This window comes from Delphinus delphis, chromosome 18 (assembly GCF_949987515.2).
Source record: "Delphinus delphis chromosome 18, mDelDel1.2, whole genome shotgun sequence".
NCBI classification, from domain to species: domain Eukaryota; kingdom Metazoa; phylum Chordata; class Mammalia; order Artiodactyla; family Delphinidae; genus Delphinus; species Delphinus delphis.
Genome location: NC_082700.1, coordinates 3,377,250 through 3,434,989, shown reverse-complemented (window position 1 = coordinate 3,434,989; position 57,740 = coordinate 3,377,250). Strand labels below are relative to the sequence as shown.

The 57,740-nt window shown below is 43.2% G+C and overlaps 1 protein-coding gene across 1 annotated transcript; it reads left to right on the top strand.

Moving 5' to 3' along the window:
• The first annotated feature begins 14,478 nt into the window (after positions 1-14,478).
• Positions 14,479-42,885, top strand: MTMR6 (myotubularin related protein 6). Its single transcript, XM_059995735.1, has 14 exons — positions 14,479-14,592; positions 25,584-25,700; positions 27,431-27,593; positions 28,857-29,014; positions 29,451-29,579; positions 30,839-30,973; positions 33,109-33,241; positions 34,211-34,320; positions 34,731-34,856; positions 37,384-37,433; positions 37,875-38,075; positions 38,457-38,588; positions 38,677-38,803; positions 40,637-42,885. Exons 1-14 carry the CDS (start codon positions 14,569-14,571, stop codon positions 40,895-40,897), a joined length of 1,866 nt encoding a protein of 621 aa, XP_059851718.1. The 5' UTR covers positions 14,479-14,568; the 3' UTR covers positions 40,898-42,885.
• Positions 42,886-57,740: the final 14,855 nt, after the last annotated feature.

Below are 57,740 nucleotides of genomic sequence, written 5' to 3'. Positions count from 1 at the left end.
GAGGAGGGGGAGGGGGGAGGGGAGGGGAGGAGGGGGAGGGGGGAGGGGAGGGGAGGAGGGGGAGGGGGAGGGGAGGGGAGGGGAGGGGAGGGGGAGGGGAGGGGAGGGGGCGGTGTCTGGAGATCCTGATGGGACCGTGTCTCTCTCGGTTCTTCCTGTTTTGGCATCTGTGCTGACGTAACCTTCGCATTATGGCTGCTTAATCTCAGTTATTGCTTATATCCTTGCCTCCTGCCAGGGAGGATGCACAGACTAGACGGGATAAGAAAAGTACAGAAGCAAGAACGATGTAAGGGTTCTGTGAGCAACCCTTAAACATAAGGAAAATGGGGCTTTAAAGAGGAGAGTCCCTCTGACGGGAGGATGAGGAAAGGCTTGCAGGCGGTGGTGAGTTCGAGGTGCTGCCTTCATAATGCAGATGCTTATTTTCCCATCAGGGGTTGTTACATTACTCTCGCAGAGGGTTTTCCTACCTGCGATTTCTTCCAATAAGATACGTCTTATAAGCAACCACCGTATTTGCTTTCCTAAAACAATTCCCACCAGGACACTGCCTTGATCAGAAACCGTGGGACTTCCCGTGTGGCGCTCAGAGTCTTACACATCACAGATCCTTCTAACCTGACGTCTCACAGCTCACCTTAATGCAGCACTTTCTCCTGCATTGATCTTGGGCATTGGCAACTGCTACGGACTGAACTGTGTCCCTCCAAAATCCACATGTTGAAACCCTAACCCCGCAATGTGATGGTATTTGGAGATGGAGCCTTTGGGAGGTAGTAAGGTTTAGATGAGGTCATGAGGGTGAGACCCTCATGATAGGATTAGTTCCCTAACAGTAAGAGACACCGGAGAACTCACTTTCTCTGCCTCTGAAGACACATCCAAAAGGCAGCCGTCTGTAAACCAGGAAGAGAGCCCATGAATACCTTGATCTTGAACTTAGCTTCCTGAACTGTGAGAAATGAATTTCTGTTGTTTAAGCACCCAGTCTGTGGTATTTTATTATTGCAGCTTGAGCAGACTAATACACCATCTCTGTGTATAATTTAAAAATTAAATGCATTTCAAATATTATGGCAGTCACTGTGGGAATGATAAAAAAGAAAAGGGACATATTTGAACTATTGTATAAAGAAAAAGTTCATAGTGATTAAACAGGAAGAGAAAAAATATTGTGGGGTTTTTGAGCTTCAGTGGTCTAGAGAATGCTATTATTAGTGATGAGTATACGATGGTCACTAAGAGAACTGGGGATATAAAATCAAAGGGTACTTTTGACTTGGAAACTAAAAAAGATAGATCCAGATGATTTTTGTAAAAAGGTAGAAAGTGGCAACCTTTGTGTTAATTACATTGCATATTCTTTCCAAAACTTTTGAAGAATACCAACATAAAATTAGTAAGAGCAAAATTCCTGGCACTTAAATGCATATGTGTTAATTACCAACACATGTAAGATTAGCTGGATGGAAAGAGCATGTAAATATGTAGTAGGGATGAATATAAGACGTTCATAATAGGTGAAACTCGGTGTGGGGTATATAGGACCTCTCTTTGTAATAACTCTGTAAATCTAAAACAGTTCTAAAAATAAGTTTATAAAAGAAAATAGTGGGAAAATCGCTCAGAGATGAGACTTTGGAGGGGAGCCACTCAAATTGACAAACTATTTTCTAAACTTTATTTTTAAAAAATTTTAGTACAGCATTTCTGTCTTGTATCTGTCAGAGTAGTTTAAGTTATTGCTGCAGAAACCCCAAAATCCCACACAGAGGCGCACTGCAGAAATGGAAACTGGAATATTTGATAAACAGTATTACAATCTACCACATGCCTCTAGAGGCACCAAATGTAAGACTGGACCTCAAAGAGGCTTTGTAATCTTATATGCCTTCTTCTGTTTGTCCTATTAGCAAAAAGAAAAGAAATTCTCACCCATATGCTCTACAGGAATAAAATTCCAAAGAAAGCAGTTTCTGTAAGCCCAATTGTTTGTTTATTCAATTGAAAACTTCACAGTAAGGTGGCAATAACGTAAACTTCATGCCTGTGGAAGATAAAACCCCTTCCAGCCAGGCAAAACCATGGAGCACTGGAATTTGGCTTTACCTTCCTTTCCTGACAAGAGTAACATCCTATTCCAAAGCATGTTTCCAAATACTCTTACTGGGCATTATGGGACCTGAACCCATGTATCAGTTCTATGTGAATTGCTTCTTTCTGAGGATGAAGCAAGTGATTTGAATTCTAAATTCGATAGCAAGCCATTTTGCTTCCCCTTATTATTGTTATTTTTTTGCAGTAAGTGGGCCTCTCACTGCTGTGGCCTCTCCCGTTGCAGAGCACAGGCTCCGGACGCGCAGGGTCAGCGGCCATGGCTCACGGGCCCAGCTGCTCCGCAGCATGTGGGATCTTCCTGGACCGGGGCACGAACCCGTGTCCCCTGCATCGGCAGGCGGACTCTCAACCACTGCGCCACCAGGGAAGCCCCCTTATATTTTATATTGTGAAAATTCTGTTAAGAAACCCCATCTTTTGCTGATTTACTGGCTGTGTGATGACATTGTTAATGTTATAATCAAGCTGAATTATCTGAAAGGCAATAGTACTGTAAAAAAATTCTAGGGGGCTTCCCTGGTGGTGCAGTGGTTGAGACTCCGCCTGCCGATGCAGGGGACGCGGGTTCGTGCCCTGGTCTGGGAAGATCCCACATGCCATGAAGCAACTAGGCCCGTGCACCACAACTACTGAGCCTGCGCTCTAGAGCCCGCGAGCCACAATTACTGAAGCCTGTGAGCCTAGAGCCCGTGCTCCGCAACAAGAGAAGCCACCGTAATGAAGAGTAGCCCCCGCTTGCCGTAACTAGAGAAAGCCTGAGTGCAGCAACGAAGACCCAACACAGCCAAAAGTAAATAAATAAATAAATTTATTTAAAAAATAATAATAATCCCAGTTTTGTTCAAAGTGGCACACTAACCAGAATCCCAGCTTCCTTTACAGGTAAATGTGGCTGATTAGATGTAAGTGGGAGACATGAGATGAGCGTTGGCTCATGTAGAGGAGGAGAGAGCTGGCATACATCCCTCTTGCCTTTCTCCTCCTTCTTTCTTCCCGCTGCCTGGAACTCAAGACACATGGCTGGCTCTCCAGCAGCCATCTTGGGCTGTGAGGAACTTAAGAATGGAAGTCATATGCTAAGGAGGATGTAGCAGAAAAACAGTATGAACACTGGTTATAGAACCACCGAACCAACCCTGGTCTGCCTACCATCCAATTTCTTTTCGGAGAAAAATCAACTTCTGTGTTAAGCCATTATAGTTGAGTCCCTATTATTCTAAATTTAGGATACCATCTTTAGTAGGAATCCACACTAAAAGATGAAATTTACACGTGTTACCGGGGAAACATAGGAAATATCCAAGATGAACCAAGGTCCAGAACATCTATAGGACTGGAATATAACAATAAATGCTGTTTAATATTGATAATATTAATTGATATTAATAATATTAATTTAATATTCTGGCACATATTCGTAGACCAATATCCACTTCTGTGAAGCAGGAATGCATTCTTAAGACTTTCCCGTAGCATGGATAAAATTTCCCCCAGGCCTGTCCAATTCCCTTTGATCTGTTTTCCCATACCTTAATTAGGCCTCTTTTGGTTGCAAGCAATCGAAATCCTCTCAACGGAGTTCAAGCATAAGTGTATGTACGTGTTGGGGAGACATAAGAAGACAGATATATTGTACAGATACTGAGAAGTTTCAAACGAATCTACAAGAGGAATAGCCGGCCCTTGAGTATGTCGGAAACCAAGAGCTAGCTCATTAAGAAACAAACTGGAGGGCTTCCCTGGTGGCGCAGTGGTTGAGAGTCCGCCTGCCGATGCAGGGGACACGGGTTCGTGCCCCGGTCCGGGAGGATCCCACATGCCGCGGAGCGGCTGGGCCCGTGAGCCATGGCCGCTGAGCCTGCGCGTCCGGAGCCTGTGCTCCGCAACAGGAGAGGCCACAGCGGTGAGAGGCCCGCGTACCACAAAAAAAAAAAAAAAAAAAGAAACAAACTGGAGAGGGTGGTACCTTCTTCAGGCAATGAGGCGGTCTGGAGGTCCCAGAGGATGGGTGAAGGGTTAACTAATTGACTGAGTGCCCGAGGGAGAAAGAGGCGGCCTCATACATCAGGGATGCCAGATTATAATGGAGCTAGCCAAGTAAGACCCGATTCGCAGGGAGCAGAGGCAGGAGCTAGCAAGCACATGGGGGGAAAGTGCGATGAGCCTGTAACTCCTAAAAATCAGATTGTTCTAAAACCCAAGAATGACCGGTCCTTCTCTACGAGCTCAAGCTCCTACTGAGGAGAGGGTAAAGGATAGCTGACAAAGCAGGCTTGGAGGGCAGCCGTGGAGAAAAAGAAAGTTGCTGCCCACTTCACCCCTGAAGAGCCCAGGGTTCAGTAAAGTGGTTACACAGAGTAGGGCACGACCGGCCACTGTATAGACCAAAGTTGAGAGCAGGTGCAAATGGACAGAAAGAGCAGACACATATGCCCCTGGGGTAAATCACCAAGATTCACTTTCTAAAGGATTCAGAGAGAAGGTCACACAGTTAGGAAAAGCAGAAAAATTACAAATAACTTTCAAGACAGAATAAGGGGCAAGCTTCCAAACCCTCATATCCTGAGAGAGTGAGGTTCACATTGACCTGGAAACATTATACTAGGTCTCAACTTCAGCATGAGACTGAAGCAGCCCTGTACGTGGCCTAACCTGGAGGTATGCACGTGGCTGGGCCTCCTCAATCACAGGTTATAGAATACCAACTATGATCACTGGGATACAGTATGCAGTGCACTCAGTTAAGAACGCCTGATACACACGTACGCACAACTGTTATTTATAGAATGTATTAAGGCCAGCTGCTATGCTTAACGGATCTGGGTTCATTATTTCACTTAACCAAAACAAATAACTCGATGGAGGGGATAAAGGTAAGCATTGCTATTTACAGAAAAGAAAACCAGGAGTTGGAGAAATTAAATAATTTTACTAGATTCACAGTTAATAAGGGGCAGATAGGAGATCTGGATTCAAACAGCTTTGATTCCAGAAAGAATTCTGAGCATAGGCTTCAGCTTCTGCAGTAATCCACCTAAAAATAAAAGCTGAGAAATGCAGCCAATTCTTGCTCTTTTAATGATTTATTTCTATTTAAGAAACACCCAGATTAGGAAGTGTGATTGCTTTCATAATATCCCATTAGACGGTAAGCAGTAAATATAATTATAAAAGCATTAACATTTAATTTTAAAATATGAAATGTTTTCTCACATGACAATCATAGCATCAGACATCTCTTGTGTATTTTATAGGGGAACTCAGTGGGTTTTTTTTTTAAAAAAAAGTGTAAAAAGAAACACTAAGCATTAGGGAGAAATGAATGTGGAAGACTGATTCCTCATTATTTCAAACCACCATGATTGTTTACTTACTGCTTTTTGTGTATTTGTTAATTTTTGATGCAAAAAACCCTCCATTTTTAAATGCAAGGTCAATTAAGAAAATTATATTTTATTAAAGTCATCAATAACTAGTATGTTATTTTAAGTAGTCTTTGTAGGCACATATAAGGCAAAATCTAGGTGTCTCCTAGAAGTTGGATAATAAAGGAAATTATAAATATATACATCAAGACAAAATTAAGCAAAGCACAGATGTTTTAAGACTCCCTCCAAAAGATAGCATGGCTTCCAGGCTACATCTTGATAGGAACTTAGCAGACCAGGTGGCATTTCTAAAGAAATGGGGTCTCAGCACAGAGATGTTCAGAAACTAGACTGGGGATATGTAACATACCCCTATAATAATGAGACATCAGGGCTGCCCCCAGAGGCTTTCCTGGCCCAGAAACACTGCTCTCTTGTCTTGTAGTTGGTACATCACAACTACAGATGGGTTTACAGCTGCATCGGGATCTTGGCTGGATGACAACAGCCTGTCATATCATTTAGGTCATTTCCCTTGCCCGAATTCATGCTAAGTAAGCTTCTCAATGCAAAGTGTCCACTTAGCTTTATAGGAAGAGAATACGCTGACCCTCACCGCTGTCCGCTTTAACGTGTGTTTCTCATGGCCAATGATCAAGCTGGTATTTAGATATTCACCAGTCTGACTAACCCTAAGAGACAGAACTCTTCTTGGCTGGCTGGCCTTCCCTCAGGTTAGCTTATAAGTCTCGGGGACTCCTCCGTTGGTACTGTAACTGGATTAAGTGACCTGTTTGCGTAAGTAACGTGATAACGACAGCAGAAAATATTTAATCTGGTAATTTTTACTGATCCAACTTTTTTAGGGAAGGTTAGAATTTAGGGACACTGGTGCACATACAGGTCCTCTTAAATTGGACCCTATGCTTTATGAACATTCGTAAGAATAAAAATGAGTCTCAGTGAACAAAACTCTTCTCCTTTATAGTGTCTACTCATCTCCCTTGAGTGAACCCACCCCTTCGTAGTGACAGAGGAATTGGGGCTCTTTGTTATGTTGTAGTTCTCACCAGGGGGAGAGCTAGCAACAGAGAAGCAGATGGTCTGAATCATTTGCATCCTGTGTGTGGTGTCCAACTGGGGCTTCTACTCAGGCTCTGCTACTGCTGCTAACAGGACATCTATTCCCAGGGCTCCTTGTGTCCATTCCCATGCACAAGACCTTCAAGTTGTGATGTGCAAGATCCCCAATAAAAGTGCCACATCGCCACCCCATGATTCTGTAGCAATCCTGGCCAATTATCAAGCTCTCCAACAAAGATTGTTCTCAATTAACATTTTACTACTTGAAAGGATGATCAAAGATGATCAGATATTAGAGGAGAGTTCTGACATGAAAGTCAGAAGCCAAAACAACAAACCTAGAAAGAAACCTTGAGGGAATGGAGATAATTTGGGAAGCAAAAACAAACAGTCAAACAAACAAATACCTTATGTACCTAGAGAGATGAGATCCACAAAATCAGAACAAGGTGATAGGAAAAGAAAACAAACAAACAGAAAATGTATATAAACAAAAAGAACTCTTGGGGCTCCCCTGGTGGTGCAGTGGTTAAGAATCCGCCTGCCAGCGTAGGGGACACGGATTCAAGCCCTGGTCCAGGAAGATCCCACATGCCGCGAAGCAGCTAAGCCCGTGTGTCACAGCTACTGAGCCCGCGAGCCACAACTACTGAAGCCAGTGCGCCTAGAGACCGTGCTCTGCAACAAGAGAAGCCACCACAATGAAAAGCCCACACACCACAATGAAGAGTAGCCCCCGCTCGCTGCAACTAGAGAAAGCCCGTGTGCAGCAATGAAGACGCAACGCAGCCAAAAATAAACAAATTTAAAAAAAAAAGAACTCTTGTTAATATTCCAGTAGGAAAAGGCTTACCTAAGGCCCAGATCTTGGATTCTAATATCATTCTTCAATAAAAGAACCAGAGCTCTTTGGAGAAATAGTTAATTCTAAGGGCTGGGGTGGGAAAGATGCAAAATGAGGTGGGAGCTTCTTGTAGCTCCAGAAAGTAAGGAAGTGCTAAAAACAAACAAAGAAAACCCCCAGTACTGATGGGGGTATGTCAAAGGGACAGAGGAGCCAAGTGAAAGAGCTGCTAATGGCCAAAACGAGAACAATTTGAGCACGAAAATAAATGAAGAACTATCAGAATATAGCCTGAAGTATAAAATGAATATTCTTGAGCCCATACTGATACAAACAAATGATGGAGTAAATAAGAAAATGGGAGAGAACAGAAAATTTTCTTGTGCAGAAGAATTTCAAACAACTTATGTAGAAACTCAGCCCTCAAAGATGGGGTGTATAACTCCTTCCTCCTTAAGTATGGACTTTGAAGAGTGAGCTCCTTTGAGAGAGGAGAGGATAGAAATGGGGGGAAATAGTAACTTTACAGTGGAGAAACTTGACAAACACTACCTCAGCCAGGCGATCAAGGTGTACAACAACAATGATAAATCGTATTGACAATATGACTTGATATTGTTATGATGTGATAAGAACGGCATTTTATCTGTCTGGTCTTCTCCCACAAAGCCCTTAACCCTGGTCTAACTATGAGGAAAACTTTAGACAAATTCCAGTAGAGGGGCATTCAACAAAATATCTGACCAGTATTCCAAAAAACTGTCAAAATTGAGTTTTCTATTCTGTAAACAAAGTACATCTCTCCATTTATTTAGGTCTTCTGTGTGTGTGTGTGTGTGTGTAATATCTATCTACCTATCTATGTATCTATCTTTTTAACTCTCTATCTCTCCATCCATCCATCCATCCGTCCATCCATCCAGGTAATTTTATAACACGCTCTGTAGAGATCTTATACACATTTTGCTAAATTTATTTATTGATATTCTTTTTAAGCTGTGACAAATACATCTTTTTAAAATTCCATTTTCTCCTCATACTAACTTGGAACTTCTGTGCTGTTTCTATATTTTAGCAGTTACCCTGGAAATTAAAACGTATGTAAATATAACTTTTTAAGGCTAAAATTAACAAACACTCCTACTATCTTCCAAGAGAATACAAGTATTTTACAGTATTTTATCTCATGCCTAACTCATATATTTGAATTCTTTTCTTTTTAAACTTCTTAAAACTTTATTAAAATTTTGTGCCATCAATATTTGTTTATATTTACTAATTTCTTTACATTAAAAAAACTTCAGGGCTTCCCTGGTGGTGCAGTGGTTGAGAATCTGCCTGCTAATGCAGAGGACATGGGTTCGAGCCCTGGTCTGGGAGGATCCCACATGCCGCAGAGCAACTAGGCCCGTGAGCCACAACTACTGAGCCTGTGCGTCTGGAGCCTGTGCTCTGCAACAAGAGGCTGCGACAGTGAGAGGCCCACGCACCGCGATGAAGAGTGGCCCCCGCTTGCCACAACTAGAGAAAGCCCTCGCACAGAAATGAAGATGCAACATGGCAAAAATAAATAAATAAATAAATAAACTCCTACCCCCAACATCTTCTAAAAACAAAAACAAAAAACTTCATTTCTTTTTTATCTTAGATCTTCCATCTGTGATCATTTTCCTTATCCTTAAGTATACTTTTGAATAATTTGCTTTAATATGGGTCATGGCAAACTCTTTCAGTCTGTATTTTTTGTTTGAAAATGTCTGGGTTTTTTTTTTCCATTTTCATTTTTTGAAAGATAGTTTGGGAAAAGAATTCTAGATTGTCATCGTTTTCCTTCTGCATATTGAAGATACTATTCCAATGTTATATGGCTTCCTCAGTTGCTGAGAAGTCAGCTGTCAGTTTAATTGTTAATCAACTGGGGGTAATTTGTTCCTCTTCTAGTCTGGATGATTTTAAGCTCTCCAGTTTTGTCTTTGGTGTTACCATAGTAAATTCACCATAGTGATTCTAGTTCACTTCGGTGTGTCTAGACATGGATTTCTTTTTATTTATTCCTCTTGGAATTCGTTGAGCTTCCATATTCTGTGGATTGGTGTCTTCCATGCATTCTGAAAAATGTCAGGTATTATATTATCTTTGCCCCAGTCTCTCTCTCCCCCTTCTCTTCTTGTGAAACTGTGGCAAGACTTATGTTAGATCTTTTCATGCTATCCTCCATTTCTCTTAACTTTTGTTTCCTATTTACAATCTTTTTGTCTCTCAGTGATCCTTTCTGGGTAATTTCCAAAAGTAACTTCCAGTTTTCTAATTCTTTCTTCTACTGTGTCTAATCTGTTAAACCCATTCAGTGGGTTTTCCATTTCAATTTTTGCGCTTCATTTATAAAAGTTCTATTGGGTTCTTCTTCATGTCTGCTCATTAAGACACTGTTCTTCCCATACACTGCAGATATTTTCATCATGACTCATTTCTTTAAACATAATGAGCATTGAGCATAATTGTTTTATAAACTAAGCCTGATAGTTATAAAAGCTCTTATTGCCACTCATGCTGTTCTTGCAAATTATCTCTTGAGAATTGTTTCCTTGTGTGCTAGTTATCTTTTATTGTGACTAACAATTTTCCTTGGAAAGCTAATTGTAAGAATTATTTAAAACCTATTGTAGAGTGGCATTCCACCCAAAAAGGATTTGAGTTTGCTTTAATAACATTCCTAGGCACTACTAATCCCAAACTTTTAAAACTATATTCACAACTTGAAGTTTTTCTGAAAGTTCTTTAGGTGGTATGAATCTAGGTTGCAAATTAATCTAATAACATTTTTGTGGTTATAATATTTGCAAGACAGGAGATTATTGCCCCCCTGCTGTTTCTTAACGTCAAGGTGGCATTGGATTTGTTGAGTTTCCTTCTGGCCCAGGCTTTATGTAGGGAGAGTCCCCCATTGTACTTCCTCCATGGGGTGGGCTCTAGACTTTGACTTCTGGACTTTAAGTCCTGTGAGAACATCAAAACAGGTACTAAATTTACCTGGTTTGGAAATGGCCCTCTTGCAGGAATTTCTGTATCCTGCTTACCTTTCTGGGTACACACTTTCCCTTATATTTTGCACTTGTGAGTCCTCACTCTCTTCTCAGTTACATTATAGGTGCTTTACAGGATTTGATTTTCTATTTTATTTTAATATATTTTATTTATTTATTTATTTTATTTATGGCTGCGTTGGGTCTTCATTGCTGCATGCGGGCTTTCTCTAGTTGTGGTGAGCAGGGGCTGCTCTTCATTGTGGTGCTTGGGCTTCTCATTGCAGTGGCTTCTCTCATTGTGGAGCATGGGCTCTAGGTGCATGGGCTTCAGTAGTTGTGGCACGCGGGCTCAGTAGTTGTGGCTCATGGGCATAGTTGCTCCATGGCATGTGGGATCTTCCTGGACCAGGGCTCAAATCTGTGTCCTCTGCATTGGGAGGCGGATTCTTAACCACTGCGCCACTAGGGAAGCCCTGATTTTCTATTTTAGATACTATTTTAGTTTTTAAAAAAAGCAGAGTCATTTCCTAGCCTATCATATTACCATAACTGAAACTTTTATATGGATTTTGAAAAACAAATCGATATAGAATAGTATTAAGAATACAGAATCTAGAGTCAGGCTGTCTGGCTTTATCTCATGAATCTAGGCTTTATCTGCTGTGTGATATTGGGCAAGTTACTTAACTTCATTGTGTTTCACTTTCCTCATCTTTAAAATGAGGAAGGTGATAGTATTTTCCCCATAGTACAGGTAAAGCACTTAGTACTCTTTCTGCCACCTGGTAATCATTTAAGCGTTAGTTATGATTATTATTACCCTTCTATGAGAATTGGTAAAAGAGACAAAGTGAGAAATGATAAGGGACGAGGGAGATAATGTTGTGAGGATAACGTGTTTGGGGATGTGGAATGGAGAAAATGACAAAAATCTGAGGGAAAATAATACAAAAAGAGGTTTTACCAAGGAAGTCTTGATGTATGTTATGCAATATAATTCACCCTTTTCTGCTTTTTCAGAAGATCTTCTGGAAAAGACTTGCTTTAGTTTTCAATTTTTTTTTTAGCCGGATTTGTGTCTTTTGGATGTGATACTGTACGAGGCTGTTTTCTAGGTCGTGCAATCTTATCCTCATTATGTATTCCCCGTGAGTATCTCCATTGCTTTGAAAATCTGTCTGAAACATAGCCTGCACTCAAAACAAAGCAACACCAAGACGACTTGAATAAAATAAATGAATGAAACACTGGCAAAATAAAACATAAATTTTAATTAGAAAAGAAAACCTAGAGGGTAGAGAGGTCTTTGTAGCACCAAACATAGTAAGAAAGATGATGTAAAAATGGTGATGATGTTTTAAAAATAGCATTTTGTAGTTACAACAGAGTGAAGTGGCTTAGGACAGAACACTTGGAGAACATAGAGCAGGGCTCCTCCGCCTCGGCACTACTGAGGTCTTGGGCTGGATAATTCTTTGGTGGGTGGTTGGGTGCGGGGTGTGTCTGGTGTATTTTAAAGTGCTCAGCAGCAGACCCAGCCTCTACCCACTGGATGCCAGTAGTACCGCCCGACACACACTCCTAGTTGTGACAACCAAAAATGTCTCTAGATGTCCCAAATGTCCCCTGGGGGCAAGATCACTCCAGGCTGAAAGCACTTCAGCATGGCTGAAACAGAGGAATTATAAAAATCACCTGTTATCCTAACCATCTAAAAATGTTAAGTATTTCGTTGTTGTTGTTGTTGTTTTTTTTTGTGGTACGCGGGCCTCTCACTGTTGTGGTCTCTCCCGTTGCGGAGCACAGGCTCCGGACGCGCAGGCTCAGCGGCCATGGCTCACGGACCCAGCCGCTCCGCGGCATGTGGGATCCTCCCGGACCGGGGCACGAACCCGCGTCCCCTGCATCGGCAGGCGGACTCTCAACCACTGTGCTCCCAGGGAAGCCCCAGTATTTCGTTTTAAATAAATAAAAATGACCCAACACACTCACATTGAACCTACCATTCTATAGCCGCTTTATTTTTCACTCAGTAATTCAGCATCAACACTTTTGTTATGTAATGTTCCTCTACAGCATAACTTGTTTTTGAAGTGTGAGTACTTTCTAATAAACTAATCTTAGCTTCTCCCTCCCGCCCCTTGTTTCACTGTTGTCATTAATTTCACTTATATGTAAGCATTTCACAGGGTACAGAATTCTAGGTTGGTGGACTCCTCTGTTAACCCTTTATTTCACTCCCCTCTCTTCTTGCTTGCTTTCGGATGAGAAGTCAGATCTGATTCTTTTCCTCGCTCCTCTATAGATAAGGGTTTCTCCCGTCCCTGCCTTCTTCAGGATTTCTGTTTGTAATCTTTGATTTTCTATGGTTCGAGAATGATTGTAGTTTTTCTGGCATTTATCCCGCTTGGTGTTCTCTGAGGGTTTGGTGTATGACATTAATTGGGGGGAAATTTCCAGTCATTATTGTTTCAAATATTTGTTTCTGGTCCTTTCTCTCTTTCCTCCCCTTTAGATATTCCCATTACATGTATGTTACACCTTTTGTAGTTGTCCCACAATCCTTGCGCATTCTGTTCTGTTTTTTTCAGTCTTTTTCCTTTCTTTTCTTCAGATTTGGAGGCTTCTATAGAGGTATCCTCAAGCTCAGAGATTCTTTCCTGCGTCACATGTGTTCTACTCATAAGCCTATCGAAGGCATTCTTCATTTCTGTTGTAGTTCTTTTTACCTGTAGCATTTCTTCTTGGTTCTTTCTTAGAATCTCCATCTCTCTGCCCACATTGCCTGTGTGTTCTTGCATTCTGTCTACTTTACCCAGCAGAGCCCTTAGCCTATTAATCCTAATTGTTTTAAATTCCCAGTCTGATAATTTTAACATCTAGGCCATAGCTGAGTCTGGCTTTGAGGCTTGCTCTTCCCCTCAAACTGTGTTTTTGCCTTTTAGTATGTCTTGTCTCCTGGATAGTCGGACACTATGTGCTGGGTGAAACGACCTGCCCGGCACTGGTTCCCAGGGAGGTTGCTGCTGGTGGGTTTCTGCTCCCATAAGGTGTTGTTCTCTGTACTTGCCTGTCTGTCTGTCTGTCTGTCTCTCTTTCTAATTTGGGGGTCAGTGGTTTGCCCTGTGACCTCAGTTCTCTCCTAGATCTAAATAAAGTTGCTGATTTTTCAGTTTGTTCAGCTTTTACTTTTAGTCACATAATTTTAAAATAAATAATTAATTAATTTTTGGCTGTGTTGGGTCTCTGTTGCTGTGCGCGGGCTTTCTCTAGTTGCAGCGAGCGGGGGTTGCTCTTCGTTGTGGTGCTTCTCACTGTGGGTGGCTTCTCTTGTTGTGGAGCACAGGCTCTAGGCACGTGGCTACAGTAGTTGTGGCACGCAGGCTCAGTAGTTGTGGCTCGCGGGCTCAGTAGTTGTGGCGCACAGGCTTAGTTGCTCCACGGCATGTGGGATCTTCCTGCACCAGGGCTCAAACCCGTGTCCCCTACACCGGCAGGCGGATTCTTAACCAGTGCGCCACCAGGGAAGTCCCTACTCACATAATTTTTAAGGTATGCTGATATCAACAGTGTATGGACATACCACACTTTACATAACAATCCCATAATATTGGAGATTGTGATGGATTCAAATAAGGCTACAATAAATGTATCTGATTATTTCCTTAGAGTAGATTCTTGTGAGAAGAACTGCAGCTCAGACAAAAGACGAAGTACTGAAATTTGGTGTCACCCTGTCTCGCCCTCACCCACCGAATTCTCTTCTCACAGCACGTCCACACGACCCTGTCCACGGGGGAGAATTGCCGGCCAGTTTCCCAGGAGAGGACCGCGCTCTCTCGGGGATTGGAAGGCCTCCACCGACAGGAGGCGCTGTGGTTCTCACGGCGGCCCCAGGCGGTACCGTAGCCGCTCTCTCAGCGCCGCCGCCGCTCTGCCCACCGCGCAGCGCCCTCTCAGCGGCCCCGGTTTGCGGAAGTGTTTCCAGGAGACGACGGGCGAGTTGCGCGTGCGCGGTGGGCGCGGCCGGCTGGAGGTGGTGCCTGCCGGGTCAGGGGCGCCGCGGCCCGGGATATCCGCTCTATGGTGCGCAGGTGCTGCGGCCGCCGGCGGACGCGTCTTCGGGATGGAGCACATCCGTACGACCAAGGTGGGCGCGCGGAGGGCCGCTCGCCGCTGGGCGGTTTGACTGGCGTGGGCGGCGGGACGCGGTTGGCCGGCGGACGGGCCGGGGACGCGGAGCGGCCTGGGCGGGCGTGAGGCGGGGTTCTGGTCCGGAGTTGGGTGCGGAGGGTCTGGGGTCCGTTCCGTGGGGCCGGCGGCCGACCCCCAGCGCTGCGGCTTCCTGGGCGGAGTCGGGGCTGCTGCGGCCTGGTAGCCCGGAACACACCTGGGCGCCGGTGCACCTCCCCTGCTCGGGTCCTGCGGTCCCGGGTCACGGATGCTCGGTGCAGGCGTCGGGGGAGCTGGGACCGGCGCTGGGCTCCACCTCACTTCCCTGGGGTTTTGGGGTTTCCGGCTCCGTTTCACACTTGGGTGTTTTTAGTGGCAAGTCAGCTGGGCAGACGAGTTACGGAGGACGGCTGATGGAAATGCTCTCCAGCTGAGCTGATTAAATCCCGTGCTTCAGTTTTGTGTGTGATTTTCAGTTTTGTGTGCATTTACTCTGAGAACAAACATATTCTTATGGTTCTGGTACAACTGTGAACACGGACGGAAGTGACCTCAAAATATTGCCAAGTTACTTTACCGACAACGTTGAAGTTCAGCTTCCACTTTGAGAGGGCAGGAAACAAGTCGAGGTCAGAACTGAATAGCATGTTTTTAAGCTCCGCGCAGAGCCTAACAGAATCGGGACGAGGACCACTGTGAACCTTGACTCTCCGGGTTTTGCGGAAACCATCGGTCAGTTGCTGCCCATCCTCAAGTTATAGCTCATTTAGGGAAAGAGCAGACATCCGTCTTCTTCATTTGTTCCAGGGAAGACGTGAGATCTATGTCATTCAGATGTTTCACAAACTTTTTTAAGATGGACATGGATTTATATTAAAATTTTTTTAACATGGCACGTACTATATCTAATAAAATTAAAGATGCTAAAAAGTAACGCCATTTAAAAAGTTTCTCATTGTGTCTTTAAGAGCAGAAAAGTAAAGTAACTCTAGAATTCAAGTTGCTGCCGCTTAAAGTTTGAAGATAGAAGGGTGATTAAGTAAATAACCGAACTAGTAGAAGGTGCAGCGGACTAGAGTAGGCATCAGATCAGGGTCTGGTCCTGGTTCCCAGGTTCCAGATGTCTTTGTACTATCTGTGCACACAGATAGGAGCTGTATGCGCGTGACTTCCTTCTGTGCCAAATTAAACCCCATCTTTGCACCTTTCATCGTGCTTGCTACAGTGCAGAACATGTAATAGGAAAACAGTAAAAGTGAGCTGAATTTAATCAGAACAAATCTCATTCCTCGGGATTGGTAAGAGGGAACAGAATGTTAGAAAATCTTTAGGCTCCCTTGGCTTATTTTAAGTCTTTCCACCTGAAATTTATGATGAGTATATATCTTTGTTTTTATTTCTATAGTCATAGCAGCCCTCCCTTACTCCCTTACGATTCTTTCTGGTGACTTTCATTTGGCCTGATGTTCCTCTGTAACGACCAGCTGATGGACTTCTCTTTAGTTTTCTGATTTAGTCTTACCCTTTCACAGTGGGCCCATGCTGGTGGTTTAGTAAGGTCTTTTTATAATGTTTTTTAAGGACTAAAAGATTTCTGACTAATTTCGTATTAAGATTAATTTTCTACTGTGCTCCTTTATTACTCTGGGTTATTTTTCTAGCATTAGACCACTCCTGCTCTCTTAAGTGGCTGTATGTAGACTGCAATTAAACAAATATTTACTAGGTACCTGTTACGTGTCAGGCACTTTACAGACACCGTACAGGCACACAGCAGTGAGCAGGGCGGGCATGGCCCTCACAATGCATTCTGAGAATTGTTGTGTAGACTATAATATTTTCCTAAATTATAACTTATTCTTAAAAGATCGATTTGAACATAGCCAACTTTTTGTTTCTATTATGCATAGCCTTCACCTGGACAGCTAATTTGCTGCAAAAGTAATTGCATTTGAAAACTAGAAACGAATTTCTTTCAGTTTATTTAGCTGTTTTGAACTCTGTGTAGTTTAGTCACGATCAAGAATTGACTGTAAGTAGTGCTGTGTAACTAGTGACTTGTTCTGTGTTGTTCAGACCACTGTATTTTTAAAGTAATGATTGCCATTTATTGAGCAACTGTATATCAGTATAGCCAACTCGACAGTATGATTTCACAGTGTTTACAGTTCACAAATATGTTAATTTGTACAGAATTATCACTAATTTCTTGACGCTGCCAGTTGGGACATTATCTCCATTTACAGATGAGGAAATCGGCTTGAGTGCCCACTTAGCTCATGAGGGGGTAGAGGTTTGTCTAACTCCATAGTCTACATAATGACCTTTCCATCATCTCTCTGCTTTCAGTCTGTTTTGTTCAAATGTGTTAATATTAATTCAGGAATCTTAATAATAATTCTAAGAGCTTTTCCTTCCCCAAACCTCTTCTTGACATAAGTAAATCATATTTATATGCTGTTGTTTTTTTGTGCTGATTTTAGTCACTTTTAAAAAGTATTGCTTACTAACCAGAGATATATCAGATAAAGTATTTTAGTTGACTACTAATTAAGTGGCTTTATAGTTCTAAGATTCAGGAACAGATGTATCATCGTGTTTTGGTCACATTTGGTTTACAACTGTACAGCGTCAATAAAGATGTCAAGTCTGACTTGGCAATTTTGAAAGTGCATTTCCAGGCTATATGCATCAGCAGTGTAGCTGCTGCCTCTCACTTTGAGCTCCAACTTTGCCATAGGAGCGAGTCTTGCCCAGAAACAATGGGAGCTGTGTGTCTTCCTCCTTTCCCCGCCAGGCTCCGGTGCTTCGGCTGACATCGTGTGTTGATGCCGATGGTATTGTTCTAATGTGAGTGGAACTTTACGGAATGGAATGGAAGGATGTTTTCCTCAGCTATCCGTGTATGAAAGACTGCTTCCTAGAGCTGGTTAAAGCATGGACTGTCCCATGGAAATCTGACCCCTTTGGGACTCAAATTGAGTTATTTCAACAGTAATGCTCAGTTTGTTCTTGGCTTGCTCCCCCTTTTTGTCGTTGGAGTGTGAGATCAGTCGTACGTGTGTGTGTACAAATATATGTTACGTGTCATGGAGAGCGAGGGTGTGCAAAACTAAGAATGGATCAAGAACAAGGAGACCGATGATATTTTGTCTTTGAAATAAGAGCCAGCACGTTTTCAGGAGCACCTGAGTGCTCCCCACGCAGAGTGCTACGTTGACTGCCACTGGTATTATCCCCTTACGCAGCTGGGGAAGTGACTCTTGCAGAGATCAAATGAAATAGCCTGTCCTGGCTCAAACAGCTGGTTCCACCAAGGAAGAGGTGGAGCTGGGAACTTGAAGCCAGGTCTGTGCTGTTCTCTTAGCTGCCACACTCCCCTGCGTCAGGTCAGGCGATTAGAGGAGGGAGGTGGGTCGGTGTGAGCAGGCAGGGAAGGGAGGGATGGACGAGCCCTGTGTCTAGCAGGTGGCTGACCACGAGGGTCTGGAGTCAGGGAGAAGGTGTGCCCCGGAGATGTAGGCTCGCGAGTGGTGGGCGTTCAGGGGGTCACTGAGATCTTCCGTTGAGGGTGCGTTTATGCCGGGAGGGCATGCAGAGACTGGAGAAGAGTGTGAAGGCCGAGCCCTGGGGCTACTCATCAAGGGGCCAGGGAAGGAGTGTTAGGGACAGAGGGGAGAGGAGAGTCCCAGGCGGGCGGGCACAGCCCTGCCGGTTCTCGTTTCCTTCTTTGCTTCCCCCTGCCCCCCTGCTCCCGCCTCTGCTCCTTCCTTTTCCCAGGGCCAGGCACTGTTCTGGGTACTGAGGAAATGGCGCTGAATCAACCACAAAAATCCCTGCCCTTTGAAAACTCATTTTCTAGCTGGGGAAGACGAAACAATCAACAAAGTAGTGAGTCAGATGTGTACCATGGTGGATGGTGGTGAAATCCTGTGGAGGGTGCTGGGCCGGGCCTGGGAGAGGACAGCTGGAAAGAGGTGGTTAGGGACGCCCGTCCAGAGCTGGTGACCCCCGAGTGCAGCCCGTCCAGTGCTGCAGGAGCGCAGAGTAGGCCGGGGCTGGAAAGTGCCCCTGGGTTTCTGGTCTGTTCCATTTGGTGATTTATGCAGCCAGACTGTGTCGTCGGTGCTGGGGAATACGTGGCCAGAAAAAAGGTCAAAGGCCTCTGCCCTTTTGATGCTTGCCTTCCACTTCACAAAGGCAACGTGATGCCCTTTCTTTTTTAAAATTTTATTATTTTCATTTATTTATTTAAATTGGAGTGTGGTTGATTTACAGCGTTGTTTAGTTTCAGGTGTACAGCACAGTGATTCAGTTATACATATGTGTATATAATATATATATATATGTATTCTTTTTCAGATCCTTTCCCCTTACAGATTATTATACAATGTTGAGTACAGTGTCGTGTGCTGTACGGTAGGTCCTTGTTGCCTCTCTGTTTTATATATAGTAGTGTGTACATGTTCCTCCCGAGCTCCTAGTCTATCCCTCCTGGTGCTCTTGCTTTCTGATAGCTAATTCCTGGCACGGTGTCAGTGCTCTGAGTGTGGAATAATGATTACAGGAGTCCCAGGTGGAGGCCTGGCTGTCAGGAGGGACCACGCGGAGCCAGAGAGGCCTTGACAGGGCGTTTCCTGCTTCACTGGCCTCGGCCTGTAGCTGCAGAGTGGGTACGTACAGCTGGTGGTCACAGAACCTTGGGGGAGGCCATTGGTCCCTTCTGTCCCAGAGGCCCGCTTATCCCTCTTAGGGGCAGATGGGTGTCTTGCATTTTCAGAATGTGATTCCGTGTATGTGTGACTCCCTGTGCTTTTCATTTCCAGCTTTGTAGTCAGCTGAAATGTGAACTTGCCGTAGACACCATTAGGCCACCTTTTATTGCAGGCCCAGAGTTCGCCACAGTTCCCCTAAATGGCCCATAAAGTGATGTGCTGGCATTTCCTCAGGGCTAGTGATGACAGAGAGAGGGTGGGGAGGGGAGGGGGGAGAGAGACACGTGCTGCCTAAATATCTGACAGAGAACACTTCCAGGAAAACACTGGGAAAAATCTGTAGCGACATCTGTAAAGTACTTTCAGTTCCTCGGTGAAGGGGGGAAATAAGCAGCAGCAGTTGGTGTTGAGAAACTGGCTAAGTCTGTGGTTGGAAATTTGTATGCTGATGGTTTTAGCAAAGAAAAAGATCCGATTTCTGTGTTTTTAATATTTATCTTAGGATTTTCAGCCAAGAACAGAATAATCTGTGTTTTCTCAGAAGATCTTCTATATTCTCCAGACCTTTAAGTAGTAAATAAATGTTTTTGAATAATTTCAGATTTATTATCTGTCACATCCACATAGAGGTTGCCATATGGAAGGAGAAATGTCATGATTTTCTGTTATGTGGCCTCGATTTGAGTAGAATCCTCCATTTACTAAGGTCATGAATAATCCTCAGATTGTTACAGTTGAGATAGACTCTCTTTCCCTCACACTTACATTCCCTTTGATCCTCTGTCCTAGCGAATGGCCACCAGTGACAAGCTAGCATCTCAAGAAGCCCGTTTCTCCTCCTTTACTTCTCACATCAGTTATTGCCCCCAGGTGGGCTTCCTCCTTATCCTCCAGGCCCGTGTCATGTCTCTCCCAGGCACCCCTAGGTTATTTCAGCAGCCTCTCGCCTGCCCGCTGCACTAGCAGACTCTTCCCAACGCAGCGTTCTCTCCATGTTGCCATTGGAAAGATCTTCTTAAAACCCCCATCTGAGCACAGACTGCCGTGCCTACAGTCCTCCACTCGTGTCCCTTTACCTGCCGCAGTTTCTCTACCTTTACAGGTGTTTCTTTTTCATCAGGTAAAATATTATGTCTCCCCTTTTTCATTTTTCCTCCTGTATTGAGAATTCTGTGTTTTCTCTGGATTAGTCAAGAAAATTTTGTTGATCTTTGCTTTTGACACTTACATTAGGAAAGCATAGATTTTTCTGCCCATAGAGCACATTAGAATAGTGCGTTTGCTTTTGGAGTCCATGTACCTCTTCCTTCCTTTCTCTGTTTGAACTTCACTGGGCAGTAGTTTAATACAGAGGACCCTCAGGGCTCGACTTAGCTTATCAGCTTACTAACAATAGTAATTTGTTAAACATCTATTTGAGCACTTTATTGCTTACTATCTGTCAAGCAGACTTGGGGTAAAGTACCTGACATTTGTTATCCAGCCTTTCTGCAGCCCTTGAGGTTGAGATTATTGTCCTTATTCTACAGATAAAGAAAATGAAACCCAGACAGATTGACCTCCAGCTGATAGCCAGTGTATTTTTGGGCGAATTAGCAAACTCTCTTTCTGTATATTTATGTGCATCTTCTTCCCAGGTTCTTCAAAGACGTGTGTGGGGTGTGTGCATGCACACGGAACGCAGGGGTGTATTTTAAATGGCTAAAGTTGTAAGAAGCTCTTTTAACAAGTGGGAGGATGAGGCAAGCCGGAGCCTTAACTGTTTGGGGAGAGAGTGCAAAGATAGAGAAGGAACAGAGCCTAATGTGAGTTAAGAGCAAGAGGGATTCATTTGGAGTTAACATTAGAAGGAGTATCAGGTGCACAAGAACAATCTGGTGAGTTTCTTAAAAATACAGCTTCTTGGTCTCCGTGTACTGAGACGATTCTGTGGTGGGAGGTGGGAGGTGGGATTTGTACTTTTGTAAAGTTTCGGAGATGATTCAGATGAACAGCTAGGCTTTGAAACTTGTATGTTTAACCCAAATTAAAGCTCTAACCAAGGGAATTTCAGAAAATTTTGGATGTAGAAATTAGGAGAAATCAAGAAATAGGCTTAAAGCGTTAGGAAGAGTATTATCAACCTGAATTTCCAATCTCGATAGACACCCAGCCAGAAAGAAGCATGGAATATTGTACAGCCCTAGAGGAAGAAATGAGGAGTGGGGTAGGGGGCTGAGAGTCCACACTTTTATTTAAGAAAAAGGAACTGAACTGTAACTGTACACTCTGTTAGTCATTTGTATACTTTAGATTTGTTCATAAGTTACCGAATGGGTGTCTACCGTTCACCTACTTTGTAGGGAAAAGGTGGCAGAGAGAAGTGAGGAACAGTATAATGTTATAAAGAACTCTACTTAATAAATGCCTTGATGACTTCAGCAAGAGAGACCACTGGTGAATTTCGGGCACCTTCTGTTTCTCCCCGTGGGGAATTTCTCTGTGGCAGTTCGCCCTGGTTCCACAAACATTTACTGTGTCCGGTGCTGTGCTAGCCCTTAGGTATTCAGACACAAGAGACAGTCCTTGCCCTGGACATGCTACAGCCTTGGCGGGAGAGATGGACCCTTGAACAGACACTTCCATTATGCTGTGGGAACGCTTGAAAAATGGTGGATGGAGCAGAATTTAAACATATTTAGACCATGGGACGTCCCTGGTGGTCCAGTGGTTAGGACTCCTCGCTTCCACTCGGAGTGCAGGCTCGATCCCTGGTTGGGGAACTAAGAACTAAGATTCCTCATGCCGCACGGCACAGCCAAAAAAAAAATATATATATATGTGTGTGTGTGTGTATACATATATATATATATATATATATATGTACATTCAGGCCATAAAATTGGTAGACGTTGTGATTCACTGAATGTTAGGGGTCAGGAAGTCATAGGATGGATCTGAGGTTTCTAGCGTGGATGAGGATGGAGTACCATTAACTCAGTCCAGAAATACAGCATTAGGAACGTATTTGTGAGAGGTCAGGGGAAATCCGTTTCGTTCTCAGTATGCTTAACATGCCCCTTAAGATGTCCCAGTAGAGCAGAATAGAGCGGCGGGAATCAGACCTCTGATGTAGGGTTAAGACTGGGCTGTTCCACTCCCCAGCTGACGCTAGCACATTTCCCTAACCTACCTCTCAGTTTCCATGGGGATAGTAATAGTACTTACCGCACGGGGGTTGTGAACATTAAAAAAAGTCACGTATGTTCATTTAAACACTTATTGTGGTACTGAGCATATGATACGACCTCAGCACTGCGTCAGGAACTCTTATTGTTGTGTGTGCAGCAGACAGTGTGAACTCAGGAGAGAGCAGAGCTGGACATTCGGTTTTGGGAGTCGCTAACATACAGACTACAACAGTGACAGTGGTTGAGTTTGCCTATAGAGAATGGAGCCCTGAAGAGTAGTAGTAGCAAGTAGGGGGTGGGCAAGAGAGGGTCAAGATCCAGATGAAGAGGGTGTGATTGTCTTGCATGTAGAGAATCGTGTGTACACGGTTTTGTGCCTTGTAGAGAAATTATTATTTAAGCCTTGTGATTGGAGGACAACAAGAAATATTTATGATCTTTTCAAAATCCACAGATTCAAACCCTTCATGTGGACTTTTTTGTAAAAAACAAACTTACTGTTGAATTCAATGGTAATAAAATCAGCCCGCCGCCCCATGCCGGCCCGCCTTTGTAAACTACATGTCAGTGCACTTTTTTCTCTTCTCTGGGGGTATCTGAAGTGCAGCAGAGTGACGTTGGCACAGGTTGTTTGCTTGAGTAGAGTTGATACCTTATGATAACCTTTATCTCCATATATATTCATCAGTTCTCTTTTCTCTAGAGCCGTTAACACTTTGTTTTAATTGCTGCAGGAAATAAGACAGGTGAGATAAATATTCCTGGGGTCGCTGTTGGTTGGCCAGACTTTCCTTGCAGCCAAACCTCATACAGTTAACGAGGCAACAGTAGTTGATCCCATTGTTTTAAAGTGTTTAAGTTTTGATGAGAAGTATGTGGTATAATAAAGTTACATTTTTATTTAAGGAAGAAATGGTCCTGAGCAATGAAATAGATGCTGATTTCCAGTCTTCATTCAGGTTTATAAGAAGGACGTTTTCCTGTTGTCTTAAAGGACAGTGTGTGACGATCTGACAGTTTTTGTCTCTCAAATCAGCTCTCGGACTGGAGCTAGAATACATTGTTAGATCATGTCTCTGAGTTTCCAGAGGAAGGTGTTAAAACTCAATTCATTGCCGTACCCATGCAGATAAAGTTTTGTATCAAAACCAGATATTTTTTTACATTTAAATTTTAACTTATTTGAATGGATACTGTTATAAGTTAAAAAAAAACTATGGCATTGAATATCTTGGAGGAGGAGCTGATTAGCCTTTTATTTTTTTATATTTCTTTCTTTTAAATTTATTTATTATTTATTTTTAGCTTCATTGGGCCTTCATTGCTGTGTGCGGGTTTTCTCTAGTTGTGGTGAGCAGGGGCTACTCTGCATTGCGGTGCGCGGGCTTCTCATTGCGGTGGCTTCTCTTGTTGCGGAGCACGGGCTCTAGGCACGCAGGCTTCAGTAGTTGTGGCACGTGGGCTCAGTAGTTGTGGCTCGTGGGCTCTAGAGTGCAAGCTCAGTAGTTGTGGTGCGCGGGCTCAGTTGCTCCGCGGCATGTGGGATCTTCCCGGACCAGGGATCGAACCCGTTTCCCCTGCCTTGGCAAGTGGATTCTTAACCACTGCGCCACCAGGGCAGTCCCTGATTAGTCTTTTAAATGGTAATTATTGATTATTTTGGAAATCATAGTGGGGGCATTTTTTCCTTCAGGTTTAGTAAGAGAAAAGAAAATATATATGAGGTAAAGGCATAGAATTAATGAGATAATGGTTAGCTATGTGGTTTTGAAAACACACGATTTAAAGAACTGTCTACAACCTGCTGCTATAGCTGTGGATTAATGTTTTTAAGTTGGTAATGGTTATTTTACTCCCCCCCCATACGAATGAATAGTAATAAATACTGTCTGTTCAAAACAGTGGTCTCCTGCAAATTCTTGGCCAACTCTAACCCGCTCTCCAGTGGCACCCGTGTGTGTGTGTGTGTGTGTGTGTGTGTGTGTGTGTGTTCGTGTGTGTCTGTGTATGTACTATCAATAAAGATGTACTATGTACTTCACTGCGTCAGCTGTAGAGGGCGAGGGAGCAACATGTAACATAATCTATGCCAGGGAGTGCAGAGCCAGGAAGAAATACAAAGCTGACATTAGTAATTAATTAATTAACTGAGAAGCCTTCCTGTTAAAAGACAGGACATCAGTGAGCCCTGAAGAATGCCTCTCACTTAGCTGAGCAGGAGAGCCTGTTGGCAGGGCGGACGGGGTGAGTAAAAGCACAGGGCTGGACACAGAGCAGTATCCTGGGTGCAGACGTGAGCAGAGTAAGTTGTAGGCTGCAACCTATTAACTACTTCCTGATTGATTTTTTTCTGGTATTTTAGTTTCCTAACTCTAGATAATAACCTTATTTATTTCTTGACTTGCCAGCTTTTAATAAAAGATATTGATTCTTGGATACAAAAAACGTTTATGCTTGTTTATACCATATCCTTGCTGTTCCCTTCCATATTTCTTTTTTAAATAAATTCATTTACTTATTTATTTTATTTTTGGCTGCATTGGGTCTTCATTGCTGCATGCAGGCTTTCTCTAGTTGCGGCGAGCGGGGTCTACTCTTCGTTGTGGTGCGCGGGCTTCTCATTGCGGTGGCTTCTCTTGTTGCAGGGCACGGGCTCTAGGCGTGCGGGCTCAGTAGTTGTGGCTTGAGGGCTCTAGAGCACAGGCTCAGTAGTTGTAGCGCACAAGCTTAGTTGCTCCGCGGCATGTGGGATCTTCCCAGACCAGAGCTCAAACCCATGTCCCCTGCATTGGCAGGCGGATTCTTAAGCACTGCGGCACCAGGGAAGCCCATTCCCTTCCATATTTATGTTACCTTTTTTACAGAGTTCTTCTCTATTGGTTATATTTGTAACTGTAAATATTAATAATACTTATATTGTTGGTGGTTTATATGTTCCCCAAGATATGTGCAATTTAACTTTCAATATTAAATAAACTTATGTTTTTGAACAGAAGGAGAAAATGTACATTTAAATCCTGGGATAACAGAAAAAGAATTTATACGACTTTTGAAATGAGAAATAACACCTTTCTCTTTTTCAGGTTGAGCAAGTGAAATTGCTCGACCGATTCAGTACGAGCAACAAGTCGTTAACAGGAACCCTGTATCTCACGGCCACGCATCTGCTGTTTATAGACTCTCATCAGAAAGAAACCTGGGTAAGGAAGACCTCTGCTGTGCTGTTTACTGTAATTATATTATTGGACATGGTCTAGCTCATGTTTTATTTTGAATATGCACAAAAAATTGTAATCGTTGGGTATTTGTCTCAACCAAAAAATTTTCAAAGTCACGTGTTCACACCTGCCCTCCTATTTTAATAAGACAGTGATGTCATTGTGGAGTGGCATTCTTTCTCGGTGATGAATTTTAAGCAAAGGCCAGAAATAACACTAGAAGTTCCTGGGTGAAGAGGTAGGAGCACCGCAGTGCTGTGTAAAGGAGCTTGGTGCATTGGAAGAGCCAAAAGAAGGCTGTTGTCACCAGAACTTAGGGATGTGGCAAGGGACCTGAAATGAGGCTAGGGAAGCGGGAAATAACATGACTAGGTGGCTTTTTTATTGTTTATTTATTTACTTTTCTTTTTTTGAACATCTTTATTGGAGTATAATCGCTTTACAGTGGTGTGTTAGTTTCTGCTGTATAACAAAGTGAATCAGCTATACGTATACATATATCCCCATATCTCCCCCCTCTTGCATCTCCCTCCCACCCTCCCTATCCTGCCCCTAGGTGGCTTTTTTTATTGCTTTTTATTTTATTTTTATAAATAAAATTTTAGAAAAGCAATTTAAAAAGCCATCTAGTCATGTTATTTCCCACTTCCCTAGCCTCAAGTATTATTGATGTACAGTGTTGTGCTAATCTCTGCTGTACAGCACAGTGACTCAGTTACACACATATACACTCTTTTTCACATTCTTTTCCATCATGGTTTCTCACAGGATACTGAATACAGTTCCCTGTGCCGTGCAGTAGGACCTTGTTGTTTATCCATCCTGTATGTAATAGTCTGCATCTGCTAACCCCAAGCTCCCACTCCTTCCCTCCCCTTCCCCCTCCCCCTTGGCAACCACAGGTCTGTTCTCTGTCTGTGAGTCTGTTTCTGTTTTGTAGATATGTTGATTTGTATCCTATTTTAGATTCTACATATAAGTGATATGTGATATATTTGTCTTTCTCTTTGTGACTTACTTTGCTTAGTATGATAATTTCTAGGTCCGTCCATGTTGCTGCAAATGACATTACTTCATTCTTTTTATGGCTGGGTAATATTCCATTGTATATATGTACCACATCTTCTTTGTCCACTCGTCTGTCAATGGGCATTTAGGTTGCTTCCATGACCTGGCTATTGTAAATAGTGCTGCGGTGAACATTAGGGTGCGTGTTACCTTTTTGAATTAGTGGTTTCATCTTTTCTGGGTATATGCCTAAGAGTGGGATTGCTGGATCATATGATAACTATTTAATTGTTTTTTAATGGTCACTCCTCTGCCTTGTAGAAAATGGCTTAGAGAGGGTCAAGGGTAGGTGTGGAGAGAGCATTCGGGAGGCTCTTTACAGTAATTCAGGTGGGAAACAGTGGGGGCATTGCAACTAGGGCCGTGACAGTGGAGATGGAGAGAAGGAGATGGTGCAGAGGTATTTAGGAGATGCCGTTCTCGGGGTCTGATGGTGTGTGGAACATGTGCAGCGATGGGGAAGTATCAGGGTGTGTTTCCGGCTTGGGCATTTGGTCATTTAAAAGTTTAAGTTTGGGTGTGTAGCGTATAACCTCTGAGACTTTATTTGAAGAGGGCGTTTCTAACATTTACGCACTCTGGGAAGCGAGTAAGGTACTTAGTGCTTGTTTATAATGATGGTCAAACGTTTTCTCATGCTGTAGATACTGCACCACCATATTGCCTTGGTGGAGAAACTGGCTCTCACGACTTCTGGATGCCCTCTTGTGATCCAGTGCAAGAACTTCCGGACTGTGCATTTCATTGTTCCCAGAGAAAGAGACTGCCACGATATTTACAACTCTTTGCTACAGCTGTCAAAACAAGGTACTGTTCTTCAGGACCAAAGCTTACTTGCTCAAATGAGATGGATTATCTAAGATACTTTTAAAATATCTCATTATTGTTATTTTGTACTTTAAGTACTCTTAAGTCAAGGTCTTGTGCACTCTGTTCCAAAAAGTTTGGCCTAGAAATAATGAGAAACTTCTGCTCTGAATTGTAAGAAGAAGGGGTAATAAGAAGGAAAGAAGGGATAATAAGAAGGAAAGAGTGAAACGTTTATAGTAGTACAGACTTGAAAAACCATAGATTTACGTGGGTGTCTTTAAAGTTGATAAAACCAGTAGCACAGCTTTTTTTTTTTTTTTAAATGGTATCCCACAACTGAGAGCAATGACTTGGAAATTGATTCCTGAACGAGAAGTTAAGGACGGTCAGGCTCCTCTGGTAGCAGTGGGACTAGTACATTTAATCTGAGGGAGTGGAGCCTGAGGGGGTGAGCAGAGGGAAGAGAGGGTGACCCCTGCTTTAGCAGAGGTGGCAGTGAGGGTGACATGGCCCTAGAGAGGAGTTGCATCACTGCTTACGCCCCTGAGATCTTACGCCCCTACGCCGACGTGCTGGACTCCACAGCTCTCTCTGGAGGCAAAGCGCACCGGTTCCTGAACGTTCCTTTGTGCTGAACACCTGGGTCGCAGTGATCTGGGAGCAGGTCCACACTCACTCTGCTCTCCTAACCCTGGAAGCCTGTGCTGTTGGTCCCACTGTCCCCAGGGCAGCCCTTACCGCGGGGATGGTTCTGTGACTTTGGAGCTTGGCCTTGTTCAGAAGCGGGTGCTCTCTGGAGCTCTGAGCAGCCTTTGACGATTTTGGTCCACGCCGTCCTGTTGGGGTGTATGCAGTCTCAGCTTCTGTGTGCCGCCTCTAGCTTTCCATTAGAGCGCTGGGCTTCCATTTTACATCTCATTTGGGAAAACTGGTGGGTGGGAAGGGTCTACTTGTATCTTTAAATTTTTACTTTTAAGAAAAGGAAATATTGCAGTAGAGTATTTAATGTATGAGTCTGTACTGTTTACTAGCTTTTGCCGATGGTGTAAACTGAATCTCAGATCAGTATGTGTGCCTTTAGGTATAATCATCTGCATCAAAGAACTGAGAAAATACTAAGTTCAAGTATGTGCAGGTATTAGCTATCTCTCTGAAGATTTTTTTTAAAATGGAGGGATAAAACTGAAAAATTTCTTTCATTTGTAGTGTATTAGGTCCTATAAATTGCATTTTGACATTCATGTGTTTTGTATGCCATAGCAAAATATGAAGATCTCTATGCATTCTCTTATAATCCCAAACAAAATGATTCAGAAAGGCTGCGAGGTTGGCAGCTCGTCGACCTCGCAGAAGAGTATAAGAGAATGGGCGTGCCGAATTCCAACTGGCAGTTGTCCGACGCCAACCGCGACTACAAGGTAAGGGGCTCAGAAAACATTGTCACCTGTTGGAGGAGCTCAGAAAACATACTGGAGGGGAGGGTCAGAGACCGTCATAGCAGTGACTTGTCTATGTACTGCCAAGTACTGTTCTTGCATTTAATAAGTTTTAGTGGTTTTTTTTTTTTTTTTTTTTTTTGCGGTACGTGGGCCTCTCACTGTTGTGGCCTCTCCCGTTGCGGAGCACAGGCTCCGGACGCGCAGGCTCAGCGGCCATGGCTCACGGGCCCAGCTGCTCCGCGGCATGTGGGATCTTCCCGGACCGGGGCACGAACCCGTGTCCCCTGCATCGGCAGGCGGACTCCCAACCACTGCGCCACCAGGGAAGCCCTTTAGTGGTTTTTAAAGGTGATTTTTAACCTCTTGGTTTTTGAACTATGAGTAGAATAGTTATATTTTATTTGATTTTTTACAGATTTGTGAAACTTATCCCAGAGAACTTTATGTTCCCCGAATAGCAAGCAAACCAATCATTGTTGGTAGTTCCAAGTTCCGGAGCAAGGGAAGGTTCCCAGTTCTTTCCTACTATCATCAAAATAAGGAGGTAGGAAGCTGTCTTTTGATTTTACAAATGGAGTGTAACCCCTCTTCAGATTGTGTCCAAAAGAACACTCATTTTTACATTTAGAGGTCATTGTTACAGTGTTGCCGATAGAGAAATGCTGGCTTTTCGCTTGATTACATTTTTGAAATTTTAAAACAAAATTATCTGAAACACAGAAACTTTCATACTTGTCATCTTCCTCCCCTCCCTCTCATCCTTTCCTTCCTTCCTCTAGTAGTGACTTGAAAATAACAGGATTTGTGAACAGATAGATTCTCCTTCCTTTCCTGTGCTTCTCTTTTGATCCTGCTTGTTTTGGGGGAAACCAGATAGTTCTGAAAAGCCAACTATTGAGAAAAGGGAGAGAGCCAAGGGTGTTTCAGGCTCCCATTTTAATAGTCAGCTCTTCAGATCAGAAGGATTTTTGCTGTATGAATGGGTGGAGGAGTCTTTTCACTGAGATTCTGTAATCGGACTTGCCCGTCCCAGTACAATTTGCCTTTGTGGTCTCCACAGAAGGCCAGGAGGTACTGCATACTTAATGTCTTATACGCATGGGATCCTCATATAACTTTATAAGGTAGTCTCTGGGTATTATTCCCTGTACCTTTCAAATGGGGAAGCTGTGGTTCAGAGAGGGCGAATCATTTTCCTGTCCTCACAGCTGGTAACTTGAGGGATGGATGCCAGTTCTGACTCCCAGTCTTTTGTGGCCTGATTTTTTTCCTTGAGAAGGTTTTAGAATTTTCTTTTCCCCCAGTGTCCTGAAATTTCACAATGATTTCAGGCCTTGGCATGTTGTTTTAAATTCTACGTGGAAACTCAGGACTCAGTTGGGAAATTGCCCCTCTATTTCTTTGGTAGCTTCCTCTCTTATGTTAATTTTCTTTGTACTTTTGTGTGTGTATGTGGACAGGTGGGCTTCCTAGCATAAACTTTCTATGCTAGGAAGTTAATACCCTCTAAATTCTCTCCTCTTTATCTCATTCTAGAAGATTCCCTCAACCTTATCTCCAGTCCATCTCCCGGCTCCTTTATTTTTGCTATAGGATTTTTGGTTGTTTTTTGATTTTGTTTTGCTTTCTGTTTTTGTTTTGTTTTTGTTTTTTTGGCTGTGCTGTGAGGCATGCGGGATCGTAGTTCCCTGACTTTTAAATAGATTGCACATTTGATTTTAACTGTGGGTTTTTTCCTTTAAGCATGTCTTTGAGGTGTGTTCTAGACATCTTTGGATAATCTATTTCCTCTCTTTAAACTAGGCTGCCATCTGTCGATGTAGTCAGCCACTGGCAGGATTCAGTGCCCGGTGCCTGGAGGATGAACACTTGCTTCAGGCCATCAGCAAGGCCAACCCAGCCAACCGCTACATGTACGTCATGGACACCAGGCCCAGAGTATGTGTCTTAAGTCCAGTACGGTCTCGCTTGTCTCTGCTAATTCAGTTAGTGGGAACTGATCACTTCGTCCATATTTAACATATCTGAATCCTAGTTGTAAATTAACCGAGGCTAATGATACTAAGGAGATCAATCTTTTAAAGGATACCAACTTAGGATACCAATTTCCCAATAACCCAGGTGGTGATTTCTTATGTCTTCTGATACATATACAAATTTAGGAAACCTGAATTTTGTATTGGGACCTCTAGATGATATGTAAGCCTTATGTTATTGTGAAGAAATACTGAAAAGTATGTGTTGTGAAAATTAGAAATTCTTATTACTTTTTTTGGTGGAATTTTTAATTGGCAAAACGCTGTTAAAATAATGGACTGTAATTTGGAATATTCAGGAAAATAAGGAAAATAGATAGTGAGCTAACTTAGGAAATATTGAACTAGGGAATTATAAATAGTGAACAGTAAATAGTTGTTCTGTTAGGTATCTATAATGTCAGGATAAATTTTTATCATTGGAACAAATGTTAGAATCCCTTTTTCTTTTTGTAAACACAGTTGAACAACCAATTCATGTAAGATACTGAAACTAAAGTAATTAAAATCCTCAATGGTAATAGCTAACATTACTTTTAATTTTTATTATAGCATCGCATGCAGAGCTGGTGGGCTACACAAAAGGACATTGGCAGAATTATAGTGAGAATTTCTTCAAAAATCTGGAATGATGAGAAAATAAGAGAAAGCGATGGGAAAAAGCGAGTGAGCGATATAGAACACAATTTTAGGCAGCTTTGTTGAAAGGAATGGTAGTTGTTTTAGAAGTAATTCTCATCATTATGCAATTTCACAAAAGATAATGGAGAAAACAAGATAAGATTAATTTGCATAAATTAACAAGTATTAAAAATTAGAAATGGATAATTTGATATTCTTTTGTTTTAAAAAAAGACTTTCTTAGAATTCAAGGGTGTTGGTGATACCTCTTGTAAGAAAAATTTTAGTTTACTTCCTTGTATAATCTGGGTGGGTTAATTGCTTAGAACTATTTTTAGGTAATGCTAGATATAAAAAGATGATTGTAACGTAAGACTTTCTGAACATGAGGTCTGAGGGTGATTTGTTTCTCAGGCCCTCATATCTCTTACTTATATAATTGACTCCTACACAGAGAATAGATCTTTCTTTGATTGGTTCGTTTTACTAGTTAAACTCAAGTGGTAATAATGTGGAAGCATTTAAACACCTAACTCTTGCCTTAGCCGTCACAGGTGCTGAATGACCAGTGGGTCAGTAGACACAGTTTAACTATACTTCTTACGAACCTGGGCCCCAGTCCACTGCATGAAAAGCAACATTTTCTTCCAACTTAGGTTCTGTTTCATCCAAGTTCATAAGACTATTTAGCAAATTATCATGACGTACCATATGAAATCCTAGTCTGAAAGAATTAAACATGCCAAATCTTAACCTCTGATAGCATTCGATCTAATAACCGAAGACTGTGGGCCTATAGGCAGTCTTCTCTCCCTAGCAACTGGGCTGTTTTTGCCCCAGTTCTTGGAGCTGTATCAGTCTAGCTCATCATACACTGTGTCGTATAGGGTGTGGTCTTCCAGTAACCCTGAATATGGAGGACCTGGAACAATCTAGTGCATGTTTCAGATGTGATTTTTCAGGGTCCCTGTGGCTTTCTGAATGATTAAGTGCTCCAGGCTTGTTCTGAAGTCAATCTTCTAAGTTCATTCTGTAAAAACTCCCCAGCTCTGCTCAACACTGAATCATATAGGGTTTGGACAGGAGACATTTCTTTCTTTTTTTTAAATTTTAAAATATTACAAACATGTGGAAAACTGACTAAATACATATGTGAATTAGTTTCATGAATTATATGTGGGGAACTTATCTGATTCTTATATAGCAATCATTTTGTTACTTTATAGGATCCTTCTGTACTATGAATAACATATATGACACTTTTCACTTATTAAAAAATGGTAGTATATTCAGTTTTGATGAGTTCCTTTAAACTCTGCTAGCTAAATTGTGGTTTATTTAGTGTTTTCATGATGTTTTGGTAAACTAAAAGATAAAAGCAATTTGTCTCTAAATTTCTAAAATTTAAAATTTTAGCTGAATGCAATGGCCAACAGAGCAGCTGGAAAAGGTTATGAAAATGAAGACAACTATTCTAATATTAGATTTCAGTTTGTTGGAATTGAAAATATTCATGTCATGCGGTCCAGCCTTCAGAAATTATTGGAAGGTACGATTATTGCTTACCTTCTAGGCAGCTTTGTCCCATAGAAATGTAATGCTAGTCACATTATAAAATTTAAAATTATATAATTAAAAATTTTCTAGTAGTCACGTTCAGAAGTGTAAAAACCAGTTGAAATTAATTTTAATAACATACTTAACCTAATATATTAAAACATGCTAACATGTAATCAGTGTAAAAAATTAGTAATGATATATTTTGCTTCTTTTCCTTTAAGTCCTAGAAATTGGCTAGTGTGTCTCTTATACTTACCTCTTACTATGGACTGCCCACATTTCAAGTGTGTAATAGCTGTATTTCAGTAGCGGCCACTATATTTATTAGACAGTATAATTCTACTGGTTTTACAAAAAATTGCTATTGTTAGATATTCTTGATTAGTGCAGTGAAGATTAATTTATGACAGTGTTCCATTTAAATATTAAGCTATCTTTCCAGTCTTGGTGTGGAACTTAAAAAACTGGAATCTCAGACTTTTTTTTTTTTTTTTTTTTTTTTGCGGTATGCGGGCCCCTCACTGCTGTGGCCTCTCCCGCTGCGGAGCACAGGCTCTGGACGCGCAGGCTCAGCAGCCATGGCTCTCAGGCCCAGCCACTCCGTGGCATGTGGGATCCTCCCGGACCGGGGCACGAACCCGTGTCCCCTGCATTGGCAGGCGGACTCTCAACCACTGGACCACCAGGGAAGCCCCTCAGACTATTTTTAGTTACACATTTGTGTTGAAAATTTTTTTAAAAAGGGTATTGGAGCAATTTTTTTTTTTTTTAAGCATGAGGAATGACAGAAAAATGTACCTAAAACTCCATTATTGAGCTTTTAATAGCATGTGTTCATGTATAAAGAGTCTTGCCTGTTTATTTTGTCCTCTTCTTCCCCACCTCGCTCCCCAGGGGTCTCTTGAATAGAAGTGGGCACTCAAGCTCCTTTCTAACTGAAATGTCTTTCCCCTTGCAGTCAATGGTACCAAAGGGCTTTCCGTCAGTGATTTCTACTCGGGCCTGGAGAACGCAGGATGGCTGCGCCACATCAAAGCCGTTATGGACGCTGCAATCTTCTTAGCCAAAGTAACCCTTCTTCACTCATGTTTGATCTGGACTTTCACTGGTTGGGAAGGAATGGATTTATTCTGTTGGGTGCTGGTATCCTTTCCTGCCAGATAACTTCTATTATGTTTTACCTCTTTAATGAGGTTCACTTTAATTTGAACCTTGAAAATAGCATGTAGCACTTAATGTAGGAACTTCAAGAGAAATTCCGCAACACATTGCAACGGCATTTTTGTCTGTGCTTTTTGTTTGTTCGCTTTGTGTTTTGTCCGGTTCCTTGGAGATTATGCTGTGACAACATAATCATTGCGATCCTAGCTCTTCTTTGTAATGCAATACCTGCTACTTTGGTTTTTGAGTAAATAGCACTTACTGATTTACCTAAAATGGATTTTGCTAGAATCGAAGTGTGTGGTCTTTCTTTTCAGGCAATAATGGTTGAAAATGCGAGTGTGTTGGTACATTGCTCTGATGGCTGGGACAGGACTTCCCAGGTCTGTTCCCTGGGCTCTCTCTTATTGGATCCCTACTACAGGACAATCAGAGGATTCATGGTAAGGACTTGTTTGGCCAGACCACTGGTCTCAAATAGGAGTGATTTTGTCCCCCTCCAGGTGTCATCTTGATTGTTACAACTAAAGGAAAAGGTGTACCTGGGATCCAGCTGGTGGAGGCCAGCTGCTAATAACCTATAATTCACAGGACGGTCCCTACAACAGAGGATTACCTGGCCCAAAATGTCAGTACTGCTGAGGTTGAGAAACTCTGAGTTAGATTAATTTCCACTTGTGCCATCTCTTTGACAAAAAGTTTTAGATTAAAAGGTTTTTTTTCCCCCCGTGAAATGTTGCAATAGAAATATTCAGTATTTCTCCCTCATTTTTATCTAACAAATGTAAATATTGTAGTAAGACAAGACATAGATAAGAGTACTTATAAACTGTATTCTAGAGGAAACTTTCTATTTAGTGCACCTTCACTTGCTAGTTGTAACTACACTCTAGGGAGCATGTTTTAAACCTGAAGGTGCGATTTCTAGTTGAGCAGATTCCCTGCTTTGTGGCGCCGAAGCCCCGGCTCTTGGGTTTTGTGTTTAATGCACGAGCATGGTCAGATTAACTCCTGTTTTCACAATTTATTTTAACTCAGGGCAGGTAAAATAAATGAAGAGCTGGTAGGCAGTTTTTATTAGTTTAGAATTATGAAGCACAGTGCTGTCTTAAAGCAGGGGAAGGTTTAATGCAGCCAGACTCCTTTCAGAACCGTTGTTTTCGTGGTGCCGGCATGTTGCATCTGGGACAGGTCAAATGCAAGGGCTTCTAATAAAGTAAGGTTCTGCTGGCCTTGGGCGTGTGAGATAGGGGTGTTTCCTTGGCCATGTTTGGCTTTCACTGTCTGCCGGGCGTCCAGATGAAAGCGTGCAGTAAGTGACCGGCGACCGTGCGGGAGCCTCGCAGGCTAGAGGAACGGTGAGGACTAAGGCGTGGCCCCTGCAGGTGACTGCAGCCGGCGGGTGATGAGTAGGGTGCAGGCTGTGTGAGGGTGAGGCTGGCACAGAAGAACGGGGTGGGCTAGGGCCCGAGGAGGAGAAGTCTGGCAGGCAACTGGACGTCCCCCTGCTGGGGGGTGAGAGCCAGCAACAGGCCTTTTTTTTTTTTTTTTGCGGTACGCGGGCCTCTCACTGCTGTGGCCTCTCCCGTTGCGGAGCACAGGCTCCGGACGCGCAGGCTCAGCGGCCATGGCTCACGGGCCCAGCTGCTCCACGGCATGTGGGATCTTCCCGGACCGGGGCACGAACCCGTGTCCCCTGCATCGGCAGGCGGACCCTCAACCACTGCGCCACCAGGGAAGCCCAGCAACAGGCTTTAAACGCGGGAAACGGGAACATGCTCAGAGCTCATCTTTTTAAAAAGATGGTGTCTGGAATGCAGAGCGGTGGGAATGGAGGCTAGGAGACCCGCATAGAAGCCGATAGGATGACTTAGGAGAGAAAAGAGAGCCAGAACTAAGGCAGTGCCCCGCGGATGGAGGAGTGGGCGACGGGCCCCTCCAGGGAGGGCGAGACAGCGGAGTAAGCGTTTTTCGCGGACTGGGTGTGGGTGGGGGAGAAGACGCCTCTTCTCGGATTGCTTCCAGGCTCTGCGCTCAGTTGCCAGGATGGACTGTGCTGAGAGAAGCGACTGAGTGAGAACGGTGTTGAGTTAAGTTTCAGACGTGGGTGTGTGGCAGAATGGCAAAGGTCCCACGGTAGAAGCCGAGGCTACAGCCCAGACCACGTGCCCGAGGTTGCCGGGTGCGGAAGTGGGGAAGCTGGGATTTGAGCCCGTGCACTGTGACTTCAGAATCTGCATCTTTACCCACACGTGCCATGGCCTTCTGGAGAGATTTAAGACAAAGTCAGAGGAGCTAAAAGTGGCAATTTTGACATTGAAAAGAATGTACTTGGTGATTATATAACGAAATTAGAAAGTATAGTAAATACTAAGAAGATAATGTTGTTTAGATTAGACCGAAAATAATTAGAAACCTATTATTTCAGTAGAGTTGTAACAGAAAAGAGTGCACTCAGGAGGTCGCATATCAACATTTGAATTTGAATATAAACTTTTCATTGCTTTCTTTACCATCCTTTTTTTTTTTAAAGTATTACAGAAGTAACGTACAAGTAAGCCAAAAGGTTTAAACGTCCACCCCAGTTTGCCACCCAGTAACCACTGGTAACCTTCTGATTTTCATTTTCCTAACCTTTTTTCTGTGCATATATCCTCATACATACAAAAAATGTAAATGCAATAGTGTTTTGTAACATGCACTTTTCCCTTAAAATGTAATAAATGCAACTGAAGTAAACTTAAGTCACAAGACCTACTGTATTTCTTTTTATGTATCATTTTCACTCCTTGTTAAGCCAGCCTCTCACCCAGGTTCTTGCTGTCTTTTGCCTGTAATTTAAAAAATTTCATTTTGTTTGCCACCATAAGTTAAAAGTGTAAATGCTGTTTTTAAGATAATAGGATTTAATCCATTTTAAACAAAAAAAGAATTGTGGTTACAAAATGGATTTTATTTTTTCTCGTTAAGGTTTTAATAGAAAAAGATTGGATCTCCTTTGGACATAAATATTCGGAGAGGTGAGTCACAGTTATACATTTAGGCACTTGGTAAAGTTAGTAGAACTAATTTAGAGTACCTGAATGTTCCTGTTCTTCATGAACTCCCATGTCTGATGGGAGGTGAGAGTGGTGTTTTTTTGTATGAAGCCCGATTTAATTCTTTTTCTGTCATTTTTTTCAAGTCTGATACTTCTGTTAACTTTCATAGCAGTTTATTACCTTCCGTTTTGTCTGCATTGTAGTAGTTAGAATGTAACAGACCTGTTAAAATTGTGGTTGAAAAACTCATAGATGTAAATTGTTTCAATAAAAACATGACAGTTTTTTTAATGCCAACGTAACAATGTTTTACGATTTTTTTTGGCGGTGGGGTGGATATGTATTTAAATTTAACAATACCCGAACAGTTGACCTCTTTCAGTGGCATTTTCAAAAGCTTGTGCTTTCTGCGGGGGTTAGGTGTGGCCATTTGGATGGTGACCCAAAGGAAGTTTCACCGGTGTTTACTCAGTTCTTGGAATGTGTGTGGCATTTGACTGAACAGTTTCCACAAGCCTTCGAATTCAATGAAGCGTTTCTTCTTCAGATCCATGAACATATTCATTCATGCCAATTTGGAAACTTTATTGGAAATTGTCAGAAGGAAAGAGAAGAACTCAAGTAAGACAGTTGATTGAAATGGGCTTTCTTCTTTCCTATTTAGCTGAGGTCTAACATAAATCATAGTTGAACTTAAACTATCTTGACAGTATGATACAGAACTGGGTCTTATTGTAAAGATTTTATTGTCTGTTTTTCTGAAGCTGAGTATGCTCTGAGTACCCCTCATGCTCTCGGGTTAATAGTTAAAGTTTGTTTTGAAGTGTAGCATACATACAGAAAAGCATGTACAGTGGAAGTGTGAAGAATTCAGAGGTGAGGCTAGACTGTGAATAGAAGCAAAAACTAAAACTTAACTCTACGTGGGAAATGACTGCCTGCTTTATAAAAGTGAGCGTTAGCGTCTCTGGGAAGATCTTCGTGTTTTTCTCATCCCGTTAGGTTAAAGGAGAAGACGTACTCCCTGTGGCCGTTTCTGTTGGACGACCAGGAGAAGTACGTCAATCCTCTCTACAGTTCCACGTCTCAGAAACCGGCAGTGTTGGAGCCAAATACCGTAGCTTTCCATTTCAAGTAAGCTGGCATTATCGAAGTATTTGTACTCAATTTTTCTCCAACACAATTTATTGAAGTATTTTTTTTTTCTTTTTTTGTCATAAAGGTTTTGGAGAAACATGTACCACCAATTTGATCGAACATTGCATCCTAGGCAGTCTGTGTTTAATATAATTATGAATATGAATGAGCAAAATAAGCAGTTACAGAAAGATGTTAAAGACTTAGAATCTGTAAGTATTCTGAAGTATCCGATGTAATATATTTGGGATATTAAATTAGTTTATTTCCTTACTTGGTGCTCTCAGTGTAAAGGTAGTATACGTATCAATAAAAATCTTGTAAGTACCCATGGTTGCTTCAAAATCAGGTCTCCTCTGCTTTGAACAGGTTAGTTTAAATCGCTTTCTCTGAATTTTAAAATATATTGAACTATTTGAAGTATAATATATAGAGAAATAGAGATATAATAAGTATCAGGCTATCACCACCTGGCTTTGTGAGGTTTTAAGATTTACGGTATTTGATTCAGACCTTTCATGTTTCTGTTTGAAGGGAAGACACATTATCGATCTATTTGCAGACCCTGTGAGCCCTACTGAGTCTTCCCCACTACACTTGCTGCGCTGAATCTGGTGTTAGTCATTCCTGTGCCTATTTTTATACTTCCTCTATATATGTTTATATCCACAAACAATTTATAGTATTGTTGCATATGGTTTGAAATATTATTTTTATTATATATTGAAAAAAGAAAGTAGTTATGTATAAGATGTAGAGGGCAACAAATAACCTGAATGCCCAGGTGCCCTTCACTCCGCTTAAGAAACCACGTTTTACAGCTACACAAAGGCTGTCACGCTGTCACGCTTTACTTTGCTCTACACTGTTTTGAAATTTATCCACGTTGATACACGTAGCTTTAATTCATCTGTTTTATCAGTAGCTACTGTATCGTATTCTCTTGTGTGACTGTATCACAGTCCATCAGTTCAGCTCTGCTAGACATTTCAGTTATTTGCAGTTTCGGATTTCCATGACGAGTGAAGTTGAATTTTTCCCTTTCTGCGAATGGCCTATTCAAACCATTTTTCTGTTGGCATATTTGCCTTTTCCTTACTGATTTATAAGAATTCTTTATATACCACACACTAATTCTTATTTAGTTAAATGTATCACCAATGGCTTTGTCCAGTCTTTTCTTATCTTTTCCATTTTCTTTATGGTATGTTTCATATAGTAACTGTGAATTTTAATATAGTCAAATTGCTCAGTCTTTATGTTTTATGCCTTTTTATATATCTTGTTTAAGAAATCCTTCTCCACCCTAAGACGTTTCTTTACCATTATATGTAACAAAAAGGATCAGTAAGTCCATGTTTTAAGAAATCCTGGCCAATTGTTATAACTCAGTGAGACTATCCTGTCTGCCTCTCAGACAAGAGTGTTGCTGGTCACCTCTCAGATAAGGAGGTCATGACTGCCTGAGCGACCTGTAGGAGAGGCAAGCCCAAGATATAGACGGCACAAGAAGGTTGTCTGGAGATCAGTCCAAGGATCTAGAGAGTGTGGAACTCTGCCAAAGAATCCTTTTAAAATCTCTTAAAATCAAAAAAATTCTGTTGTATTCTATAGCCTGTCGTGCTCACCTACCAAACCATTGTAGGAAAACCACATAAGAAAGCTCTTCAGGCCGTCACACCTTCAGCTAAATGAGTGTGTGTTTGTTACATTATATAGCTGTGATTTCAGGGTGACTGTCTCACATATATATTTCTCTCATTATAAAATGTTTACTTTTTATAGTTTCTAGGAAATGTATGTGCTTTTCAGATATGAAGGCCTAATGAACTTCTGTCAAATATGTTTTCCATCGCAAAAGTTGTAGACAGTTGGGATTCTCGACCATGTCTCACACTAGATTTTAATTTTTTGAGATTTAATTTTGCATCGTACATAAAGAGAACATTTGCAGAAGCTCGATTTTTGTGTACTTTCATCTAACATATATTGAACCTGTAGCGTGTACAGTTTGTAATTTTTTTCAAATTTGGATTTGTTTCTAGCAAATTAAGCAACATAAAAATAAGCAGACAGATGGAGTTCTCACCAAGGAATTGTTAAATTCAGTTCGTCCTGAATCACCTGCCCTCAAAACCTCCTTGTGTCTCAAGGAGCAGACTCTGCTGCCTGTGAATGATGCTCTCCGAACTATAGAGGGCAGCAACCCCGCAGATAACCGCTACAGCGAGTACGCGGACGAGTTTTCCAAAGCGGAGCCTGCTGTGGTCAGCTCGGAGTATGGCGTGGCCAGAATGACGTGTTAGGCTCAGAGAGAGTTTTCTGGCTGCCTGCGGTGCGAGAAGTGGATTATTGTGAGGATGGTCTGTGTGCGTGACCCAAGGAATTTGCCTAGTGATGACCTTAGAGTTTACCAGTAGGTTGATAGTTGAAGTCAGGATGCTAACTGCTCTTGGGAGAGAAGGCAGTTTAGCTGCATTTCTAGCAAGAAATGAATGACCTTCAGCTCTTTAAGAAGCAGGTGGTACTGGCCAGTTTACTGCAGATGCAGTTTGTACTGTACACTAGTGAACTGACATGTCTATGATTTACATGTTAATTACAGTCAAATAGGAATAGCCTTCCATAAGTATGATTTGACTGCCAGAAAACAAAACTAACAAAGTGGTCCCTTACTTAATAATTGACATGGCATGTACTTTCAATTGTGTAACTATGTAACTATGAATATTTGCAAATTTTGCCTATTAGTGGTGTTTATTGTTGAAATGCCATGAAAAATATTTCTAAGGAAGCCTTAAAGTCTCAGTTTATTCATTACACCACTCTTGAGTTTTAGAGCCTAGAGCAAGGTGGTTGGTTGTGTGTTTCCCTTGGTCGGTCCGGTTGTGTCTGTGAGCAGCTGCCCTGGCCCCCGCAGGAGCTGCACGCTGCAGTGCCCCTGTGGAAACAACACGGTGGTCGAAGGACACTGCCAAGCCCATGTTTGGCTGGTCCCACTTTCGTGGTCAAAATTAACGAAACCGACGGTTTTGTTCTGCTTATAATTTGTTTAGTGCTACATTTGACGACTTATTATTTACGACTTACCCTGTTGATTTCTTGTATATGTGTAAGCACGTTTGACTGTCCTTTATGAATGGATTACTGCATCCTGTTGGTTCTTGTTCTGTGGTTGGCTTTATTCCTTTGATAAGTATGGAAGTTTACGAAGCTAAAGCCCTAAACTGTTCTTAGAGACAATGAATAGTACATATATGTATATTTTTAAACTGTTTTCTCTCTCAGTGAATTGTTCTTCCTAGAAGAAACTTTCAATTTACCCAAGAATTTTGGAGTCAAAAAAAGGGAATACGGATAGTTTAGATTTTGCTTGGTTGCGTGAATTTTTCTCTGTGAAACATTTTTTTCTTCTCTGTTAACATAGAAGAAAAAAGAAAAAAAGGAAAATTAAGGATAGCCTAATACAAAGTTAATGTTTAACAAAAAAACTTAAATGCTAGGAAGAGTTTCATTTTGCCACGTTATTGATAACTTTATTCTCTGTACTAGTACATATTATTAAAGCACCAAAAAAAAAAAATAGAAAAGAAAGAAAGAAAATGACTTTCAGTTGACGGTATCACCCAGCTGGCTTTAAAATGGACAACTTAACATGGGTGGCACAAGATATGATTGAAGGGTACTAGGAAATCTGCATAGGATCCCTTAGGCTTCTTCTTATTACACCTACATCTGTTATATTAATTTTGAACATAAATAACTTTTTCAAATGGAAAAAAAGGCTTTATTGTATGAGCTTATCCTATTTATTTTTCCAATGCTTTTCTGTAATGCATTATGTAATAAGAAAAATACTTCTTTTTAAACAGTGACGGAAATGCACCATGAAGTAGAGTTTGTGACTTAGCCACGTCTATTTCCCTATTGAAGCACTGGGACGAGAGACTGAAGCCTTGTGACCACACAGGGAAGCTATCGTGCCTTGTTACTTGGTTCCAGTGACTGATTGTGGTTTTAGCATCTTCCACGGCAGACTTCTTACATTCACCTCTTTGGTTTATTATCTTAATCTTCAGTTTGAGGCATATATATATGTGTGTTTATATGCTCACACCTGGGCTGAGAAACCAGCTAACATCCTAAGTGACCTACAGGGTATATGTTGGCAAAAAGTAGTTGTGTATACGTCTTATAAGATTGCATTTGTGTTCAGTGTGTTTGGGATTGTATAGCATGTACGTTATTACATACATTGTTTAAAGGTAATTAAATGTTCATGTTTTACATTGAATTATTATTTTTTTTTTTGAAAAAACAAATGGGATCCAGTTGTGGTGGGGTTTTTTCTCCCTCATGTTAGCAAATGGACCTGCACATGACACCAGTCATCACAGTATAAGGTTTGAGCAGTTAATTTTTCAAAAGGGGATGTTGATAAATAATCATTATTATATACAGAAGTAATTACCAAAATATTAAAAGAAGCATAGTGCGCTAAAAGGTTCAGCAGATATAGTTGATAATGTCCCTACATTTTCTGTGTGGTCCTGTCACTTCCTGCTGTCATATCAGTATTTTATTGTGTCCTTCTCAACTTGTTGATAGAAGGTGGTATCCAACGAATTTGTACATTTAAGATGCAGTGTCTCTCCAGAGACAGGCCTGGATGTGATCAGACACAGGAAGTTGCCTGGCAGAGAGGAGTGTGACTTTATTTGGGGGTGTTTTGAACAAGTTGCTTAGGCTAGAAGTAGCTTGGGGAATCATGGCTAAATAAAGATGGCTGGAAGACCTCTTTTTTTTAAAAAAAATTATTTGGTGGGGTAGCAGGGAAGGGGGTAGTGTCAGGTTAACATCTTTTAAGCTCATTATTTTTGGGGCAGTTTTAGGTTCACAGCAAAATTGGAGGGGAGGTGCAGAGATTTCCTTATATACCCCTGCCCCACACACGCATAGCTTCCCCCATTATTAACATCACCCACCAGATGGTACATTTGTTAAAATCAATGGACCTATACTGACACATCATAATCACCCAAAGTCCATAGTTTACCTTAGGGTTCACTCTTGGTGTTGTATATTCTGTGCGTTTGGACAAATGTATAATGACCTTTACGTATCGTACAGAGTATTTTCACTGCCTTAAAAATCCTCTATGCTCCACCATCCTTCCCCTTCCCCAACCCCGTGGCAACCACCGATCTTTTTACTATCTCCATAGTTTTACCATTTCCAGAATGTCATACAGCAGGAATCATACAGTAAGTAACCTCTCAGATTGGTTACAGATTCTCTCACTTAGTCATATACGTTTAAGGTTCTTCCATGTTCTTTCGTGGCTTGGTAGCTCATTTCGTTTTAGCTCTGAATAATATTCCATTGTCCGGGTGGACCACAGTTTATTTATCCATTCACCTATCGTAGGACATTTGGGTTGCTCCCAGGTTTTAGCAGTTATGAATAAAGCTGCTATATAAACATCTGCGTCTGTGTTCAGATTTTTGTGTGGCTGAATACCAAGGAGCATGATTGCTGGCGTGTATGGTAAGAGTGTGTTCAATTTTGTAAGAAACCGCCAGTCAGTCTTCCAGAGTGGCTTTACTGGTTGCATTCCCACCAGCAGTGAATGAGAATTCCTGCTGCTTCACGTTCTTACCAGTATTTGGTGTCGTCAGTGATCCGGATTCTGGCCATGCTTACGGATGTGTAACCAGTGTTTTCTGACTTTTTTTCCTTGTGCAGAAGGTCAGCTTCAGAATACTGGACAATGTCCAGTTGGCATTCCGAGTTGGAAGAAATGCCTGCAGTCACCTGCAGTTGCAGACTGTGAATGACATCGGTCCATTTCCATTACCCAGGTTTGAGATATTCTGTTGGCTGCTCTGTAGTTGTCCATTTGGCATTAGCATACCTCGATTAATTAAATAAAATGTAGAACCTCTTTTTAAAAATGTCACTATACCTATATGGGGAAATAATCTAAAATAGAGTGGATGTATGTGTACGTATAGCTGATTCACTTTGCTGTACGGCAAAAGCTAACACAACATTGTGAATCAACTAGACTCCGATAAAATTTTTTTTTTAAAGTCACTATAAGCTTTAGGAACCTGTACTAGAAAAAAGCCTGTAATTTAGAATGGTTGACTATCCCTAAAAGAGTATACTATAGTGCTTGCCATCTTATTAAAAAAAAACCAAACACGAATTTCTGCCATTTTTATAAACAGTATTAATGCTACTCTAGTTATCACTGAGCAAGTAAAATATCCTTTGCACAGCAACTTTTATAAAATAGTGGGATGTGTAACTGAAAGCAGCCTTCAGGAGCTATAAGACTTAGTAGACTCCTAAGGCCCTAGCTTTGAGTTTCTGATTCAGCAAGTGTTGGTTGGGACTCTGGGGTTAAAAAAGCATTTACATAGCGATAAAGCATTTGCATTTTAAAATATCTTGGAGATTCTGATGCAAAATGGCAGGAGAATCACACTCCAAGGCGCACCGCCTGCAACCACCTGCCCTGATCAGTAGGAGTCTCTCATTCTCAAAGGAAAAGCTGAATTTGTCTTGTACAAAGAGCAGTAGATCGGGGAGCATCTTACTTCTGAAACGGTGCTTCACGGGTGGGAGTGAGAACTAGACCTTCGTCCTGAGCCACTGAGAGTTTGGGCTCTTATGTTACTGTGGGTAACCTGGTCCATCCTGAATGATGAAACCACTGGCACACCTAAGAGGAGAACAAATCTGATTTCATCTAAAGACCAGTCCCTCACCGTCCTCAGGTGGCCTGTTACTTGTGCTTGCACTCGTGTCTGGTTACGGGTCATTGTGTTTGGCCAGAGCTCTTTCCTCTCTTTATCTCCAACAGTCGCCTCCCCTCTGCCCCTTGGCATTGACTCCTTGAGCCAGACCAGCTGTGAAGTACCACCCCGCCCTCTGTGCTTGTCTAGCTGTTTCCTCGTGGTGTAGTTTAACTCGTTCCTCTATCTGCTATACCTCCTGTAAAGTAGGCACGAGATGAGATTCAGATTAACATTTCAGGAAAGATGCTGTGTACTTCACATTGAATCCCTCAGGAGGGTATCATGTCAGGCTTGCTCACTTTTAGGATGCTGAATTTGGTCGCTTGGTTGATCTCACCGATATAAAGGTACATTTTTTCCCTTTGGACTTAGCAGGTGCTCTGCAGGGTAATGTTTTGGCATCAAAATGAATATCCTATTCCCTGACAACCTATCCACTGATATTTGCCTAAATCAGTTATTTCATTGGGTGTTTCAAAATTGTGATTTTTTTAATTTGCTTTTTTACCCAAATAGTTCAAAATGTGTGTGTATTTGTGTGTGAATGTGTGTGTGTGTGTGTGTGTGTGTGTGTGTGTGTGGTGGAGATATTGATGGGTAAGGCATTGATGGGTAAGGCATCGATTTTTTTTTTCTTTTTCCATATATTTAAGGTCATTTTTACTTTCTCTGTGTATTGCCTGTCCATGTCTTCTCATTTTTTTCCCCAGCAGGTGGTAGTGGTTTTTTTCTTTATTTAAGATCTTTTTTTATATTTTAGGGAGACTAACCCTTTCCCTGTGATATACTGTGCAGATGTATTTTATCACCAGAATTTCAATTCATTCATTTATACTCAACATGGACTCGTGTCTGGTGTTAGCTCTGCCATCCATATTTTACTGTCTTTATTAAGAGTATATTTAGTGTAACTTTGTATAATTATGCTTTATAATTTTTGTCTTTATACTATGTAGTCTTATTTTTAAAATACTTTAGAACATTTCTTTTGGTAATTATATATTTGGATTTGTATCCCAGTAGTTGCCTTTTTACCTTTTGCAAGATTGTTTTGGTTGTTCGGGATCCGTTGGAATTCCATATGAATTTTTGGATGTGCTTTTCTATTTCTGCAAAAATGCTGTGGGATTTTCGATAGGCATTGCATTGAATCAATAGATTGCTTTGGATACTGTTGACGTCTTAATATTCAGTCTTCTTGATCTGTGAACAAGGAATTTCCATTTATTTGTGTTTTTTAAAATTTCTTTCAGCAACATTTTATAGTGTTCAGAGTACAAGTCTTTGCCTCCTTGGTTAAGTTTATTCCTAAGTATTTTGTTCTTTTTGATGCTATTAGAAATGGAATTATTTTCTTAATTTCCTTTTCAGATTTTTCATTTTTAGCATATAGAAACACAGTGGATTTTTGTGTGTTGATTTTGTATCCTGCAACTTTTCTGAATTCATTTATTAGCTCTAACCATTTTTGTATGTGGAATCTTCAGGGTTTTATACATGTAAGATCATGTCATCTGTGAACAGAGATAGTTTTACTTCTTCCTTTCCACTTTGGATACCTTTTGTTTCTTTTTTCTTGCCTGATTGCTCTGGCTAGAACATCCAGTCCTATGTTGAATAGAAGTGGTGAAAACAGGCGTCCTTATATTGTTCTTGATCTTAGGAGAAAAGATTTCAATCTTTCAGTATGAGCTATGGGTTTTTCGTTTATGGCCTTTACCATATTAAGGAAATTTCCTTCTCTTCCTAATTGGTTGGGTATTTTTTTTTTAATCATGAAAGGGTGTTGAATTTTGTCAGATTTTTCTGCATTAATTAAGATCGACTATGTGGGTTTTTCCTTCTTTCTGTTAATGTGGTATATTACACTGATTGATTTCTATACATTGAACCGTCTTTGCTTTCTGGGAATAAATCCCACTTGGTTATGGTCTATGATCCTTTTAATGTGCTGTTGAACTAGTTTGCTAGTATTTGTTGAGGATTGTTGTATCAGTGTCCGTAAGGGATATTGGTCTGTAGTTTCTTTTCTTACCATGTCTTTGGCTTTGGCCCAGCTGTTGTTTATGGTTGACTTTTGACATGCATTGGTAAACTAGAAGAGTGACCACCATGAAAACCTGACACTTCAGCAAGGAAGAGGACAGAAAAGCATTTCTCAGACTCATAAACCGAGCCATCATCCTTCAGCTCATCTTAAATTTTTCTTTTGATGTGGTTACCAAAAATGTGAAAATTAAAATCAAGATGGCTAAAAGGGTCATGTAAAATATATGAGAAATTCTAGACTCATTCCAGCCATCTGAAAGCAAAGGCAGAATACTGTAAAAGACATGGCGTTGGAGACGTGTTGAACACCATGAGTGTGAAATTGGGCAACAGGGAAGCTATTATTCAGATTTCCAGATTGCCCTACGTTTCCATCAGAGGGTGTTCCTGTGGTAAAGCAGTGACTGAAGACGGTGGTGAGGGGTCCAGGCCAGTGCTCTCTAATACAAGTATAGTGCGAGCCAAGGATTTAGTGTTTCTAAGAAGCCATGTTTTAAAAAGTAACAGGTGATATATTTTATTTAACCCAGTGTATCCAAAATATTATCATTTTAACAAGTGGTTGAGGTAAAAGTCATAAATGTGACATTTAACATATTTTTTAGTACTCAGTCTTCACAACCTGGTGTACTTTCCGCTTACAGCACATACCACCTTGGACTTGCCGCACCGTACGAGCTCAGGAGCCACAAGTGCCTACCTGTTTGGGGCAGCAGAAACCTAAGCAGTGGGGTCTCGCTTGTCCAGTTCTGTTCCTCTGTTTACTTTCCCAAAGCTTCCCAGATGAAGTGGATCGCTTTCCTGCCCTCTGTTCTTAAGTGATCCAACCGCAAGACAGTTCCTGTAGGAAGGTGTAAATCCTGAAGCCTTTAGTTGGTGCGATGACACGGTCTTTAGAAATAGCAGACTTCGGGCAGACTGTCAAGACACAAGCCCTTGGCAAGCGGTCTTGGCCTCTGAAGGGGAAGGAGGGCCGTGGCTGGGTTGTTTGTGGCAGATGAGGGCCGGGGGGGATTTGTGGAGGGTCTTAGGCCCGTGGGAGCCAGCGGGGGCGGGGGGGAGAGTTTGTGAGCAGCTGGTAGACGGGAGAGAGAACATCAGGGAGTCTGGGGACAGAAGTCGATGGGCAGAGAGGCTGGCCTTTCTTTCCTTCTCTCTTGCCCGTGTGTGAGCGCGAACGAGAGCTCTGTGGGGTGGTGAGTTGGGTCGCACGTCACCAGCTGCTCACACAGGCCGTGGTCTCGCTCTGTGTGACCCTCTCATCTCCCTTGTATTCCTTCCAGTCCCCGCAAAGCAGCCATTTAATGTAGCTAACGTGCCTCTCAGGATGCTCGCCCTTAAAGTGTGTGTGTGTGTTTTAAACTTACACAGATGTACTCCGCCACCTTTCTGCCCTTCTCCCTGCCTTCTCTCACTCGTGCTGTCTTCTGACTTTCTCCCCTTTGATGCCTTTTCCCTGGGTCTTGCTTGGCCCTTCTTGAGCGCCTGTTGCGTGCCAGGTGGGGTGCTGGGTGCGTCACAGGCACTGTTTCCTTAAAGTCTCATGGTGAGCCTGCGAGGATGGTGGCGTTTTTCTCATTCTGTGCAGGAACCTGCCCACCATCACACAGCCAAGCAGTCTGGACTCACACTTCCATGTTCTGAGTCCAAAATCCACACTCTTTCTGTTACTCCTAAACCCTTCTTATGCTTTAGAAAAAAACGTCCACATCCCTCTCTTAATGAAGAAATGATGCAGGTTACTTTGGCGCTCTCTTGGGACGCAGATAGTCCAGCTTTTTGCAGATTTGGTGATGACACCAGCTAACATGCGTTCGGGGCTCATGGGAGGCAGTGGAGAGCAGTGGTTAGATTCCCAGCTCCGCCCCGAAGCCCCTCCGTATCTGTGGACTTTGGGCAGGCTGTCAGCCCCTGCCGGGGGGGAGAAGCCAGATTCTCTGTGCCGGAACGAGTGGATGGTAAGAAACAGGCTGCGTGCTTCCCACGCATTCATTCGTTTGGCAAATCTTCGAAGGGCCTGCCGTGGGCAGCTGGGGAGATGGGAGAGGACAAGGCACTGAGGGTCCCCGCCCTGCCCTCAGGGAGCTTACCTTCCAGTGCGGCAAGTAAGAGGGCTGACACGACAGGAAGGACGGGGACCCCCAGCTCGAGGAGGAAACAGTCACGGTAGCTGCGGCGCACTGCTGTCAGCCTTCTGTGTGTTCGCGCTCGCTTCCCACTCTGCCCCACTCTCTAGGGCAAGCTTCCATTCTTAACAGCTTTATTGAGGCCCAGTTTACCTACTCTAAAATTCACCCATTTTAAGTCCACAGTGCAGTGATGTTTAGGAAGTTTATCGAGTTGTGCCACCCCGCCATCCGGTCGTAGAACATTCCCATCGCTCTATAAAGCTCATCCTCAGGAAGAGCAAGACATTTTGTCCTGTTGGTTAGTGAGGGGAGGCTGTGTTTTGTGTGGAAGGGGCACCGGCCTCAGGCCAGGAGAACCAGGACCTCGTCCTGGCTCGGCCACTGTGCCCCCAGGTACGGCCCTTCCCCGCGGAGCCTCGGTTTCCTCACCTACGAGGTAGAGGGCCATCTTACCAAGTCCCCGATACTTGTGAGATCTTAGGATCTTATGTAAGGAAGAGCTGAGTACTTGTGGTAGCTAAGAAGGCATTAGAGAAGAGATTTACAATATAAGAGGAAAGGAGATGTGGATGGGAGAATTATCAGAGGGCGTTCAGGGCGCGGTGTACTGGGAATTAGGAGCTCATCTTTTTCTCTCACCACTTTGCCTGGGACATTAGGAGGAACCCTCCAGTGTCACTACATTCCTTAGATTTCCAAAAATATTTGTAAGTATCATGTACAGCCGTTTAGCTCCTTGCTTCTTATAAGTGGTTGATTAAGCATATGCAATGCAGGTACTTGGCATATCTCTATAAACAGTTCACCCCATGGACCATCAGTGCTCTCTTTACTACGGGAAATAGACTCATTAGCATCTTTAAATCTAGTCAGATTAGAGAGAATATTCCAGAATCCTAAGAACCAATTCAGAAAACTTATCCTTAAAATTCTGTTCCTCTAGAGTCGCTCTCGGTACCAAAATCTGTATTGTTTCTCTGGAGAACCAGAACCGATGTGGTTCACATAGTCATGGCGGCCGACATGTCCATCCCCAAAATCTGTCATCTCCAGGCTGGAGAACAAGGGAAGCCGGTGGTATAATTCGGTCCAAGTCCAAAGGCCTGAGAAAGGGGGAAAGGTAGGCTGAGGGTGTAAGTCCCAGTCTGAGTCCAAAGGCCCAAGCTGATGTCCAAGGGCAGGAGAGGACGGATGTCTCAGCTCAAAGAAGGAAAAAAAAGTGAATTCACCCTTCCTCCACCTTTTTGTTCTATTCTGGTCTCAACGGATTGGATGGTGCCCGCCCACATTGGGGAGGGTCACCTGCTTTATTCAGTCCAAGGATTCAAATGCTCATCTCTTCCGGAAGCGCCCTGAGACACACCCAGAAATAACGTTTTACCAGCTATCTGGGCATCTTTTAGCCAGTCACGTTAACACATAAAATGAACTATCACATAGGGGCAGCCTCTTAAGCGTCTTCAAATCCAGGCCAAGGATTTGAGGCAGCTGACTGTCATGGGGACGCCACTGAAACTTTGGTTATTGCTTTCGTATAGTAGTGAATGACCCAAGATGGTCACCTGGAACGAGGCCCAAGCTCGACCCCTGTCATCCCCATGCGTGAATCTGCTCCAGCTAATCTCTGTAAATTTTTGTTCCTTTATGTATAGATAATACCAGCCTCACTGGGTTTAAGACAGTTGACAGGTACGTGTGAAGCACATAATCGTGTTTGGTGCCAAGTACTTGATGTTTTAAAATTGTAAAAGCTGTTTTATGAATATCAATTAGGCAGCAACGTTTTGAGTGAATTGCAGGGGAGCCAGTAGTTCAGTGTTTTTCAAAATATCGTTCCTGGATCAACTGTGTCAGAGCCGCTTAGAATACATCGTTAAACAGGTAGATCCCAGGTCCACACCAGATGAATCTGAACGTTGGAATTTAACATATTTCCAGGTGCTGCTTATGCACATTTAGGTCTGAGAACCGCCGGGACTGATTAGCCCTCAGTAAATGTTAGCTGTTGTTTTGTTATTTTTTTGCTGCAGCTGCTGCAAATTATTACCGTTACGGCCTAGAGGAATCCTAACCCAGCTTGGGGAGGGGTCGTCAAAGGCTTCCTTTTGAACTTGTTTGCGCACCAGAGTAGGCTTGGGGTGAACCTGTAGGTTGTGGCCAGGTCAAGAAAAAAGTTATCCATTTAGAACAAGAGCACAGAAATACGGGAGATCATGGCTTTTGTGGGGAATTGTAAGTAGCTCAGAATGTGAGCTAAATGAAAAGCATGAGAGACTAGTAAGGGGTGACGTTGAATGTTATGTCGGCAAAGATGGAAAGGCAGTTTGAGGCACGAGTGACATGAGGTCGGATTGGCATTGTAGAAGGATTGCTCTGGGCTGGAGGGGGTCAAAGGGAGGCTGCTGAGATCACGCAGGAGAGCAGTTATGAAGGCCTGAAGTAAGACTTGGTTGGTGGAGAGGGTGGGGCTGAGCAGGTGAAGGGCTGGGAGCGGCAGGGCTTGCTGAGGGCCTGGGCTGTGCACAGATGCGAGGCAGCGTGACTTCCAGATTTCTCGTAGGGTCCCTGGGTTGACGCCACCACTCACCCAGGTAAGGAGAAGAAGAGGAGAAGCAGGTGTGTGGGGGAAAAAAGCTCTTGGTTTTAGGCATATTACGTTGGAAATGGGACATCCAAGTGGAGATATTTTATAAATATTGGACCATGGGACTGGTATTTAGGGAAGAGACCTCAACTAGAGAGGGAAGTCTGGAAGCCACCGGTTGCTAGTGGAGGATTAAGCTAAGGGTGTGCCTACAATTTATCGGGAGGTCTTAGAATGAGATAGATCTGAGAACGACACCTTGAGAAGCAGACAGAAGGAAAAACAGCAAGAGGGAGAGAGCACGCTCTGGAAAACCAAAGAGAGGCTCCAGTGAGAAGAGTTTCAGAAAGTTACTCACTATGTCAAATGCCACATAGAGGTCGTTTAATTTAAAGAGTAGAAATTCTCTGTGCCATTGTCATCTGGCAAGAGCAGTCTCAGTATCAGATGGCAGAGGCAGAAATCAGATTTCAGCGACTTTATAGTTGAAGGAGAGAGTAAGTGGAGACCATGGATACAGACTGCGCTTATGACTGGGAAGAAAAGAAATTCTTTATCTATATAACTTTTCTGTTAAAGGAATGGAAGTATATTAAAGACCAACAATTTTAAAAACCCGAGCACACACAGCCTATGGAATGGGCACAGAAAAAGAACGTCTCCTAGGGGACTTGGTCCCGGACTGTCAGCCTTTAAAACGATGGGGCGTCTTCCTCTTTTTATCCGCCGTTCAGGGGCACGTGGCCGGGTAGCAGGCAGCTGGGCAGGAGAGCTTTATTGATTGGATGGTGGATGGAGATACAAGCCCAGCCTTTTTAGGTTTACTTCTTTGTAGTTTCAGATGGAGTTAAAAGGAAGGGAATTAAACAGAATCATGTTAAAATATTGATACGTACCAAGAACGATACTTTTAGTTTTCAAATAGCCTGTCATTTCCCCCAATTTGCTAGGATGATGCTTTTTCTCTCAGTGTGCTTTCCCTTCCCTTCCTCATAATTCTAGCAGAGTAGTTAAATATTTTAGTATCTTACAGAGCTTGGCAATGAGTTAGGCTTTTAAAATCTGAGTGTTGTTACCAGATAATGAGAACATAGGATCCTAGCGGGAATGTTTCACCACGGCCCTGAGCCCCTGTGCCGTTTGACAGCTTCCTCTTAGTTAAGAAACAAGACAAAACAAAACAAGAAACCCAAAAAAACAAACAAAAAAAAACAGTGATGGGAAGAGCGGGATGCAGGAAACAGGGGTGCTCTATACCGCACCTCGCCCTTGCCTCCGACAGGGTGGGGAGAGAGCTACCTAGGGTATTAGACACTGAGTTTGGTGTCCTCTCCTCCTTAGGCCTGGGAAGTGTGCTCTGAGGGCAGCCCCAGTAGCCCAAGGGCCGGGACCGCAGCTTCAGAACGCAGGTCAGGCGCTCCCAGCCAAGTGGTTTCTGAAAACGGGCTACGTTAATAGACGTTTAATGTTCCCCTTCCTCAGCAGCTGCTACAAAGCGCCGTCCTCTTTGCGGAGAGCTTGTGTTTGGTGCTTTCTTCCTTCGTTGCTGCCCCGAATGCTTTCCCCTGATTTCCTGTTCTCTCTTCATTTCCCCTCCCAGTTCTTTCTCGAAAGCATTTTCAAGTTCCTGGGGATTTTGAACTCATACAGTTTACAGTAGTTGCTCTCACAGGACTATATTTTAAAGGGTAAAACGTGAACAGCAAAGCGAGAAAGCTGCTGTCTGTGGTGGAAAAGACAAGCGGTAGAGGGATGGGGGTCTTCAGCTCTTTGCATGTGCCTGGTCATGTTTGCCTGCCCTGCCCAACTGGTGGTGGCCTCCCAGGTGCAGTTTACTTGGGCAACTTTTTGATTCCCGCCTGCCTTTAAGTGACATACACATCAACTACTTAGCAAAGTGGCTGGTTCATTATAAGTGACAAATTCATGCTGTTATTCAACAAACATTGTGCATGACCTATGGGCCAAACCCTGTTTAAGGCACTAAAAATACAAAAATAAGACACAGGAGTTCCTGCCCTCAAGGGTAGCTGGTAGGGGAGAGACGGGCATGTAATCAAGACAGTGGACAGGTGGAATTTGAGTTGTGTGCGTTATTCCTCGTAACTGTGTTATAGGAACAAGGTGGGCGGAGCCTTAGCTGATTCTCTGTGGGCCTGGCGGGGGGCGTGTGTAGGAGCCGGGAAGTTTCTACAGGAGACGTGGCAGTTGGGTTGAGTTTTAGACGATGAGTGGAATCCACCAGGTGGAGGAGAAGAGGTGGACGGATGAACAAACACGAAGGATGGACAAGAACGACGAGTAGTGCAGGCGATGCAGGTGCTCTGACACGGAGCCGGGGCGGTGGGTCTGGGGGGAGGGGCGAGGTGGGGAGGGCAGTGGTGGCCCGACCAGGCAGCCTTTATCCTCTAGTCCAGTGGGCGTGGTGCTGTGTTGTGAGCCTCAGTGAACTGGAGGGCTTTATGAAGGGAGGCTGTGTGAGCAGGTTTCTATTTTAGGAAGACGTTGGGAAGGCAGGTGGATGCGATTGGGCGGGGGTCCGATGCCCCTGGTGCCTCGCTCCACTCCCCTTCCCCGCGCCTTCAAAGTGCAGGGTTTCACACCCTAGTGGTGAAGGATGGGAGCCGCTGGGTCAGTGCGTCTCCTGGTCCCTCCTGGGCGGAGGACAGTCAGAGAGGCAACCTGCACATGCCTGATGAGTGGGAGGGGCCCGGCTGCCCAGCCAGGTGACCTCAGGAACTCATCCTTGTACTGGCTTTGCTCCGCCCACCTCCCTCCAGGCTCCCGTGAGCACCTCCCTCCAGGCTCCCGTGAGCACCTCCCAAAGCCGCGTCCCACTCAACAGGTGTCAGTCAAGCCTCTGATTATCAGGGGGAAAGTGGGGGGATATCCAGGCTGGGACAGCAGGTCCCAGTGAGGAAGCCGGTGCAGTAGCCCAGGTGAAGATGATAAAGGATCCGCTCAAAACGTTAACCTCCAGGCCATCAACAGGGGAAGGAGTGGGGAAGGTTGTAGCCGGGAGAATGGAAAGGTCTCAAAGGCCCATCCAAGTGCGGTTGGGGGAGGGGGAGGGGTTCTGCTGACGGGGACGCTGGTGGTGTTATCAGTTTCAGTTGAGAAATAAAGTTGCAAGGGTGGGGTGTACAGGGGAGACCACAGGTTCTACTTTGCACGTAAGAATTTAAGAGGCCACCGTGGGAAACGCAGGCAGAGATGGTCAGTGGGAAGTTGGATCCGAGAGCCTAGGGCTCAGGAAAGAGGTCTGCACTGGGCAGTTTGTGAACGATGAACAGTCGAGGAGTGCAGGGCACCCACTTAGCGTCTAATCGCCTCAGGGTGACTCTCTCCCCACACTGGCAGAGGGAAGGGCGAGGCGCGGTGCAGGGCGCCCCTGTTTCCCGCATCCCACTCTTCCCATCACTGTTGCGTCACCTTTTTTTTTAAACTAAGAGGACATTCATTCATTAAAAGTCATATTATCATAGTCTTATTTTTTAACTTGGTCTTCCTAAAAAGAGAACTCAGGATAAAGTAAAAAACCCTTTATCATGTGGGAGGGTAGCGCGGGGAAGAGAGGTGGGCAGGTAGGCGCGGCCCCGGGTGAGGTCCTTGGATTTTACTCCAGGTGTGCTGGGGAGTCGTTGGACGTGGGCTGGCGGTTGAGGAGACCCGCCTGCGGCTGGGGGCAAGTTTATTGGTTACTAGTGTAACCTAGTCCTTCTTTTGGGCTAACTTCTACTCATCCTTCAAGTTTCGTCTTAGGCCAGTGAATCCTTGAATTCATGATCAACAGGAGGACTTCCCTTCACTCCCAGTTGGGGCTGAGTGGTCCTCTTGTGATCTCCCAGCAATTCAGAGAGACCTCTGTTATCTTGAGCGTAGCACCGTGGGGAGAGATGTTAGCACACCTGCCCCCTCAAACATGTCAGCTCCTTCAGGACAAGGACTCAGGCTTATTTCATCTTCGTATCATCAGCGTCTGACATGTAACAGGCGGAAAATCACTCGTTGTTGAAAAGAACTGAGGGAACTAGAAGGTATGGCTGGGGCAAGAGACACTTCAGGAGACTCAGAGGGGGCTGCTGGGGAGGAAGAGGCCATCAATAAACTAAGACCGTTGAGGACTTCACTGGTGGTGCAGTGATTAAGAATCCGCCTGCCGATGCAGGGAACATGGATTTGAGCCCTGGTCCGGGAAGATCCCACATGCCGCGGAGCGGCTAAGCTCGTGCGCCACAACTACTGAGCCCTGTGCTCTAGAGCCTGCGAGCCACAACTACTGAAGCCCGTGTGCCTCAACTACTGAAGCCTGCATGCCTAGAGCCCATGCTCTGCAATGAGAAGCCACTGCAATGAGAAGCCCACGCACTGCAACGAAGAGTAGCCCCTGCTCGCCGGAACTAGAGAAAGCCTGTGTGCAGCAACGAAGACCCAACGCGGCCCAAAATAAATGAATTAATTAATTTAAAAAAATAAATAAAACCATTGAAAGCAATGTGTATGTATGGTAGAAACTGAAGGCTGCGAAGACGAACAGGGCTTAGGAGGCGGGGAGGCTGTGGGTTGCACAGGGTGACTATGGTGGGCTTCCTGGAGGAGGTGGCATGGGAGCCAAGATGGGCAGGGGAACGGAGTTAGCCATGGAGTAGAAAGGCTCTTGGGCAGAGCTGCCTGGGAACTTCCTGGAGGAGAATGGACAGGAGCAGACTTGGGTCCGCCCTTTGGTCCACTTGCAACACAGCTCCAGAGAGATCCTTTCATTTTATTTCTTTTTATTTTTTGGCCATGCCACGTGGCTTGCAGGATCTTAGTTCCCCGACCAGTGATTGAACCCGTGCCCCCTGCAGTGGAAGCGCGGAGTCCTAACCACTGGACCGCCAGGGAAGTCCCTGGAGAGATCCTTTTAAACCATCAGCGTCACGAGCGAGGACAGGGGCGTCGTGTGTGATGTGACTCAAGGGCCTGGTGCACGGTGGGCGCTCAGTGATGGGTCAAATGCAGGACTGATGCCGGGAGTCCGGGAAGATTTGGAAAGGAGAGGGATTACAGTGCAAAAGGCAACAGAGTCACTTAAGAAAATAGGCCCCGGGGACCTTTGCCTTTGGGAAGCTCTCCACAGGGACAGGTCACTACAGAGAAGAAATCCTTTGGATACAAGGCGAGTGCTCTGCGCGGCTCTACAATTAACCCATGCTCCTCCTCCCCGGCCCATGTATGTGCTCGTGAAAGGCCATCTCTTCTGGCTCTGCCTCTTGATTTGAGTTCAGATGGGCCCTGTTAAAAGCTATAAAGAATTTTTTATTTATTTGGATTATCTATTTTCATCATCTATTTATGGCCTCAAAGGTTGCCCTGCAGGATGTTCAGTTGTTCAGCACAATGTTTTCCTAGTGGGTTTGGGAAGAGGATGAGAATAAGCTGTTTAAAGGGTTATCCTGAAGTCTGTCCAGGGCTCCGATGCAGCCGATGCCGACATCCCCACTCGATGGCGAGCTGCACGTCCAAAATCAAATACAGTCGTTCATCCTCGGAACACAGACCCTTTGTGTCTATTTCTTCCTAGGTAGACACCTCGTGGTTA

Coding starts and splice junctions, on each gene's coding strand:
- MTMR6 (XM_059995735.1), top strand. CDS start 14,569: ATGGAGCACATCCGTACGACCAAG. Junction 33,242..34,210: donor CCTTCAGAAATTATTGGAAG/GTACGATTATTG, acceptor TTCCCCTTGCAG/TCAATGGTACCAAAGGGCTT. Junction 38,589..38,676: donor ACCGTAGCTTTCCATTTCAA/GTAAGCTGGCAT, acceptor TTTGTCATAAAG/GTTTTGGAGAAACATGTACC.